Source organism: Pongo abelii, chromosome 1 (genome assembly GCF_028885655.2).
Source record: "Pongo abelii isolate AG06213 chromosome 1, NHGRI_mPonAbe1-v2.0_pri, whole genome shotgun sequence".
Classification (NCBI taxonomy): Eukaryota; Metazoa; Chordata; class Mammalia; order Primates; family Hominidae; genus Pongo; species Pongo abelii.
In genome coordinates, this window is record NC_071985.2 from 83471281 (window position 1) to 83539447 (window position 68167).

The window sequence follows — 68167 nt, forward strand, 5'->3', positions numbered from 1 at the left end:
CAAACGGCGTGAACTTCCCTGAGGCTCCACCCCATTCTCCCAGTGTGCAGGTGGGCATTATTCAGAAAGAAGCCTTCTGAAAGGACAGGCTTCATCCAGGACCAGCAGTCCGGTTTTTCAGCCTTCAGGCCGCTTTAGGCTTGAAGGTGGGGTTTCACTGGGGACCCTTGGCTGTCTTCTGTCTCTATCATTAATAGTAGGGAAGTATACATTTACTATATTTTTCTAAGTTCTCACCAAGAGAAATAAGCATGTGCAGTCATCAGGACTAGTTTAGATGAGACCTGTTAGGATCTAGGGAATAAACTTCCAGAGGTCTATGACAATCCAGGGTTCCTCAATTTTGAATAATTATTATAAAAATGGAATCACAAGCTCATTTGCCCTAGACTGTAAGCTTCTTGAGAGCAGAGGCCATGTCTTATTCACCTTTGTAACTCCAGGGCTAAGGATAGTGTCTGGAATGTGGGCTCACAATCACATATACTGAAAGAATTCAGTACTTTAAAGGTGTCAAACTTAAATAATGAAATTCAGAAAATATGATTAAGCAGAGTTTATTTGAGCCCAAAGCTTGAGGGTGATCACCCAAGAGCATACATTCAAGTTGCCCTTAATCCATTCTTTGATTGGCAGCAGTTAAGTGGGCTTTTAAGGAAAAAAGAAAAAGCAGTTTCTACATTGTTTACCAGGAATTTACATTAAAATAACATAAGCTATCCATTGGCTATACATTGTTCTTTGTATTACAAATTCTAGAAACATGACGATAATGAGTGAGGAACAAAAATGCTTTTTTTTTTTTTTTGTTCCTAGTCAGGAACAAAAATGCCTTTTAACATTTGACTCTGGGCATGGGTAGGGGGAAGCCCGAATGAAGTCCCACACTCATGCCTCTCTGGGCCTGATAAGTTTTGCATACCTCATATAGCTCAAATTGCTCTATTTTTCTTTTCTTAAAGGTACATATATTTTTTATTTGTTGGTCATCTAATGCCAGCTTTTCTAAAATTACAAAAGCTTAGAAATAAGGTTGCTAGATTTAACTGACTTTAATTATATAGAGTGGCTTTAAGCTCAATTTTTAGAAAATCTTCATTTTGAAAGTGCTTAGGAACTAATTATCTAATATTTATCTCTAGATTTCAGTCCTACCTTTGTAGTTCTCAAGCTGTGCTAAGGGGATAATTTTTATTGGCTCGTGAAATCTGTTTTTTCTTAATTACTTCGTTGTCAGCTACACCTTGAGCTATTAAATAGATGTTACACAGTCAAAACTGGCAAGCTATCTTTGCATGGCTCAAGGGATTATGGTTGTATACATTTATAGACAAAGGATTTACCTCTGCAGGAGAGAGAAAATGACAAGGTACAAGATTAGGTTAACCCCACAGTGGAAAAATGTAAATACTTGTCAGCAATGAAAAGAAACATTCTTGTCACATTATAAAAACACCTAGGTGACTTCATTGTTTTGAAGCAGTTACGTGGCCCTACCTACCTATCAGAGAGTGCTCAATATTCATAAATTATACACAGCTGAGGTAGCGTTTTTAAAAATGTATCTCAAATGCACCTTATTTTACTCAGTGGGATTCACTTTACTTTCATCTGCTTATTAATTGTAATCTGCTTCTTACAAAATTCCTTTGTGTTTGGAATTCTTATTGCTTTTTTTTTCATTAATCAAATAAATGTTTATGGAGCTCCTACTATGTGATGTTTATTTTTCTAGGTGGTGGAGATAAAAAGAGGAAAAGACATGGTCTCTGCCCTTTAATGGATAGTAGAAAACAGACAATGACAATACACTGCAAGATACTGTACTATGTTTCTAAAGATGGTATGTGCAGTAATGCCAAGGGGAGGGGACACCTATGCTGAGTATGGAGTTTGCCCATCTAGTTGTCATCTAGTGAATCACTGCCACTTGGTCAGAATCTATCTCCTACGGTAGTTCAAGTTGGAAAATGTAGTAAAATATTCTGAAATTGCTGTCTGTATAAAACATCACATCATCCCTGTTCTCAGTTTTTAAGTTTCTTTAGTCCATGGCATAGAAATAGCCAAATTCAAAAAGTCCATAAGCCTAAGAATATGCTTCCAACATCATATTCTTTGTTGTGTTTGCTGTCATCCTGACATGAAGGTGATTGAGAAGATTTTAAGATGAGGTCATCATTTCTTTAATTTGAAGCATCTGCAGTACACATAGGTAATGGAGTGAGGAGTGGACTAACTGTACCATGTGTGGGTGTTACAAAGCAAGTGGAAAGGCATCATTTGCATTTCAGGTCCAATCAGGAAGCTACCCTGGGAGCCAGGGGCAGAAGAGAGAACAAAGTGGTATCTGGAGAATGCAGATAGCTGGGACAGAGCTCAGGGGAGATAGACGTAGCCTCAGGGCCATGCAGGGGTAGAGAAAGCCATACCTAAGGAAATACGTGGCAGAGGCATAGCAGAAAACTTTAGAATAAGAGGATTATAAATTGAGTTAAAGAGGACTCAGCACTTATCTTTTGAGTGAACAAAAATAGACCAAGAATTTATTGTAATCTTTTTATAAAGAAGTAGATTTCTAAGATTTCACAGAAGAAACGTGGTTTTTGTCTCTGTGTGCTGCATGAAAACCAGAGCCCCTCTATATGATTTAGTGTGAGCATTTTTGGAGACATCTGTCCAGATCTTAGCAATTATCTTAACTGCCGCCTCTCAATTCAAGGACTCGGTTTCCAGCAGCCATGTAAGTATAAAACAAATCTGCCCTCTGAAGAAAGCCATAGTTACTTGCTTTAGAGATGAGAATTTGACCCAGGTGAGTCAATTACAGACCCTTCACTGGGAATTTAGAACAGAAACTGAGGAACATTTAACTTCTCTCATGTGTTGGACCTGCAACTTTTGCTGGGAAGCTATGGGCAGCCGTGTTCTACCTTACAGGCTGGGAGCAGAGGAAGCTGCTCTATGCAGAAAGTAGAGAAGGAAACAGCTGTCAGAACAGAGACCTGAGAGGGAGAGGGTCCTGCCTGGGTTTCAAGCAGCTTTCCAGTTTCTGGAGCCAGTCCTTGAGGCTAGACTGTGCCTGGCCTGTTAGTCCTGCATGCTTATCAAAATGCCCTCTTTTTTGCCTAATTTAGCTCTGTACAACAGCGGACCTGGAAAATATGGCATTCATGCTTGATTTAACTGTATAATAAACCATAGATAGTTCTTATATCAAAGTGAGGATTCCATCATTTGCAGCTAATCCCTCTGTTGTCTCACAAAGAACTCATGTGCCATTGATGTCATCAAATACCTGGGCCCACCTGATGACCATAGTCATGGTCTGGAGTTTGGGTTAGGTATGGAACGCCCTCTACAGAATGCTGCTATCTTCTGGCTTTCAGTCAGAGTATGCTGGGTTTTACAGAGTAATACACATATTTTAAACAACTTTGTCTTAATTTTGGTGTTTGAAGAATTACTCTACTAATGATTTTGTCAATCACACATTAATAGCTGCTGACATTTATCTGTGCTGGTTATTACTGTGCTCAGTATTTGACACAGATTATTTATTCCCACAGCAGCCTTATGAGGACTGTACCATCATAGTCCCTGTTTTCCTAGTAAGCAAACATAAGCCCAGAGAAGTTAAATGAGTAGCACAATATTACTCTGCTAGAAAGTCATAGAGCCACGATGCAAACCCACTTCCCTCAGACTCTGATCTCACCTACTAATGTTCTATTGTCCTGAAGACCCTTCCTTGCTCTCCACAGCTGGGTTGGGGAATATGCTGAGGGCATGTCTTTAAGTTTCCAGTGGAAGCTTCACTTTGGGGTCGAAGCCACTCCAACGGTTGTCTTCTCTTCCTTTTCTACCACCAACATTCTTTTCCCAATGACTGGCTGTTGTTGTTACTCTTCTCCTGAGTTGTGTGGGGTCATTACTGCAGAGATGCAAGGGCACCCCTTGGATATCTGGAGAAAGACAAAAACAAACAAACAAACAAACAAAAAAACCCTGCTCTTTGAAGTTTGCTCCTAAAATCCAAAACTAAAGACATCAAGATACAATAAAGGAAATACTTGAATGCAGTCTGTGTAACTCCCTGAAACAGTCACAGGCAACGTCTATCACAGTATCTAACATTAACTAAGCTTACCTAGCGGCTGAAATGGACCCTACTGAGATACCTTGTCAGGCAGCATGTTGCGCTGAAACCAATGCATTCAAATCGGAGTTTAAACTTCATCCAGGGTCATGAATGAGCTATTCATGAATGAGACAGCCCAGGATCCTTAATAGATTTTGGTGGCTTTAATATGTGAATCTATAAATGTGTTTTTTTCTTGAACTTCTAAAACTCCTTAATCTACACACTCACTCCAACAATTTACTGAGTGTTTCTTAATCTTGGCTAACAGACAGATGCACTACTTTTACTTTTTGTTTATAAATTTAGTTTTAGTTTTTCAGTATATAAATTTTGTATGGCTCAAAAATGGACACTATATAACCAGGCACACAGTGAGAAGTCTTCCTGTCTAGTTTCATTGATATCCACTTTTAATAGTTTATTGAGTGTCCTTGTAGTGCTTTTTAAAATGTAAATGCAAACAAAAATAAACATAGACTCTTATTCGTACCTTTTCTACTCCTAAGGTAGTATATTATTTACACTGTTCTGTACTTTTTTCTACTGAACAAATATCTTAGAGTTTGCTTCATGTTATCTTATTTTTTCTGGCAGTTGTATCACATTCCACTGTGTGGCTGCACCCATAGTTATTAAATCAGTATGCTATAGATAGATATTTGGAATTCGGGATACACCTGATGCTTTGCAATTATAAACAATGCTGCAATAAATAATCTAAATGAGCTTTCTGTACATGAAAAATAATTCTTGAGAATCTGTGATGTTTACTTAAATTATTTTAATTATCTGGTTACTTATGTACGGACATTAAAACCAGTTATAAATTTTTTATAATAATAACTCTTACATAACAAATTTTAAATTTTAGTGAAAACAAACCTCTAACATTAATTTAACTAATAGATGCCAGTTTGATGAAAGTATAAAGCTGCTCACAATAAGACCATGGTATCAAACCACTCCTGTTCTCTTGGCATCAATGTGACTTCATGAATGTGTGCTGTGTGATGAGCTGATTTTCTTTTACACAACTTTTTCTTTTTTTTTTTTATTATTATACTTTAAGTTCTAGGGTACATGTGCACAACATGCAGGTTTGTTACGTATGTATACATCTGCTGTGTTGGTTTGCTGCACCCATTAACTCATCATTTACATTAGGTATTTCTCCTAATGCTATCCCTCCTGCATACCCCCACCCCATGACAGGCCCCGGTGTGTGACGTTCCCCTTCCTGTGTCCAAGGGTTCTCATTGTTCAATTCCCACCTATGAGTGAAAACATGCAGTGTTTGGTTTTCTTTCCTTGCGATAGTTTGCTCAGAATGATGGTTTCCAGCTTCATCCATGTCCCTGCAAAAGACACGAACTCATCGTTTTTTATGGCTGCATAGAATTCCATGGTGTATATGTGACACATTTTCTTAATCCAGTCTATCATTGATGGACATTTGGGTTGGTTCCAAGTCTTTGCTATTGTGAATAGTGCCGCAGTAAACATACATGTGCATGTGTCTTTATAGCAGCATGATTTATAATCCTTTGGGTATATACCCAGTAATGGGATCGCTGGGTCAAATGGTATTTCTAGTTCTAGATCCTTGAGGAATCACCATACTGTCTTCCACAATGTTTGAACTAGTTTACATTCCCACCAACAGTGTAACAGCATTCCTATTTCTCCACATCCTCTCCAGCACCTGTTGTTTCCTGACTTTTTAATGATCACCATTCTAACTGGTGTGAGATGGTATCTCATTGTGGTTTTGATTTGCATTTCTCTGATGGCCAGTGATGATGAGCATTTTTTCATATGTCTGTTGGCTATAGAAATGTCTTCTTTTGAGAATTGTCTGTTCATATCCTTTCCCCACTTTTTGATGGAGTTGTTTGATTTTTTTCTTGTAAATTTGTTTAAGTTCTTTGTAGATTCTGGATATTAGCCCTTTGTCAGATGAGCAGATTGCAAAATTTTTCTCCCATTCTGCAGGCTGCCTGTTCACTCTGATGGTAGTTTCTTTTGCTGTGCAGAAGCTCTTTAGTTTAATTAGATCCCATTTGTCTATTTTGGCTTTTGTTGCCATTGCTTTTGGTGCTTTAGTCGTGAAGTCCTTGCCCATGCCTATGTCCTGAATGGTATTGCCTAGGTTTTCTTCTAGGGTTTTTATGGTTTTATGTCTAACATTTAAGTCTTTAATCCATCTTGAATTAATTTTTGTATAAGGTGTAAGGAAGGGATCCAGTTTCAGCTTTCTACATATGGCTAGCCAGTTTTCCTAGCACCATTTATTAAATAAGGAATCCTTTCCCCATTTCTTGTTTTTGTCAGGTTTGTCAAAGATCAGATGGTTGTAGATGTGTGGTGTTATTTCTGAGGCCTCTGTTCTGTTCTATTGGTCTATATCTATGTTTTGGTACCAGTAACATGATGTCTTGGTTACTGTGGCCTTGTAGTATAGTTTGAAGTCAGGTAGCATGATGCCTCCAGCATTGTTCTTTTTGCTTAGGATTGTCTTGGCAATGCGGGTCCTTTTGGGGTTCCATATGAACTTTAAAGTAGTTTTTTCCAATTCTGTGAAGAAAGTCATTGGTAGCTTGATGGGGATGGCATTGAATCTATAAATTACCTTGGGCAGTATGGCCATTTTCACAATATTTATTCTTCCTATCCATGAGCATGGAATGTTCTTCCATTTGTTTGTGTCCTCTTTTATTTCATTGAGCAGTGGCTTGTAGTTCTCCTTGAAGGGGTCCTTCACATCCCTTGTAAGTTGGATTCCTAGATATTTTATTCTCTTTGTAGCAATTGTGAATGGGAGTTCACTCATGATTTGGCTCTCTGTTTGTCTGTTATTAGTGTATAAGAATGCTTATGATTTTTGCACATTGATTTTGTATCCTGAGACTTTGCTGAAGTTGCTTATCAGCTTAAGTAGATTTTGGGCTGAGACAATGGGGTTTTCTAAATGTACAATCATGTCATCTGCAAACAGGGACAATTTGACTTCCTCTTTTCCTAATTGAATACCCTTTATTTCTTTCTCTTGCCTGATTTCCCTGGCCAGAACTTCCAACACTATGTTGAATAGGGGTGGTGATAGAGGGCATCCCTGTCTTGACAACTTTTCTCTGTTTGCACTATTACAAACACTTTGTTTAGCCTTCTCTTTGTTGCTCATCACTTACATGTTAAATTCTTCTCATTTGTTCTGAGACAATTAAAAATCTATGCCTGTTAGCATTGATGCCGTCATAAACACAAACAAATTTGGTCACTGGTCATCCAGCTGATATAGAATGCGCTTATATTGATTTTTGAGAGTAGCATGTCAATTCTTTTAGAGAAAAGTCATACATTCTCATAGAGAAGCCCTAATAAATGGATTACTATATGGTGAGAATCATGTCAGTGCCCATCCATGTGAGCCCTTTACTAGACCCTAAGCAAGAACTTTCCTCAGCACTGCTTTTTTATCATAATGACACAAGGCTGTGGCATCTAGTAAAGCTAGATGCATCGTGGCCCTGCCCCCAACCCCCAACAGCCCCTATCCTGACTTCTGTGCCTCTGTCTTTTACAGGTCTTCTGTTTGCAGAAGGACCTGTTGCTTCCTGCAGTCCTCCTATATTTTGCCTCCCATCTTGAGGCAGGGAGACCCAATAGTAGTTATTATCCTGCTGCTATTGACTTGGCAGACTGCCAGATTTTACCAGCATTGAGCCAGTGAAGTCCTGGGCAGCCAGTTTAGGCTGAAATAAGAGGGGACAAAAGGCAACCACAGAGGTGGGCTAGGTTCCTTAAATACAGGTAAAAAAAAATAAGTATAGTAATAAGGACTGGCAAGTGCAGGGAGGTAAGAGGTTGGGTCAACTGCCTAGTGAGTTGGTTCGCTTAAAGCTATGAGCAGGAAGTACTATTCCTCTTTCTGTAGGCTTTCTATACTGGGAGCAGTAGAGCCTAGGCTTTCTTAAAAAGCTCTGATTCCTTAAGAGAGAATACAGTGGTTGGGTTCCACGACTCCTCTTCCAACTCATATCCTCATCATTGTACTAAGCAGAGAGCAGATTGTGCTCCCTTGGGAATTCAGTACTTCTTGTGCCATGTGTCTAGTTCATCTTCTTAAAATCTTAAGTCTGGGATGCAGATGAGCAGTTAATTGTTTGGAAGAGAGTAGATGGAACATGGGATAATCCATGAAGGCAGAAGTCAGATGGTGGTGAAATCTCATAAGGTTAGGAAGTTTCCAGGTGTTTTTTGTTATCGGCAAAGGATTTGTCTCTTTAAGGAGAGGAGCCAGATAATGTTTTCTGCTCAGATGTTCTTTCTTGTTTCCTGGTTCTGAGAACAATAGGCTTTTAATTACTTCCTGCATGGTTGGAGTGGATCATAGATTCTCCAATAATGAGAGATGATAGAGGTGACAGTGGCACTTACAGGTGTGGGAAACAGTAGCAGAATCCACAGTTACTGTAAAGTGCTGTTCTGGTTGAAGTACAGTAATTGGCTACAAGCAGTCTGGTCAACATGACAGTGACCTGTGGATGTATCACCTATTTTTCCAGCCTTTAGCCTCTTTAGTTATTAAAGTCTTTATTATCTATTTCATATGTAATTAATTTTCAGTTGATTCTTCTTATAAATTCAAGTATGTTGAGACAAACTAAATTCCCAACAGTTGGGGGATTACTGAAATAAATTATGGAAGTTTACAACAAAATTGATGTAGTATGTTCCAATTTTTGCGAGAAAACAATTTGTGTATTTGTATGCATAAAAAGGAATCAGAAAAACTTTCCACCAAGTTGCTGACAGTCATTATTTCCCTCACTTCATTAAGGTCTCTGCTCGAATGTTCTTCCTCAAAGTTCTTCCTTGACCAGTCTGTTTGAGAAAGAAGTCCTCTTTATCTCTGTTCCAGGTCACTTCCTAGTCTCTTATCTTGCTTTATTTTTCTTATTGGTCTTTCCCCCCTCCATGATACTGTTTATTTATCTGTTGAATATTTTTCTCCCCCTAGAGTGTGTAGCTCACAGGAAGAGATTTTGACTTACTTGTTTACTGCTATATTCGTAGTGCCTAGAACAGTGTCTGGAGCTCAGGAAATGTTTGTTGCAGTGATGAATAAATAAATAAATAAATGAAATTGCGTAAGTGGAAAATATTGCTAGCACAGTGTTAGAAAAGTGGTGCTTCCTTGGGGATCAGAATAGGTTCATGCTTCAACTGGTTTTGTCTGCTGTTTAAACAGGATGTCTAAGCCATAGGGAAGGATTATCTAAGGGGAGGATTTTCTGAGAACATAAGAATATATTATGTTTTGAATTTTACACAGGTGGGGTACCAAGGTGATAAGCCATTGTGATACCCACTTGAATTCCAGCAAACTGGGGAAACTGTACACCTGTGACTCCCAGTCTTTGAAGGGTCATCATATGAGTGTGAAGCTACTGTATGGTGAACAGTGCAGGTCAGCAGGTCTCCCACCTCCTGCAGCATTACAGCCACATAGACATATTTCCTGATTGACCGGAGTTTCCTTCAAGCCTTTGGAAACAGAGATAGGGCAGCTGTGTCAGAGGCATGTGAACCAGAGCAACTCCATCTTGAACAGGAGCTGGTTAAAATGAGGCTGAGACCTACTGGGCTGCATTCTCAGATGGTTAAGGCATTCTAAATCACAGGATGAGATAGGAGGTCAGCACAAGAAACAGGTCATAAAGACCTTGCTGATAAAGCATGTTGCAGTAAAGCAGCTGGCTAAAACGCCACCAAAACCAAGATAGCCACGAAAGTGACCTCTCTGATCGTCCTCACTGCTTTACTCCCACCATAACAATTTATGCTATGACAGTTTACAGATGCCATGGCAATGTCAGGAAGTTACCCTATATGGTCTAAAAAGGGGAGGCATGAGGAATCCACCCCTTGTTTAGCATATAATCAAGGAATAACCATAAAAATGGGCAACCAGCAGGCATCGGGCTGCTCTGTGGAGTAGCCATTCTTTTATTTCTTTACTTTCTTAACAAACTTCCTTTCACTTTCCTCTATGGACTTGCCCTGAATTCTTTTTTGCACAAGATCCAAGATCCAAGAACCCTCTCTTGGGGTCTGGATCAGGACTCCATTCCTGTAACAGCTGTGTGATTTGACCCGTACAATCTACTCTGGATGTTACTGGGTCTTAGTGCCTATTAACCGTGGTGCCTTAAGGCAGCCAACTTGACATATGTGTCTCATCACTCAAACAAGAAGAGATATTAATGCTTCCTGGCATCTAAAGGCATTATATAGAATAATTAGTTCATGTTTCAAATGTTTCATATTTATAGGTATCCTTATTTTGAAATAGATTCCTTTAAAGATTCAGGAAAAGCCACATGTCAAAACTACTAAGCTTGTAATGTGTTTTCTTACTCATTTATTCCCCTCAGGCATCGGCCTGCCCAGTGGGAGTGATTTAATCAGGAGTGTTAGTCAAGACTTCAATGGGTTCATTTCTTTGCTGGGTGTTGTTTGAGAAAAGAGAGACTGTCAAGGCTTTTTTATTCCTTATAAAAAAGGATTCATTTGTTCTGAGGGGGTCTCTCTGAAGTAGACCAAACCATTCTCAGCAACGCTAATCTTATTGTGTGTATTTATCTGGGGGTTTCTAATAGAGTCAAATAGTTTATTCATCCAGAAAGGACAGATCCTAGAGTTCACATCTAGTCCTGGCTCTGCAAATACCTTGGGTCACTTCCTCACCCTATAGTGTCTGAGACATCTAGAAAACCAAGGACAGCAGAATATTCTTTAGCCCATCCCTGAATTCACAGGTTGCTGCTGCCCAAGTGCCTTTGGAATAAAAAAGGTGTTTGAAGACTTTGAGCCACATCCTCATTTCTAATACAACTTTTATTTCTAGGGTCAGTTTGACAAATTTTGTTTCACTTTTATGAAATAATATATCATCAAAATTAACTTTTTTTGGTGGGCATATTTAGTGTGCTGAAGAGCTATAAATATTGAGAGGCACTTTAATTCAGAATATTGTATACACTAATGTATACACACACTAATCTCCCTAAGAATTGAAAATGTAGAGTTTAGGAAGTTTAGAAGTATCTGCTTTGGAGATTTCCTGGTCTTGGATTGAATAAACATTCAGGCACATCACATGACTGCAGGGGGGCTTCTGTTCCTGGGCTGGCTCAATAGCTCTGTGCCTGCCATTTTTCAAAGATTGAGATCTAACTTGCACTATTTTTTTTTTGAGACAGGGTCTCTCTTTGTTACCCAGACTGGAGTGCAGTGAAGCAATCATGACTCACTGAAGCCTCAATCTCTTGGGCTCCAGAGATCTGTCACCTCAGCCTCCCGCATCGCTGGGACTACAGGAAAGAGCCATAGCACCTGGCTGTAACTTGCACTTTGACTTCCTCAGGAGAATAAGGATGCAACAGAGAATGATAGTAATCGTGATATCTAGCACTTATAAGGCACAGTGCTGAGGCATACCACTCATGCTTTATTCATTTACTCTTTGCAACTCCTCTGTGGGGTAGGGACTGTTATCCACATGTCACAGATGAGACACAGAGACTCATTTGGGTGAGGTAATTTACCCCTTGTTACTTAACAGTAAGAGGTAGAACTGGGATTTGAACCCATGTCAGTCTGGCTTTGGAGCCTGAGGCTTTCAGCAACAGTATGTGTCTAGACCCCTCCCACTGCTTACATTTTTGGGGACTGAATTTGAACGAAGAGTTAAGTATGATGCTATTAAGACTTTATCCTAGAAGGTCTGAATAGGGCAGCTGAAAGTGATTTAGGATATATCATATACTGCACATATTTTTGCTATAACATTTAAATATTAAATATTACCTTTTTTGGATGAATAAAGACATCAAAAAGGAATTTAAAATAAAAAATATGAAGGAAGAAGGGATACTAATGGCTAATCAAATAGCATGACAGGTTTTTATTTTAAAGATGGCGTTTGGTCTTGAACTACTGACTTCAAGTGATCTGCCTGCCTTGGCTTCCCAAGGTACTGGGACCAGCCTGGCCAACATGGTGAAACCTCGTCTCTACTGAAAATACACAAAATTAGTTGGGTGTGGTAGCACATGCCAGTAATCCCAGCTACTTGGAAAGCTGAGGCATGAGAATCACTTGAACCTAGGAGGTGGGGGTTGTGGTGAGCTGAGATTGCACCACTGCACTCCAGCCTGCCTGGGCAACAGAGTGAGACTGTTTCATAAAAAAACGAAAAGAAAGAAAAAGAAAAAAATTGGCATTTGGCTGGCTCTTATGAAGCCCTTTTTCCCATTTGCTTTCCTGGCTTGGAGACCATGAAGCTCTACCAGCCATAACTTTGTGATGCTTTTTGGGGCAGCATTTTCCTTTTATCTACACTGACTCATAAACAGCAGTTCTCAGAAAATGGTGGACTCAGTCTAGTGATGGTGGGGTGTTGAATGAAGGGAGCGTTTGGGAATGAGGATGGCATTCTGAGAGGTGTTGTATCCACAAATAAAGCTCTGCAGGTTCAGCAAAACTAGGAAGAAGTATTGACAGTGTAGTTTTTTTATGTGCTTTACAGATTCAGTTTATCAAAGGATCAGGTATTAGAAGTAGGAAAAATGTGACAAAATAGAGCTGAAATACATGAATGATAACTAGAATCTAGGAAATTAATTAAAAGCTGAGTAAATCAATCTGCCCTTCATCTTCTGTTCTTAGAAGAGAATTTGACACAATCAAATGAAGAAAGACATGGTCCAATGTCAGGAAAATAATAGGGGATTTTTCAGAACAACAGAAATGTCCAGTATTGGTGGTTTGCTTAAATAATTTATAAGCAAGTCACAAGAGTATGTATGGTATAATACCATGTTGGAAGAAGAAATAATGTAGACATTCTCAAGGTACTATGACATAATATCAGTTGGAAACACAAATGAGCTTGCCAACTGCAAAGTTATCTATCTTGGTTTCTTATAAATTTTCTTTACACTAGAGAATATAGAATCAGGATCACAAATGGGCCACATAAATGTGATTGATACTTAACAGCTTGTCATGTTAACAGCTAACATTTACTAACATAGCCACCTTTTTGAGTGCTCATGCTGTGGCAGGTACTATTTTAAACATCTTTAACTTATTTAAAGTGAGGTAGGCACTATATTATCACTCACATTTTATAGACAAGGAAACCGAACATAATGAGAGCAAATAACTCACCTATGATCACAGAGCTGGCAAGTAGGAGAGCCAGGATTTGAACTCAAGCTGCCTGGCTGTAGAACACAGGATCTTAGAAACAAAACTGTTCTGCCTCTTGTATAAATAAGCAACAGGGAGTATCCAGGTATCCAGATAGTATGTCAAGTTTACACAAATATGAAAATAGAGGACCACCCCAAACCCTAGAATAAATTTCCAAGAGTCTCTTAAGATCTAGGTAGATCAAGTATTTTAGAGAAACTTAGATTCTGCTACTTCTTAAGTAGTTGTCATCATTGAGTACTTATACAACCAACCAATACATACACTAAAGAACCTGCCAACTGAATGTGCAGAATGGTGAAATAATCAGCTAATTCAGTGAAAAATTTCCTCAAATTGTTATTTGCTCCATTATACCATATTATTTTTCTAATATTTCACCCTGTAACAAAGTTATAGTAATACTGTTATAGACTCAAATCACCTCAAGCCCATAAGCATAAATTTTGATAGTTAATTATCTCTAAAATGATGAGAATCATTAATACTATTAAAGAAGCAAATCCTGGGGCAGCTGTTAATAATTTGAATTTTTAGAATTTTCAACAGTTTTAATTTTCTTTTCTGAAGAAAGTTCAGAAAAAAGTATTTAGAATGATGTGAACTTTTAATAAAAGGGTAATTTCTGAAAAATACTTGCTAATAAACACATATACTTAGGAAGCTAATATAAATGTAATATATACTAATATATACTTAAGACAGAAATGCCTTAGGCTTAGGCTGCTAAGTCTGCTGAATTTTCTTTTATGAGGTTAACCACCTCAAAGTCATAAAAAAGTGTTCTGTTATTCTGAATTGGTTTCTGACCTATTTCCTAAATTATAACTTAGTAAACAGTGTGTATGTGTTGGTTGGTTGGATAAGTAGTCAATCTAAAACTCTTTGAAATTTTTGCCTAGGCTATAATTAATGGAAGTGAATGAAAAGGAAAAGGAGGGGACTTTTACTGGAGCAGTCAGGGAAGAAGTAAAAGAGGCCCCAGTTGGAATAGAAGTGTGAAAATGAATGTACTCAGGTAATGGAACAAGGAGACAAGCAAGAGCTCCAGTCCACAGCTTTACTTAGGAGAGAAGCTTAAGATAAAGCTGACAGTCTGTTCCTCAGTGGGCTTACAGTTTAGAGTCCTGACTCTTGAGGTATCTGTACTATGACCTGGCTTTGTGTAGATAGCTTTGTCTTGCTTTAAGAAAAATTGATAATTAAATTCTGTTAACATCTTCACACCTTCCATTATTTTGGGATTGTGGATGCCAATCTCTCACTGAGGTTGAAATTTAGTAATACAGAACTTGAAATATTGTCATAGTCACAGATTTCTAGTGAAAACATTCTAGCAAATAGGAAAAACATAGTTTCATAAACCTTAATTTATAAAGTGTTTAGGAATAATGAACAGAATCTCTCTTTTTCTCACCTAGAAATCCTTAAGGGTAGCTGAGATATTATGTAAACTTCTGTCTTGTAAACTTTATCCCCTATCCTCAAAAAGGGGATGCTGGTAGAACTCCTATGGAAATAAAATTAGGATTTAATGCTCCTGCATCAAGATCCTCTAAGTTTTTATCTAGTAGTGAGGAGTCTCCAATTCTTCCCATTCTTCATGAGAGACTACTAAGGTGCTGTGGATCAGAGTGGAAGTGTGGGTAAGGTGGTAGGATCTCACTTGGTGTTCTTATAGCTCTTCACTTGGTATTTCACTTTTCTCCCCCATAGATTTTCTTTTTTTTCTACCTCCTTTGGTACCACAATAGTCCTGATTTCACATGTGTTTGTAGCCTGTCCTTCCATCCTGGTTCTTCCATCTCCAAAATTTCTCATTACTGTGCTTTGTTTTGGCGTTTGGGGTAATAATTGCTCACAGCCCTTAAATCCCTTCTGAGTTCAGAAACAAGTCAGAATTAAGACACAGGAGTCAGGCATATGGTAGTGAAAACACCAATTTTATTTCTGATGAAGTTGAAGATAGATTGTGGCTTTGATATGCAGCTGCAGTTGGTCTTTCTAGTAGTTCTTCCTAAGTCTTGAACCTAAGGAGACCCACCAAGGGAGACTTTAGGTTTGCAGAGCAGATGCATTTACCCAAAATTGCTGTCACACATATGGGAACCAATAGTCAGGGAATGAAAGACAGAGACATCAGATGCATGAAGAACCTTTACTCTGCTTGATGAAGAGAGGAGAGACCCCAGTGAATGTCAGAATCAACACTCCCAAATAGGATGCAAAGGTGGAAGCATGCCTCTAGTGGAGGCTTCCTCATAGTGCAGTAGACCAGCATCATGCATGCTTTCTCTTGACATAGTTCTATCTCCATCTATGGCTGCCACTGTGAAACTACTCAGTTTACTGTTAAATAGTTCTAATTATTTGGAGCTGCTTTTTAAAAGTGGGTTCTACCTTAGAAGAAAAAATGGGCCTCATCCAATTTCAAACCACTGGCCCTTTGGACACAGAAGTCAAAGATCAAGGTGATAGCACCACAGCAAAGCTATAGATTTTTCAAAAGTGTAATTTTGGAGTTTTAACCCAGAATAACTGGAGCATTTCACTCTTCCTCTTCCTCTATATCTCTTCTTCCTCCTTAAACTTATATCTTTAAAGTGTTTAAAACATTTTGTTTTAAAATGTTTTAAAACATATTGCCTATTTATTTTAAAAAGATAATATGGTTTTAAAGTCATATTACCTAAGCAAAAAGAACAAAGCTGGAGACATTACATTACCTGACTTCAAACTATACTACAAGGCTATAGTAACCAAAAAAGCATGGTACAGGTACAAAAACAGACACATAGACCAATGGAACAGCATAGAGAACCCAGAAATAAAGCCACACACCTACAGCCATCTGATCTTTGACAAAGTTACAAAAATAAGTAATGGGGAAAGAACTTCCTATTTAACAAATGGTGCTGGGATAGCTGGCTAGCCATATGGAGAAGATTTCAACTGGACCCCTACCTATCATTATGTACAAAAATTAACTCAAAATGGATTAAAGACTTAAATGTAAGACCTCAAACTAAAAGTCCTAGAAGAAAACATAGGAAATACCCTTCTCAATATCTGCTTGGCAAAAAAAAATTGTGGCTAAGTCCTCAAAAGCAATTGGAACAAAAACAAAAAATTGACAAGTGGGACCTACTTAAACTAAACAGCTTCTGCACATCAAGAGAAACTATCAATAAGTAAACAGACAACCTACAGAATGAGAGAAAAGTTTCAAAAACTATGCATCTGACAAAAGTCTAATAACCAGAGTCTATAAGGAACTTAAACAAATCAACAAGCAAAAAACAACCCCATTAAAATGCAGGCAAAGGACATGAACAGACACTTCTCAAAATAAGACATTTGCTGACAAGTGTTTTATTATTGATTATGTGATTGATTTTAGATTATGTCCCATGTGGTAATAAGAAGAATGTATATTCTGTTGTTTTTCAGTGGAAAGTTCCGCGTATATCACATATATTTAGAATAGTTAGATTTTCTTGTTGAATTGAACCCTTTACCATTATATAATGCCTCAAATTTACAAGGGAAAAATCCAACAACCTCAAAGAAAATGGGCAAAGGACATGAACAGACACTTTTCAAAAGAAGACATACACGTGGCCAACAATCATATGAAAAAAACTTCAACATCACTGATAATTAGTGACATGCAAATCAAAACCACAATGAGACACCATATCACATGTTATCAAAAAATAACATGCTGGCAAGGTTGTGTAGAAAAAGGAAGGCTTATATACTGTTGATGGGAGTGTAAATTAGTTCAGCCATTGTGGAAGAAGTGTGGTGATTCCTCAAAGACCTTAAGAAAGAAATACCATTTGATCCAGCAATCCCACTACTGAGCATACACCCAAACAATTGTGAATCATTCTGTTTTAAAGACACATGCACGTGTATATTCATTACAGCACTGTTCACAATAGCAAAGACATAGAATCAACGGAAATGCCATCAATGATAGACTGGATAAAGAAAATGTGGTATATATACAACATGAAATACTACGCAGCCATTAAAAAGAATGAGATCATGTCCTTCGCAGGGACATGGTTGGAGCTGGAGTCCATTATCCTTAGCAAAGTAACACAAGAACAGAAAACCAAATCCTTCATGTTCCCACTTATAAGTGGGAGCTAAGTGATGAGAACACATGGACACATAGAAGGGAACAACACACACTTGGGCTGATAAAAGGGTAGAGGGTGGGAGGAGGGAGAGGATCAGGAGAAATAACTAATGAGTACAAGGCTTAATACCTGGGTGATGAAATAATCTGTAAAACAAACTCCCATGACACAAGTTTCCCTATGTAACAAACCTGCATATGTAACCCTGAACTTAAAAGTTAAAAAAAGACATACATGCAGCCCACAAATATATGAAAAAAAAAATGCTCATCATTACTAATCATTAGCGAAATGCACATCAAAACCACAATGAGATAACATCTTACACCAGTCAGAGTGGCTTTTGTTGAAAAGTAAAAAAATAACAGATGTTGGAGAGGCTGCAGGGTAAATGGAAAGCTTATATGCTGTTGACAGGAATGTAAATTAGTTCAACTACTGTGGAGAGCAGTTTATAGTTTTCTCAAGGAGCTAAGAGTTGAACTACCATTTGACACAGCAATTCCTTTACTGGATACATACCCAAAGGAAAATAAATTGTTCTACCAAAAAGACACGTGCATCCGTATGTTCGTTGCAGTGCTATTCACAATAGCAAAGACATGGAATCAACTCATGCCTATCAATGGTGAGTTGGATATAGAAAATAGGATACATATATACCATGGAATACTATGCAGCCATAAAAAAGAACAAAATCAGGCTCTTTGCAGCAACATGGATGTAGCTGGAAGCCATTACCCTAAGTAAACTAACAGAGGAATGGAAAACCAAATACCACATGTTCTCACTTATAAATAGGAGCTAAACACTGGGTACACATGAACATAAAGATGGAAAGAATAGATACCGGGGAATACAAGAGGTGGGGAATACAAGAGGTGGGGAATAGGGGATCAAGTGTGGAAAAACTACCTACTGGGTACTATGCCTATTACATGGATGACAAAATCATTTGTACTCCACACCTCAGCATCGCACACTATACCTTTATAACAAATCTGCACGTGTACTCCTAGATTCTAAGATAAAAGTTGAAAACAAATTTTGATCTTGGAAGGGGCTAAATAGACAAGTGACCCTGCTAGTTTGTTGTTGCTAAAAAAATGGTAAAGGTTAGCTATTCTAATTAAATTTATTATTTTTGATAGATGTTTCTCAACTTTTAACGGTTTTTAGTTATTTTTTTCTTTTTCTCTTTTAGTTTTTAGAAACAAAGTCTCACTGTTATCCAGGCTGGAATGCAGTGATATGATCATATCTCACTGCAGCCTCAGACTCCTGGGCTGAAGCAATCCTTCCACCTCAGCCTCCTGATTAGCTAGAACTACAGGTGCACACCACCATGCACAATTAATTTTTCATTTATTTTTTGTAGAGATGAAGTTTTTCTATATTGCCCAGGCTAATCTTGAGCTCCTGGCCTCAAGAGAACCTCCTTCCTTGGCCTCCCAAAGCACTTGGATTACAGGCTTGAGCTATTGTGCTCAGCCGTTAACTGTTTTATAAATTGTAATCCCTTACAATAAGTTAACTCATTTTTATTGTCGTATATTTCAGAGTTTACTGTAAAGGGTTCAACAGGATGTTCAAATGAATATTATTTTGAAGGTTTGTTCAATATATTTTGGCACATTAAAATTCATTTGGCCATAATATAAAGAGTAGAATTTAGGGGCCTCAACCAGTCCTTTGCCTATGAGGAGCAGATTCAAAATAATTTACCAGAAATAATCTTAACCCCCAAAGCAAGCGCTCCTTGAACTCAGGTCTTAGGCGGGTGGGCTGAGCTTCTTTAGAGGCAGCTGCACAACCCAGTCTTTCAATTACACGAAGGGTTTGAGCCCCATTCTACTACAAGTTAAAGACCCTGTGATCAAAATTAACGTCTTAAAAATTGCTCCACTCTAGACACTTTCTGGGACTATGCTTTAAACATTTATAAAAATTTCTTTTGATGGAAATAATATTTAGCAAAGATTGTTACAACATAGTGTCCTCTATTATAAGAATCCCCTATAGAAAGTTCTTCCCTATTTTAATACCTAAGATAGTTACTATTCTCTTTAGCAATTGAATGGTTTTTATTTCATAAGTCTTACCATTTGCTTATTTAAGCTTTCCTTTTTGGTTTGGTTAATAAAAAGTTAAACTCGAATTTATGGCTTATCCGTGGCCCACATATAAATCATTATAGAGAATGTGTTTTTTCCTAAAATTGGGAATTGTGAAAATTCCCAATTTACAAGAGTTGAAGAAATAGTATAATTAACACTTGTATACTTATTTCCTAGAATTGCCAGTTGCTGATATTTTGTACCTTTTATTTTATCTCTCTTACACACACATACACCCTTTTTCTTGTACCTTTTGCAAATAAATTGCAGATATCATACTTTACTCATTCTACTTCTGCATACATCTCCCAAAAATAAGAATGTTTTACTATATAACTATAATACCTTTATTATATCAGAAAATATTAACATTAATTTAAAAAGATAATCGATTTTACAGTGTGCATTTAAGTTTCCCCATTTGTACCAAACTGTGAATCCATGTTCAAATATTGCATTTGGTCATTATGTCTTTTTAGTCACCATTATATAGAAAATTTTTCCTGGTCTTTTTTAGTTTAGTTTTTTCTTTTTCTTTTTTTTTTTTTTTCTTTTATTGTAATTATTATTATTATTATTATTATTATACTTTAGGTTTTATGGTACATGTTTAGTTTTTTATAGATGTCTTGAGAATGTTGCACTTTCTTCATTTTTCTGATTGTTCTTGATGATTAAATTCAAGTGAAACATTTTTTGCAACGATACTAGATAGGTAATGTTGGACTTCTCATTGCGTTAGGAGTTGCAAAATTTCAGGTTGGCCTTCTATTAATAGTGCTGTTTGATCACTTAGTTAAGATGATGACTGTCAGATTTTCCCATTGAAAAGACACATCTTCCTTTTGCGATAAATATGTTATCTGTGGGGTGATAATTTGAGACCATACAGTGTACTTTTGAGCTTTACTCTGGTTTAATTTTGCCTCCACCCTTTTAAAAATTGAATCCCATTTGTAATTACTGTTCATTGTCATATTATATGTAAGTACTTCTGTAAGTACTTCAAATTACTACTAAAATAAAGAAGAGATAAGATACACATTTTCAAACCTCGCTTCATATAAAGCATTTAGAAAAATCGCTATCAGAGTAATTTTTTTTTCATTTAAGTATTCATATATGAGCTAGTCTATCCCATAAATGTCTTCTCCCATATAATTGTCTTCATTTTGATATAATTCAAATAAAAATGAGTTGTTCTTCTCTAGCTCCTTAAACATCTATGTAAATGTGAGCTTGATAACATATTACTTGCATGGATGCCTAACATGGAAACAAAGAGAAAAAGGACAGCACAGACTAGAGGAAGAAGGTCTAGTGTGTTTGACCACACGGGTTCTCAGGGGTTTGAGGATCCAGTCTCTATGAGTAAGAATGGCCTTTTGGGCCCCGGTCTATTTCCCTGGTCCCTGTAGACAATATTGATATGCAGTGCAAGACCCATAGAAAATCTCTTTGGCTAACCTTGTATCCCAGAGGAGGAGAGAGAACAGGTTGGGTTTGACTCCTAATTCAGATGCAATTTCATCCATGTAGTCAATATATGGCACTCGATGTGTATCTCTTGGGCTTTTTGTAAACCTGGTATAAGAAGAAAATATTAGAAGCCCTGTGCCAGATTTCAGTCACTGTTCTCCTCTAAGTTTACAATGGAATTTGTTTCTGCTTCATTTATTGACTTCATTATCTTCTACTAACCAAATCATCCTCTTATCAAATTTCATGCACATGCCTTAATTTCCTTAGAAGAATACATTTCCTAAATAGAAGATGTGAATTCCTGATATCTTTAAAGTTCCCAAAGTACCAAGTAGAGTCATGTACACACAGAAAACGTTGGATGAGTGAATGGATGCAGTCTTAGATACTGATTCCCCTTCTAGACACAAAATGCAGTTTCATTACGTAAGCCTGGATGAGTGAGGAATATATGAGTTGAGTAGAGCGTTACACTCTGTTGCATACTTCATGCTTCCAAGCTACATGAACTATCTTTTCCATATATTAATCCTGGACACAAACTCTGCCCTTAAATAATATTCTTAGACAGTCATGAATTAGTTTTTGTTCACTTTTATGAGACTTGATCCACATACTTTGAAATTAAACATCACTCTGTTAAATAACTCTTGGGTAAAAGAGGAAACCAAATTGGAATTACAGACTATCTTAAAAATATCAAAACTTTTCAAAATGTTAGGGAGAGAAAAAAGTTAGTATTATTCAAGAAAAAATAATGTAAAGTAAATGCACAAAGTAGCCAGATAATGAAGTTTGAAAGGAACACAAAACAAAGCCAAGGAAAGTAGTAATAAGGCATTAAGGTGAAAGACTAAATTCATGAAAAAGGGGAATTGAAAAATCTCAAAGGTAGTTGCTTGAAAAATAAAAATAAACACAAAATAGAGAAATTTTTGAAGGTTTAGTCAAAAAAAGAAAAAGACAAATACTATACATATAAAAATAAATAAGAATTTTATACAAAAAATAAGAGCAATTAAGAAAATATTTTGCATAACTACAGGCTTAAAGTTTGCAAAATTAGATAAGTATGATAATTTTCTAATACAATGTATCTTTACCTTTCACAAGAACAGAAGAATGCAACTAGACCAGTAATAAAGCAAACAATGGAAAATGTGGTCTAGGAATTATTTCTAAAATAAGTGTGCAGTGCTAATGTCAATTTTATCAATTTTTTTACTTCAAATTTTCAAGTAACTTGAACTCCCCATTCTATTTAAGTCTATTTAAGTTGTTTCTGACCATAGAAAAGCACTAAACTTTCCTTATTCATTTTGTAAGGTTCGTATAAGCTTAATAACACAACAAAAATAGAAACAAAAGTGAAAACAAAAAGGAAAATCGCAGACCAATTGCATCTAAAGGAAAATCACATACCATCTAAAACCACATTCCATCTAAAGGAAAATCACAGACCAATTCCACCTATAAATTTAATATACCATTAAATTCTATCAAATAGAATTTAACGCTATATTGAAATAATTATACACAATAACCAAGTAGTCCTTATTTCTGGAAATTAAGAAATGCTTAGTATTTGGAAATATATTACTATAATTCATGCCATCAACAAATCAATGGTGAAAATTTCTATCATTTTAAAATATAGTCAAAAGGCACCTGCACATGTATGTTTATTGCAGCACAATTCACAATTGCAAAGATATGAAACCAACCTAAGTGCCCGTCCACCAATGAATGGATAAAGAAGATGTGGTACATATGTACCATGGAATACTACTCAGCCATTAAAAAGAATGAAATAATGTCTTTTGCAGTAACTTAAATGGAGCTGGAGGCCATTAGTCTAAGTGAAGTAACTCAGCAATGGAAAACCAAATACCGTATGTTTTTACTTATAAGTGAGAGCTAAGCTATGAGTACACAAAGGCAGACAGAGTGATATTATGAGCTATGGAGACTGAGAAGGGGGAGGGAGGGATTGGGAGGTGAGGAATAAAAAAACTACATATTGGGTACATGTACATTATTCAGGTGATGGGTGCACTAAAATCTCAGACTTCACCACTATACAATTCACCCCTGTAACGAAAAACCACTTGTACCCCAAAAACTATTGAAATAAAAAATAAAACTAAGAAAAAAAATGGCCAAAAGGCACTGGATGAAATTAAACATACATTTCTTTGCATAAGATAGGAACAGAAGGATACTTTCTCAGCCTCCAGTAGACAGTATTGTACTTTTAATGGTGAAACACTAGAGGTGATCTCAACAAAATCAGTAACAAAGCAAGAATAGGTATAGTCTTCTCCATTATCTAAGATCATCCTGTAAGTTACAGCCAGGTAGTAATACCAGAAAAAAGAAATACATAAAAGGAAAGAAGAGTCTAAATTACAGTTATTTTCATGGTCCACTTAGCAAATCTAAGATAATCAAATAAATATTATAATCAGGAAAAATTTAAAGTAAAATGTTATTACAAAATAAATGTATATAAATCAGTAACTTTCCTAAAAACCCAAAGTAATCAGACAGAAAATACAAAGGGAAAATCTATTTTAGCAAAAAAAAAAATGAATAAGTATAGACTTAAGTAGAGACATGAGATCATAGGAAAAGTAAATGATATTTACATGTCATATTTAGTCTTACAGTTTATACTGTTGGCTTAGTTATGAAATTATAATAATGGTATTTTAGCATCTCTTCCAAAATTCCCCTAAGGATGCTCTTAGAATGCAAGTTTATTACAAAGTGCACAAAGTAGGTGTTTAACAACTTGAAATGAATGTACATCATCTTAAGTTACTCTTCACTTAATTATACATTTGAAAAGTATTTTTCTTTAGATTCTGAATTTGGCTAATTTCTCAAGTAGTTTTTGCGATCTCACTTCTCACAGTGAATAAAGTTTCTTGACATTTCTCACTTTTGGAGATTGCTCATTGCATAGATTTTTTATTTTTATTTATTTATTTTTTTTGAGACGGAGTTTTGCTCTTGTTGCCCAGGCTGGAGTGCAATGGCGCGATCTTGGCTCACTGCAACCTCTACCTCCCGGGTTCAAGTGATTCTCCTGCCTCAGTCTCCCCAGTAGCTGGGATTACAGGCAAGAGCCACCATGCCTGGCTAATTCTGTATTTTTAGTAGAGACAAGGTTTCTCCATGTTGGTCAGGCTGGTCTCGATCTCCTGACGTCAGGTGATCTGCCTACCTCGGCCTCCCAAAGTGCTGGGATTACAGGCGTGAGCCACCATGCCCAGCCTTCATTGCATAGATTTAATATTCTGTGGCTGATCAACAAATGATGAGAGTTATGTTCCATAGCCAGGCATTTTTATACGTGAACCTCATGTACATTTTTCACAATGAACTAAAATTATCTTAGGAGATCTCATTTAGGGGTAAAGTACATAATGAGAAAAATCAAGCATCTCGGTCTAAGTAGGCTTCATTTACTTAAACCAACAATTAAGTTTCTTACTCTTTTGCCATTTTCTTTTTCCTCCTGTTGATGTCAGCTATCATGGCACTTGTGGAGGGTAATTTTTTCAGTCCTAAGGAAAAGAGATAGAAATACGAGGATTGTCAGGAAGGCTAGAGAAAGCAAGTGAATGAAAACAGTGGTTTTGAAAGAACACAGTTATAATAATCAGGTCTTTATGGAACATATAACCAAAGCCCTTTATAAAAAAAAATTCTCAAGGAAGATATTTTCCTTTCTATCATTCTTGGGTTGTCAGGAAGGGAAGTTAACCTTCCCTTAAGAGAAGTATGTTTGGAGTTGTTTCTCAGTTTAAATCTGCAACCAAAATTCTTAAATATTAAGAATTCCCTTGATATAATTTTTAATTTCCCATAGATCTTCAAACTGTACTGTGATCTGCCTCAAAAGTCCCTCTCATTATGTGAATAGGCCCTGGCATTGATCTTACGTCTCAAAAATGATTTTTCTCAGTCCTCAGAGCAATTGGAAAAATCTCAGTTCTCACTTATACATTCATGAAGTATATAGTGATAGAGAATTTCTCAAGATTGCAATAACTATATTTGTTAAAAAGAAAAGCAAGTAATAAAAAAGAAGATGGTGTATGAGTGCATGTGTGGTTTTGTGGGGAGAGAGGACACGACAAAGGTTAGAGGGGGAAAAGACAATAAATCAGGGTAACAGAACAAAGAGAGGCAGGCCCATCAACTTCTAAATTATTCCCCTCATTGCTTCATCAGCTGCACGTATCTGTTGTTACAAAAGTAGTACCTATTCATGAATACTGTTAAATGTCTTACAAAACATAATACATTGGTTGAGTATGCAAGACATCAAAGGAACGGACTTGCAGAATAGAAAGGCAACCTAGTACATTAAAATGTTATTTTATACATAAGCATACCTTGTGAAGCAGCAATTATTTTCCTCGGTATATACCCCACAGAAATATGTGTATTCAACAAAAGACATGTATTAGATTGTTCAAGGCATCACTTTTTACAATAACTCTAAATGCCCATCAAGGTGGAATGGGTGATTGTGGAGATATATATAGATATATATACAAATCCATATCTACAATGGTTAAGTATATGAAATGCTATATAGTAGTGAAAATAAATTAGTACAAAATATGGATGAATCGCGCAAATATCAAGTTGAGTGAAAGAAGCCAAACAATACAACACACACTGTGAAAAAAATTGAAAAGTGAAAATGAACTGCTGCTATTAGAAATGAAAATAGTGGTTACTCTTGGTCATGCTGGGGACAGAAAAAACTGCAGGGGGAGCCTCTGAGTGCTAGTCATCTTGAGTTTTTTGTTGTTGTTGTTATATATATTTTTAAACTAAATGATGGTTGAGTAGGTGAGTGTGTGCTCAATTTGTGAAAATTCAGTAAGCTAAACATTCATGGCATGGTACTTTTCTATGTATATATTATACTAAAATAAATCTTTAAAAATGTTTATTTTAAAAAACGCAATCAGGTACAGGTAGCTAAATCCAGTAAGCATGATAAGTGACTTTGTAACTATTCTCTTTTATGTCTACCATCATATTATCTATTTGTCATCTTTCAACATTCCATTGGTATTTACTGGTGCTCATATTTCCAGGCATGGATTCATAGCAGAAGTCAGCAAAGAAAATGTATACTTGCTAGAAGAAAGAGGAGCAAGATATGTATATGGAAACCAACATATCTACCTAAAGTAGTGATATACCGTAGATATTTTTAAATGAGAATAAAATGTGTTATTATTAGAAATGACTTCACTGAGGGAATAACCACATGGCTTTAGAAAGTGAACGATGTAAGATAGACAAACAACATAAGCCACTTAGATATGAGCTCTGGCCTCAGTGTACAGCAGTACATCTTTTAAATTCTTGACTTGTCTAATTGATAATTTTATGTCTCAAATGTAAAGGATTCAGTGAAGGTATCTACTATTTCTACCACATTTTGACTCATCAGGGAAGAACTGTCTGGTGATGTATCCTGATTAGATACAATTCTGATTAATCAGAATTGTATCTCATTAATCAGATCATGGAGAACTTGATAACAATTATTTAGGAATCCGAGGGAAACTTCTCCAGACAACTTAATCAATTTACTGTGGTTAGCAGAAACTACAATGCAATTCTATCAAACTTGATCCTGATTTCTTTCTTTCTTCTTGTTTTTTGTTTTTCACTCCCTGGGTTCAAGCAATTCTCCCACCTCAGCCTCCCAAGTACTTGAGATTACAGGCATGTGCCACCATGCCCAGCTAATTTTTGTATTTTTAGTAGAGACAGGATTTCACCATGTTGGCCAGGCTGGTCTCAAACACCTGACCTCAAGTCATCTGCCTGCCTCAGCCTCCTAAAGTGCTGGGATTATAGGCGTGAGCCACCATGCCCAGCCCTGATTTCTTTCTGATACCAATTTTATTTTGCTCTGAAGCATCAAAGGTAAGGACTTTGGAAATGAGTCAAGAATATGAGCCAAATACTTGGAGTTGTCCAACAAAGTAAAATAACTTCACAACCTTTCTGAAATACTTTCATAAGTATATTCTCCCTTGTTTGTTTTCCTACCTTCTCTATTTTCTGTTTCCTTAAAGCCTTATGATAAATTAGCTTTCTACTGGAAATAAGTGAATGGATACAAAATACCAAAATGTAACCTGATTATAATTTTATGTGTTTTTATAATTCCTTGAATGCTTTTCTTTTAATAGGATTCTCTTAGAAGTGGAAAATCAAAATTCTAGATAGTCCCAACGTAGTCCGTTTTTAATGGTGAAATTTCAGGCACTTTAATAGAGTAAGGGAGAAGATGTATTGAACAGAAGACCTTCTGAGTGCTCTTAAAGTCTAGTGTATAATTAAGAACCTACTTTGCTCATGCAGAAGACCACCACTTACCCTCGCTTGCACAGTGCATCGGATCTGGAGTTCTGAAATGGGAATGATGGCTCCCACTGGCTGGAGAATGCCAATGAAGCTAGGTTAGTGTTGGTTTCTCCAGCTGAGGAGGGAACATAAATTTGAACATGGAGTACTGGCTGTCCAGGATTGCTGAGTCATCCTCCAAGAAAGGGAAAGACAAGGTGTAGCCTGTGGCAAAGATGACAGCATCAATGTTCTTTTCAGTGCCATCCTCAAAGATGACTGATGTTGTGGTGAACTCTCTCACTTCTGGTTTCGTCAGGACTCTTCCAGAAATTATGTGGTTAGGCAGATCATCACTCACAGTAGCCTGATGGCTGAGAAATCTGCATGGTAAAGAGTATAACATCAAGAAGGGAGTATAAATTTTCTTCATAAACAAGTTGTGGTTGGCAAATGCTCAGGAAATCACCATAGTATTTTAACAATTTTTCATATTCTATATTGGCATCCCTGAAAAGGTGATACAGTTTATTGGTTACAAATGATTTTCAGAGTCAGAATTAGACTAATAATGGTCCTGTCACTTACTAGTTGTGAGACCTTGGAAAAATCTCATAACATTTCAGTCTCGGATTCCCAATCTGTAAAACGATAATAATAATATAACAATCAGATGAGATTGTGAAACTCAGGTGATAATACACCCGATTAATTTTAGCTAAATATACTTTTAGCTAATAGTATTTTTTTTCCAGGAATAAAGCTTTTTGATTCTTAACATATGTAGTTTCACTCAATATAATGTAAATATGAACACCAGCTGGTCATTAATATTTTTCAAGGGCCTGTAAGGTGCAACTGTGTGCTTTTAAGAGTGAATCTTCATTGGAAAAACTTATGTTCAGTGACACACAGATCTTTGGTAATTGTAATTTAGTACTTGAGCTATAAATTAGTAGCAAGAAGTCATATTTTCAGTTCTACTTTACTATTAATACACGTCTTTCATCTTCTGAATACTTTTTCCTCAGGAAAGAACCTGGAGTCACACATCCAACATCAGTTAGTCATAAAGCTATGTATGCTTTTTCTTCCAGATACTTCTTAATACTATTTTTTTATTTTCACTGCTTTAGTTCAAGCTTTTATCTTTTGCCTAGGGTGTTTTTAAATTTTTTTAATAAAGGAAGCTGTGTAGGGAGAAAAGGGAAGAGGACCAAGAATAGATACACGGATAACATCAAGTTTTGACGCACAAGTGGGGAAAAGGGAGCAAGAAAGAAAATAGACGAAAAGTGGTAACAGAGATGAAAGAACAAGAGGAGGAAGATATGGGATGAGAGGACTGGATAAGGTCAGAGAACTGGCTAGCGTGTAGTGGGATGAGAGTGTAAAAGGAAGAGGCTGCAATCACAGAATGGGCCCTGGAATGACATCCGGATACACTGTAGTTCTGGGTGATAAGTTCCAGGACGGCCATGGGTGTGGATGACTCAAGTGGAGTGGACATGAGACCAGTGCAGTTGAGGAAGTCGAGGGGCTGCACTGCATGGGTATTGAGTAGTCATACATACAGACATTGAAATTGTCCTGGTTGACAATAGGTTTGAGGGTGACAGTCATGCCCTCCAGAGGAATCACAGTTTTGAATCTGGGAGTGAAGAGGAAGTGGTTAAGATGATAGTGAAAGAGGAACCAGAGGGTGGCATAGTTAGATGGTGTGAGTCTCAAATAAAACAAGTATTAAAGTTTGTCTCTACTCCCCTACTCCCAACCCCCCACATCTTTTTCTCAGTAGAGCCTTAGGAGAATGACCATAAGTTACTAGTAGGAAGGAAATAACTTGAATATTCTCTATCCAACTAAATGCTACCAAGTATTAGAATGGTACCCTTTAATTCTTATTTCTTAAGTATAGCTTATAGATTCTGCTTGGTCTAGTAGGTTTGAAATACTGTTTATTTGTTTTAAATCCTAGACCTTACCAGTGTTGAGGCTGTAGCCCATAATTGTCATGGTTAAACCTTGCATTTTATTTATTTTCTACCCATCTGTTGATCACGAGTTTGGGGAAATTTTTTTCCATTATTCTACTATAATGAGTGAAGAGTGTGATATCAAGGGGATTCCCATTATCCCAAACCCGGTTCCATATCCATGCACCTGGTCTTGTACTGAGGAAAACCTGTAGAAGAGAAGTTGTTGCCAAATTACCATTTTATTTCTTATTACTGTTATCTCAGAAGCTCAGATGCATTTTTTTCTAAACTGTCAAGGGAATATAATTAACTTCTCATATTATCTCATCCCCCCTCCCTGATTCTCTTCCTCCTCTTTCACTCTATACATTTCTCAGGTCCAATTATTTAAAGTCATTTTAATTATTTTATTGTTTTTTCTGTTTCCATTTTAATGTTCACTTAACAGCTGTGCTGAATATCTGGAATCCCTTAGGTCTCAGAATGTGGGAAAAAAAGTTAACATGAATAATTTATTATGTTGAGAGCTACAAGTTAGTATCCAGATTCCTTCTCATTTCTATCATTCTACAATTTAGACTGATGGAAAAATATATGGATGCAAAGACTGAGATAACAACAAAAATACAGGCTGGGCATGGTGGCTCATGCCTGTAATCTTAGTGCTTTGGGAGGCTGAGGCAGTAGGATCACCTGAGCCCAGGAGTTCAAGATTGCAGTGAGCTACAATAGTGCCACTGCATTCTAGCCTGGGTGACAGAGAGAGACCATGCCTCTATTAAGAAAACAAACAAACACCACCAACAAAACATGCACACACACACACACAAATCAAAAATGCAATGTGAAAATGCACATCTTGAATTTTTTCACATTTACAAATGGAAAATTTAAAGTGAAAAGTACGAAGTCCATGAAAAATAGAGGATACATTTTTAAAATTCTCTATTTTGAATTATTTAACTGAGATTTTAAAAAGGCTACTGAGTTTTTAATGAAAATAAAATCACTAGCTTGTGAGGTCTTTAATCTCAGAGATTATGACTCATTTATCATTATATCTTGCATACAATGCTTGGCAGGGGTAAGATGGCACTCAGAATGGTTGATTGAATTTCATTCACACAGAAGATTTAAGTACTGGAAATCTTGTGTCTTCTTCCTGGAAATCCGAAATCAAAAATGAAAATTAATTTTGAATTTTGAAAAGTAATCTCTCTATGCTCTTTAGGGGTCAAAAACATTCCCTGCAAAGAAAAAAATAGCTCATTTTTTTCCTACTTTTCATTTTTTTCAGTCAGTGGGCGCCCACAGAATTTCCACCCTATTCCTTGCTCATGTATCAGCAGTGCATTTTTACTCAGCTTGTGTATATATTTCTCTGTTTAAATGTTATTTCCAGTATGAAAATTTGGCATTTTCTGTAAAATTCATTTCAGTTTGAAAGTTTCCATCTCTCTAGCGTAGCTGCACCTCGATAATTCCCATTATCTGACTCTAGTTTGATTGCTATCTTTCACAATTTCAGTGCATTATGGTATGGGAGGGTACCATTATTTTGGTTTTCTACATTCTTTCACTCATGGTGAAAAGTCAGAAGAAGAAAGTGCTTTTACCAGGTTGGAGAGCAGCAGTCAAGGTTGGGAGTAGCAAAAGCCTAGACTCACCACGGTCGGTGCTTTGTAGATATCAAGGTTACACCAAGAACAGAATCAGTTTAGAATGTCAAACCTGTTCAGCAACATGACTGATCTCACCAGCCACATCTGCTCCAGAATTCTCAATGCTGACCACAACCACTGTCTTCCCCACAAAATTGTCGAGATGCTTGTATGCCTAGGTGTGGAGATATGGACCTTGGAAGTTCTTGATCCCTATAAGGAAAGGGTAGAATCTCTCAAATCACAAACAGAAATAGGAAAGACTGTTTCAGAAAATTTATTTCTAAACTTGAAGTATATGTTACTTAAATCCCTTTCTTTGTTGGTTGGTCAGTTGCTGCCAATGTTGCAAAATGAGATTATCCAAGGAATGAAATATCCAATGGCAGAGATGATATGCCTAAGACGAAAATCAGAGCATATTAATGTTTCCTTTTAAAAATCCAGCTTTAAATCTGCTCAATATGATGACTTGTCACTTTAGGAGGTATTACCTTTTCCTTACTCTCTACTGATTCATGAGGAACTGTTCTTCTATTTTTATGACTCCATAAATTGATTTAAAAAATATGTAAAGATACTTAGCAATATAGAGCAGTGTTGTCTAAAAGAAATATAATTCAACCACATATGGAATTTTAAATTTTCTAGTAGTAATATGAAAAAAGTAGAAAAAAGATATTAACTTTAATAATATATTTTATTTAACCCAACAAAATCTAAGATGTTATCAGTATATAATTGATATACAAAGGTTCTTTTAATTTTTAATTTTTTATACTTTATTATCAATTAATTGCTTTAGGCAGGTGAGTTCTTACACACTCCTTAGTGGATTCAGACTTCCATGGCCATTGTCCTGCTTACAAAGGTATTATTGACATATTTTTTACATTTTCACTATGTCGTCAAAAGCTGGTGTGTATTTTACACTGAAATTACATCTCAATTCCTATTAGCCACATTGCAAATGCTCAGTAGCAACATCTTGCTAGCAGTGACTAAGACGGTGCAAGTCTAGAGTAACAGAAATTTCAAAACATCTTTAAAGAATTTGGCCTGGCCGGGTGGCTCACGCCTATTATCCCAGCACTTTGGGAGGCTGAGGTGGGCGGATCACGAGGTCAGGAGTTCGAGACCAGCCTGGCCAACGTGGTGAAACCCCGTCTCTACTAAAAATACAAAAATTAGCCAGGCATAGTGGCATGTGCCTGTAATCCCAGCTACTCAGGAGGCTGAGGCAGGAGAATCGCTTGAATCTGGGAGGCGGCGGTTGCAGCAAGCCGAGATGGCACCATTGTACTCCAGCCTGGGCAACAGAGAGAGACTCCGTCTCAAGAAAAAAAAATTATTATTTTTCAAAAATATTACATAGTATTTCAAAAAGAAAAAGTAAAATTTCAAAAATATTAAATAAAAAATTGTCACATATTTTATCATTCATTGAGTCTTGTAATGACCTCCAAAATATTTCCTAAATTTTTCTCCTCCTTTTGAGTCCTACTACCATTACTTTACTAGAGGCTTTCACCATCTCTTTAATGGACGATTAAAAAACCCTCTTTATTGATGTTCCTGCTTTGTCCCCCTCTTCCGTATCAATTAATATTCCACATCACTGCAAGACTGATGTTTACAAAATAAAAGTATAATCATGTACCTGCCCCTCCAAACATATAAACACACACACACACACACACACACACACACACACTGCAGTGGTCTTTTATTGACTCCTACATGTCTCTCCCTGCACAATCACCTGCTTCAGGAACATCAAGTGAGTGTCGTTCCCTGAGCTCCTGTGACTATTTCACATGCTATTGCTTTTCTTGTTATTACTTACTCTTCCTGGAATGCCTGCTCCCAGACCTTGGTTTGCCTGAGGAATCTTAGTTTCTAGTTCAAGTGTTATATTTCTATTATCAGATCTTTCCTGGCTATTCCAGAAAGTTGCCACACCCTCTTTTTTTAAATCCCTACTGTATCATGTAAACAGTTCTGTCCAATGCTGTAATACTGCAGATATTATGATTCTTAGAATGTAAAGATTTTGCTTGTACACTCATCAGTTAAATACCTGGGAAATCCTTTAAGGGCAAACACTTTTAATTGTAATAGCCACTGCAAATCATGATCCCATCAAAGACATAGGTTTTCTGCTTCCCATCGGTTTCTACCACAACATCGCACTGGCCAGAGGATGAAAAATCTGGGTGCTTCCTCACTCTGCACACCTTTGACTGGGAACAAAGAAACAAAGATAGCCTTGGTTTTAGAGCATTGTTCTCAATCTTCCATTTTTCCCCCAATTCTGTGTCTTAACAAATAAAATAGGTGGTGCCTTTTATATTCAGAGTTTCTGGATCTTTAGGAATTTTGTTCACATAAATGTTCTAAAATGATCCCTTTCCAGACATCAAGGTACCTTAGAGAAAAAAACACATTAATTTTTCCCTATAACTTATGTTCTCTATTTAATAAAATTAACTGAAAACTAGATTTTAGGTTCAAATAATGAGACAATGCTTTTCTTCTGGTGGGAAAACTAATATAAGATTCACTAATCTTGAGACTAATAGAAGACATGCTATTTCTCTCTGAATTGTAATGGAAAATGCAAATTGAAAATACGCCTTAGTTTTCTCTGGCTTACACAAGCTTTGCCTTCAACAGTCTGTAGGTGATGAGCATACTTTTCATTCCTTACCAGAAACTGGATGTGCTTGGTAAGGTGAAAGTGCCTGGTGTACATCCTGAGATCCTCCATCATTTTGGAATTGTGCAAATAGTTGGGATAATGATCAGGGAAAGGGTAGTCGCTGAAGGCTGTCATCTCCTTTGAAGTGTTGCAGGTCATAGATTTGTATATCCCAGGCCTTCCACTTTCAGGTGTTTCCTGTGGGAAACAGCAAACCCATGGCTTTCAGGATTCAGTAGCACAACATAGAATGGTTAGGTATGATCAGACAGGTGGTTTTAGGCTTATTTTTCCTTGAAAAAATGTACTTGACAGTCAGTTTACTGTAATATTGCCCAACAGGAACAATGGAGGCATTGGACTCATTTCTCTACAAAGGGAACTCTTCATAGTTCAGAATTTTGCTTATAATGACAGACCTAAATTAATACCAGTAATTACATTATAACTTAACAGGAGGAAGATTATAGATACTAAAATGCAGCATAACAAACAAAATTAAAACAGACAAAAAGGGGTTGAGAAGAGAAACTTCCAAAGGGTAAAAAAGACGTCACAACTAAAAGAATTTGGATTAAGAGAAGCCCCTGGAAAAAAGCACTATGAGAGCTGAGAGAAAAAAAATCATGCAAATATGATGTATATTAAAATGTTAAGGGATAGGCTGGCGCGGTGGCTCACGCCTGTAATCCCAGCACTTTGGGAGGCCTAGGAGGGCGGATCATGAGATCAGGAGATCGAGACCACGGTGAAACCCCCTCTCTACTAAAAATACAAAAAATTAGCCGGGCGTGGTGGCAGGCGCCTGTAGTCCCAGCTACTTGGGAGGCTGAGGCAGGAGAATGGCGTGAAGCTGGAAGGCGGAGCTTGCAGTGAGCCGAGATTGCGCCACTGCACTCCAGCCTGGAGAGACAGAGCGAGACTCAGTCTCAAAAAAAAAAAAAAAAAGAAAAAAGAAAAAAGTTAAGGGTTAAAAACAAAAAGTATTAGATAAATATGTTGAATACTTAAGAGAAAAAAGGCTGCTTTTTTAAAAAAATGAATTATACTTCAAGAAGACTTTTTTTTTTACTTATACTTTCTATTTTTATTATTATACTTTAAGTTCTAGGGTACATGTGCACAACGTGCAGGTTTGTTACATATGTATACATGTGCCATGTTGGTGTGCTGCACCCATTAACTCCATCACTTACATTAGGTATATCTCCTAATGCTATCCCTCCCCACTTCCCCCAACCCACGACAGGCTTTGGTGTGTGATGTTCCCCACCCTGTGTCCAAGAGTTCTCATTGTTCAATTCCCACCTATGAGTGAGAACACCCGGTGTTTGGTTTTCTGTCCTTGCAATAGTTTGCTGAGAATGATGGTTTCCAGCTTCATCCATGTCCCTCCAAAGACATGAACTCATCCTTTTTTATGGCTGCATAGTATTCCATGGTGTATATGTGCCACATTTCCTTAATCCAGTCTATCATTGTTGGACATTTGGGTTGGTTCCAAGTCTTTGCTATTGTGAATAGTGCCACAATAAACATACGTGTGCATGTGTCTTTATAGCAGCATGATTTATAATCCTTTGGGTATATACCCAGTAATGGGATGGCTGGGTCAAATGGTATTTCTAGTTCTAGATCCTTGAGGATTCACCACATTGTCTAGTTTACAGTCCCATCAACAGTGTAAAAGTGTTCCTATTTCTCCACATCCTCTCCAGCACCTGTTGTTTCCTGACTTTTTAACGATTGACATTCTAACTGGTGTGAGATGGTATCTCATTGTGGTTTTGATTTGCATTTCTCTGATGGCCAGTGATGATGAGCATTTTTTCATGTGTCTGTTGGCTGCATAAATGGAAGACATTATTTTTAAGAGTACGCTTACTTCTATTCATCTGGGATACTATCCATGATATAAAACCTATTGCTTTAAGCTATGCATGAGTATAATCATGATTACACACACCTTTCTTGGTACAGGTAGTTTTTTCAGCATCCATTAGACAACACAAAGCAACGTAAAGAGGATGATTCTATGGTAGAGAGGAAAATGTTAGAACCAGAATTCAGGAGATCTTAAGTCTTATTACCAAGTGTGCTAGAGGATGGATAACTATACAGAATTTCTGAGTTTTAGCTTTCTCATCTGTAAAATTTGCATACTGATACCCCAAGTATTCCATATGGGGTGGTTGGGGGGATAAAAGTGAATAGGATTGTGGAAGCACTTCAAAAAATTTCAGGTTTATATGAATGTAAGATATCACTACTTGGAAAGGAACACTTAAAGAATATCTAAGTTATATGTCATCAGAGTTCTATTTCCTAGTTAGAAAGAAAACACTTCTCTCATAGTATACAGATACATCAGAGTTTATGAGAATGTTTATTAATTACCTCATATCTCCACAGTCCTCCAGTCTCATTGCTTTTTTCAAAACATACAGGTTCGAGTCCCTCCTCCAAGCAGCTCTTAATGGCACCTAATCCGCTGACCCCAGCGCCAATCACTGCATTTTTTTTTCTCTTGCATGGTCTGTTGAATAAAGAAGACATTCAGTTTTGTTTTGGCAGACAAGATCAAGGTTTACTGCCATGTCAGTGTCCCCTTTTATTTAGCATAATCATCATTTCCCTCGATAGAGGTTTGCTTGCTTCTAGTCTAGCTTATATTATTTTATTTTGGAATACATATATTTAGAGACCAGGCCTTTGGTCATTTTATTGGAATCATAAAATATTTGCCTCATTTAATCAAGACAAAATTTGCATGAATTTCAGCTGATTCAAAATCTTTTATTGTAGCTATATCTCAGATTTTGTACACTCTATTAAATTTTATTAGAATATAATTTTTATATAATAAAGGCAACTCTAGTATAGCCTGCTTACTAATAACTAAAAAAATGCTCAAAGTTGGCCAGAAATGTACATAGGAATGTCATGTTGGGTCCTAATTCGAAATCAGAATAGAAGCTGGCCTCTATAAGGCATTACTCTATTTCAACCTAATTAAGTCAGATTAATTATATTTTATCACTGCTGTATGGCAGTCCAGAAACAGAAAATATCAGACTTGTTAAACAACAATTTCTCTTGTCTTCCCATTTAGTATATTGACATAAATATTTTAGGGCTCTTGGTTTTGATGGCTGTAGTGAGCAGTTTCTTAAGAGAGTGTACTCATTTCTTGTTGCCTCAAAGCTAAACATCTCTCTCTACCTGGCTTTCAAGGCTCTTGGTAAATCTGGATTCACCCTATTACTTGATCTTAGTGCTCATTCTTTGACATCACCCTGCCATCTTGCATGTCATCCTTATACTACCCAACACAATGTGACCTTTTTATTTTAGTATCTTCCTGCCTGCTATTCCTTTTGTTCAGAAAGTCTTTTCCATATATACCCAATTACATCTATTTATCAAGACTCATTTCTGTCAATTGAGAGAAATGCTGTTGAAACTCAGGTGTTTTATTGTCTCTTTGAAGTTTTTCTCGACAATTTTAACTCTTTTTGACCTTCTTTTACCCATTCATACTTGGCAGTACACAATTTAAAACTTCACTACAGTTTTCTGTAATATTGCATTATTTCGGGTGTGCCATATTTCTTCTTCAACTTGATAGTGATGTTGTGAAGATAGGGACATCATCATTCTCTTCGAGTCCTCATCATAGTGCCAAAGGATAGCACAGGAACTCAATGACAGAGACGTGGGCTTAGTACTCATAAGGTCAAGCCCTTCTTAATTCAGTCTTGTTTTGATGAGAGGATTCCTGCTTTAGCCCCCAGGAGGGGTACATTTTGGGGGTATTACTCCTGGTTTTTCCTTCCTCTGTACCCTAATTCACTTCTCTTAGTGGGAGGACGAATGGCTTCTCTGATGGACAAGGTGTCAGATTTGCTGTCTATTGGATGACCTGAAGCAAGCCTGAAGCACTGCCCCCTCTCACTTAGCCTCTTTCTTCTGCCCTTCAGGGTGTGAAGTATACTTGTGGTCCTCCATGCATCTGGCTAGAGATGAGTGCTTTGAAGAATTTATTCTTCCAGGCAGCTTCCAAAGTCTAGGTTTAGGGAGAAGAAATAGGAATCTTATTCTAGTTATGGGGATGAGTCACATTCTCCAATCCAGCTTGATTGGGAAGACCTTGTCCTTTTGGCAATAAAACCGATGCTGTATTTTAATGCTCACTTTTCTTCTGTGTCCATTTTTTACTTAGTTAGAAACAGTGAGAAATATACATTTATATTGCTTGTACCTCCACATCCATAGCAGTTTTACATGCATTTTCTTCAAGGAAGTTTTATTTTCTTTTCTAATGTAGATATTCTATGTTCATTTACAAACGGAGCTAATAAGTAATTTAATCAGTGTAAAACAAACTCCCACTGCCTTAAATTTTATATCCACTTGATATCTAGAACATTACCTATTCACGTACAGTTATTATAGCTTATGAACTATTACAATGGACTCAGGAATGTTTTCCATTTTTTTTGTATCCCACAGTTAATACATATTTGCAAATTTAGAAAATCATAAACTGTCAAATTAAAAGAAAAAATAAAAATAAAAATTGCTTATTTCATCAACCCAGAGATTATACAGTATATATAGTTTTGGATTTCATCTCTCTCTCTTTCTCTCTCTGTGTATACCTATCTATATCTATCAATCTATATGTATTTTAAAATTTAATGTACTACTTATAGCATGTAACCTACTTTTTCATCTAACAGTTTTGTGAATATATTTCCATACACAGTTGGCTTTCTGTAACCGTGGGTTCCACATCTGTGGATTCAATAAACAATGGATCAAAAATATTCAGAAAAAAACCCAACAAAAATAACAATACAAAAATAAAAAATAATGCACAATACAGTACAACTATTTACATTGCATTTACCCTGTCTTAGGTATTATAAGCAATCTAGAGATGATTTAAAATATATGGAAGGATGTATATGGGAGGAAGTGTGTAGGTTATATACAAATACTATGCCATTTTGTATAAGAAACTTGAGGCCGGGCATGGTGGCTCACACCTGTAATCCTAGCACTTTGGGAGGCTGAGGCAGGTGGATCACGAGGTCAGGAGATCGAGACCATCCTGGCCAACACGGTGAAACCCCATCTCTGCTAAAAAATACATAAAATTAGCCGGGTGTGGTGGCAGACACCTATAGTCCCAGCTACTCGGGAGGCTGAGGCAGGAGAATGGCGTGAACCTGGGAGGTGGACCTTGCAGTGAGCGGAGATCGTGCCACTGCACTCCAGCCTGGGTGACAAAGCGAGACTCTGTCTCAAAAAAAAAAAAAAAAAAAAAAAAAAAAATAGGAAACTTGAGCATCCCAGGATTTTGGTATCTGAGAGAGTTCTGGAACCAATCTCCTGAGAATATTGAAGGCCAACTGTAAACAGGTACTAAAAAATATTTGTTAAATGAATTAATAAATTTTAATGGTGTAAAAATTTCCATTATATTGCACATTTTAGATTTTTCCAGATTTCTAGTATTATTAAAAAAATTCTTACTTTCCCAAAGCTTTTACTGAAATTTCAGGATATATTGTTGCTGTTGAAAGAGTGGTTAAACCAATGCAATAAAAGTTTATGGAGCAGAAGATGGAAGAAGGCAGAAAATTCAATAGACCTAGCTAACCACAGTCTTGTAATGTCACAAAGGAAGGGTCATCTAACTTATTGTCTTTGAGGAGGGGGAATCATCCCCTTCCTGGATTCTTGTGGGGTGCAGCTGTGCCATTGTTGATTTTCCTGTCCTGAGCCCCTCAGGTTGGGTTGCTAATGTACCAAGTGACTAGGTTGCAGGAGACAGTCTCCTCTCTTTGCTGGCCTATTCTCTGTGATGCCCCCAAGATGCCCTCTCGACTTCCTGAGGAACCTTGGTGTTGCCAGTGTGCCTTCCCATCCTCAGTCCTCTTTTATACTTAACCAGCCACTGGTTTTTTATGGAAGGGTAGGATCTTTGTACCTGCTCCTAGAAGAACCCAACCTTTTTTCTTGGAACGTGATCACGACAGATAAAGGTAGACTATTTCCACTTAACCGTTATAAATCATTTCTGAAGGAGATCTGTCCCTAATTCCCTGCTTTGGGGCTCTTTAGCATAAGAGAAGCTCCCTTGACAAATTTTGTCAGGAATCTGTGATGACAAAGCACTGCTCTCATTACCTAGGTGACGTGTTCCTTTCTCTGTTTATTAGGATTCTCCAGAGAGACAGAACCAATAGGAGATACACCCATATAAAGATATAGGTATAGATAGGCATATGAGAGGATATTTATTAGGGGAATTGGCTCACCTGATAGTGAAGGCTGAGAAGTTCCACAAGAGGCCATCTGCAAGATGGAGACCCTGGGATGCTGGTAGCATTGCTCAGTGTAAGTCTGAAAGCCTCAAAACCCAAGAAACCAATGGTATTAATCTCAGTTTGAGGCTGAAGGCCTATGAACCTTGGTGAGGGTCTGCTGGTGTAAGTCCTGGAGTCCAGAAGCTGGAGAACCTGGACTTCTGATGTCCAAGGGCATAAGAAGTGTGTTCCGGCTCTAGGAGAGAGAGAAAAGAATTCGCCTTTCCTCTGCCTTTTGTTTTATTTGAGCTATAGGCAATTGGGTGGTGGCCAACCACACTGCGGGTGGATCTTCTCCACTCCGTCCACCAACTCACATATCATGCCTCTATGGAAACATTGCCACAGACACATCCAGAAACAATGCTTTATCAGTTCTCTAGGTATTACTTAATTTAGTCAAGTTCACATTTGAAATCAACCATCACAAGTCCGTCCATTGTCCACTTGGCACCTATACAGATCTCCTTAAACCATATTTAATGTCCAAAAAAGGCAATAAAAAAGTAATAGTTCAGCCTAACATGATACAACTATCCTGTGTACAGCCAAAAATGTCCTAATACATTTGCTAAAAGAGGAAGTAAAGTTCCTGGGTGTATTTACTCTTCTTCTGATATCACATAACTTAAATACTATGAAGTAAAATTAACAGTGCTTAAATACTGATATAAAATCAGTAGATCATATTATATGATAAAGAAAAAAGAGGAATGAAACAAAGATATTTGCTTAATATGTGCATATATGCAATACATAAAAATGTATTCTTAACAAAAGAGGGAGAAAATACTCATGATAATTAACAGTTCTCATTTCTGTAACTGGTCATGTGGTCATAGGTAGTATTTACAGCTATCTTCTGCAATCCGTTCTGTATTTCCTTTGCCTTCAGCAAGCACCTCAGCTGGCCATGGTTCTTTACCTGGTAGGGTAGCCCAAACCTTTCCTGAAGAATTTGGACCACTTATAGTCTTGCCTGGATTGGGTTGTTGTAATTTTCCTTTCACCTTAATCACAGGGCATAGTAATACTAAGTGATTCCCTAAGGGATCTCCTATATTCCAGACATAGTCTTTCTTAACTCCAATTTCCTTTTGGAGGTTTGGATCAATCACTCCAGCCAACACTTTAACTCCCTTTGTAGCCTGTTGGCTTAGAGACATGAGAAGCCAAAATGGCTGGGTGGCAGGCTTAACTTCCAGTTCAATGTAATCATTGTTGTATTTCTCTCCAGGGCTAAGATCTGTAGGCCAGCAGGGCATGAAGTTGCAAGAACAGGAATTTTTGTTAGTGGTCTACTATGAGTAGTGGTGAGTTGTCTCACTTCCATTTTTTCCCTTTGATGCTTGGACCTGTGAATCTTGGCTATAAGAGAAATAGTTCTATACATTTGATGCTGGTTCAGAGCATATACAGCTTTCTAGAGAACTTTGCTCCAGCTCTGTGAAGTATTGTCACCTAGCTGGCACTAACTGTGACTCTGAGAAACCATTGCACTGTTCTATGAAGCCTGCTGCTTCAGGATGATGGGGGTACATGGTAAGATCAGTGGATTCCATGAGCATGAACCCTTCTCCCAAAAATGAGCATGGCATACTTCTTTGGCTGTGAAATGAGTTCCTTGGTCAGAAGCAATGCTGTGTGGAATACCATGATGGAGGATAAGGCATTCCATAAGTCTGCAAATAGTAGTTTTGACAGAAGCATTGTGCGCAAGGAAGGCAAATTTATATCGAGAGTGGCTATTCCAATAAGGACAAAACACTGCTCCTTCCATGATGGAAGCAGTCCAATGTTATCAACCTACTGTGACACAGCTGGCTGATCACCCCAGGAAATGGTGCCATGTCAGAGGTTCAGTGTTGGTCTCTGCTGCTGGCAGATTGAATACTCAGCAATTAAGGTAGCCAGGTCATTGTTGATGAGTGAAAGTTCATGTTGCTGAAACCATGCATAGTCTCCATCCTTCCAGCTTGACCACTTTGTTCAGTGACATTAGGTGTAACCAACCAAGATCATTATATTCCTTAATTTTCCACAAATGTTTGAAAGTATTATATAAAGAGTTATCAAGTTCCTTGCCTCCTATAAGTGGTTGATTAAGAGTATCAAATACAAGCTGGCTCATACCTGTAATCCCAGCACTTTGGGAGGCCAAGGTGGGCAGATCACTTGAGGTTAGGAGTTTGAGACCTGCCTGGCCAACATGTTGAAACCCTGTCTTTACCAAAATATAAAAAATACAAATACAAAAATTAGCCAGATGTGGTGGCTTGCACCCGTAGTCCCAGCTACTTGGGAGGCTGAGGCACGAGAATCACTTGAACACAGGAAACGGAGGTTTCAGTGAGCTGAGATTGTGCCACTGCACTCCCACCTGGGCAACAGAGTGAGACCTTCTCTCAAAAAAAAAAAAAGCAGTATCAAATACAGTTATTTTGCATAGCTCTATAATAGCTCACACTGCGGACTATTAGTGCTTTCTGTACTATTAGGAGTAGAGTCCTTAGCATTTTTAGGTCTAATCAGATTAGAGAACTAGTCCAAGAAACTCCAAAACCAATGTAGGAAGCTCATCCTTAAAATTCTGTTCCTCCAGAACCACAATCTGTATTAGTCAGTGTTCTCTAGAGAGAGAGAACCAATAGAATAGGTTATCTATATCTATATAGGTATAGATATAGATATAGTCATAGGTATAGATGTAGGCATATGGGAAGAGATTTATTGGAGGAATTGGTTCACCTAATTATGATGGTTGAGAAGTCCACAACAGTCGGCAAATGAGACACCCTGGGATGCTGGTAGCATGGCTCAGTACAAGTCTGAAAGCCCCAGAACTAGGGAGGTTGATGATCTAATTCTTATTCTGGGGCCAAATGCCTGAGAAACCAGGGAGCCACTGGTATAAGTTCTGAAGTCCAAAGCCTGGACAAGCTTGATTTATGATGTCTAAGGGCAGATGAAGTGTGTCTGAGTTCCAAGAGACAGGGAAAAGAAGTTGCCTTTTCTCTGCCTTTTTATTGTATCTGGGCCCCCAGCCAATTGGATGCTGCCCACCCACATTGAGGGTGGAGCTTCTCCACTGGGTACACTGACTCATAGGCCAACCTTCTATGGAAATATCTCCACAGACACATCCAGAAGTAATGCTTTCCCAGTTCTTTGCGTATTCGTTAATCCAGTCAAGGTAACACCTAAAATTAACATTGCACCTTATTAGGAGAGATTTGTGAAATTAAGGATCCATATAATCATCATGGACTACACACTGTTTCATTAGTTCTGGGTGTAGCAGTAGACTCTAGTGGAAAGTATGTTAGACATTCACTTGCTGCCAGTATACAACAGCTCAATGTAAAGGTGATGAAGAAATATTGTCTGGACTATGTGGATAAAAGTTTTCAGTGCCCTTGGTCCACAGTCACCTAAGAGGGCTGTTTCAAAATGTTTTATTTTTATCCTTAACAGAGATGTATAAAATCAGCAATCAAAATATGCGATTCTGTGCACTTAAAAGTCTTTCATGGGTGAAGGTTTTATACAGTATGTAAATCTCATCTTGATCTTTGAATTGCCTCATTGTTTGTTTCCCTAAATTATGAAGGAAAATATATTCTCAGGGCTCTTTTGCCTCTCTTCATATCCGTTGGAATAGATTAATAAATGGAGGAAAGTTGGTATTTTTAATATACACCTACAAAATGTCTTTTTTTCCCCCTATTAGTCCTGGTTATCTATTGCATACTGTGAACAGGCATGTTTTCTGAAGGGTTGCAGGGTCCCAGACCTCCTAGATTCTCAGGTGATTAAGATCCTGGCAGGGTACTAAAATTCCACCATGACCTGGGAATGCACTAATACCCACTTCCAACCATTAGGACTCAGGAAACGGTAACAACAAAACTTCCTGAGCCCTACCCAGTCTCTAATAAATTGAAGGCATAGGTCAGAGTTGGTGTGATGGAATACTGTAAAACCCAAATTGATTATTTTCAGAACTTTTAACTTCATGTTTCTCTCTGCTTCTTCTCTACACCATCCTTTTATTCCTTTCCACCAGTGACTGATCTTCACACTCTTTCCCTTGTGACCTTATTGAAAAATTCTTTTAGAAAAATATTAAGTTAACATATTTACATTATGCCTGAAGTTTCAAAATTGTATTAAGGGAAATCTCTTTGGGAGAGGTTAATAGCTGCAAAAAAGTGAAGTCTTTTTTTAACTTTTATTTTAAGTTAAGGGGTACAAGTGCAGGTTTTTATGTAGGTAAACTGTGTCATGGGGGTTTGTTGTACAGATTATTTTATCATCCAGGTATTAAGCCAAGTACCCATTAGTTATTTTTCCTGATTTTCTCCCTCCTCCCACCTCCACCCTCCAATAGGCCCTAGAGTGTGTTGTTCCCTTATTTGTGTCCACCTGTTTTCACCAGTTAACTCCTAATTATAAGTGAGAACATGTGGTATTTGGTTTTCTGTTCCTGTGTTAGTTTGCTAAGGATAATGGCCTCTAGCTCCATCCATATTACTGCAAAGGACATGACCTCATTCCTTTTCATGGCTGCATAGTAGTCCATGGTGTATATGTACCACATTTATCCAGTCTACCACTGATGGGCATTTAGGTTGATTCCATGTCTTTGCTATTGTGAATACTGCTGCAATGAACATACACGTGCATGTGTCTTTATGATAAAACAATTTATATTCCTTTGTGTATATACCCAGAAAAAAAGCCAAGTCTTTTTCTGAGCAAGTAAGTTATTTCTAAAAAGTTTTAGAAAACTAAATTTGTTTACCCAAGCCATTCATGAAGGATTAAATGGTCTCAAAGATGGGGCTTTACTATGCCATACACCCCAAATTCTGGATCCAGTAACCTGTTATCTTATGCATGGTTCCCATCTTTACAGATATATGTTTACATAGAGAATCAATAAAGCTATTGATCCACAGTGGTGATTAGACTGTAGCATTGTCATAACTTGCTAGGAATCACTTTATAATCTCATGGTTTCAATTTAAAGTACTCTAGAATAAATTCTCCAGAGTGCAGTTTGGGAAATGCGATACAAAAGTGTAAATTACGATTGCAGTTTAAATCGGTATATTTGTTTTATATATGCTGGTGTAACAAATCACCACAAATTTAGTGGAGGGTCTGGGACAGAATTCATTTTCTCACCTTTTTCAGCTGTAAAAGGCTGGTTCCAGCATCACATCACCTTCTCTCATTCAACTTCCTTCCTCTCTCTTTTAAGAATCCTGTGATTGCTTTGGACCCACCTGAATAACCCAGGATAATCTCCCCATCCCCAAATCTTTAACTTAATCACACAAAGTCCTTTTTGCAATGTAAAGTAACACAGCCACAGATTTCAATGATTAGAACATAAATGTCTTTGGGTGGCCATTATTCAGACTACCACAATTGGGGTTGGGAGGTCTTTGCCTGATAATGAAAGAGAGACTTAACACATGAAAAGTTGAATGGTAACATTTTAGAAATTAGACAGCCATTGAGAAAGATATTTTGGGGGTAGAATTGGTACCATGATTACCTATAAAGTTCCTGGATCGTTATGTCCTAAATCTCCAAGGACTGCGATTGCAGAAATTTATCTGTTGATTCAGATCAAGAGTGAGTAGTGACCTATCCTCAGGCCATGGAGGGACCCTGAGGGCCCCAGTGAGGTAGCTATGCTTTCCTGAGTTTGGATTCCTTAGAGATATCTTGAAGATATTGCTTTTTATCATGCTATTCTTGGGTTTGAGAGTTTCGTAAAGAATAATCTGAGTTATTTCAGATTTGTGAATTGTAAAACATGCATGGAAGTACCTAAAATACTTAATGTTTGTTTACAGAGAAACCAGCTTTTTATTTTCATGCCAACTAGACAAATGTGCTTATCCCATATCAGTCCTAGAAGGGACCAAGTGCTTAAAGAAAAACTTGGGAGGGATGAGTGGGAGAAGTGAAGAGCAGCGCTGTGCATCAACCTGCTCATCGTTAGTTATGGTGATTGTTTGGTTTCCAGGTTGCTCATAATCTAATTTTTCAAACAGTAAATACAGAATGTAAAGCATTTTGCATCACTGAATGCCTTGGGCAGTGATTCCTGGAACTTGGATATGGGAACAATCTGGAAATACCCAGGAAAACTGTCACAACAGGAAGAGAGCTCTCTCTGGTACCAGCTCTTTTCTGAATTTCCTGGCTTCTGGTTGTATGTCCCTGAGGTGGAGTGCTGCACACAGTGTGCCTTGACCTCCACTTATAAAATCATGTGGCTTCCCCTGACTTCATCTACTTCTGTCTATGTTAATTCTCTACAGATTATTACACGATCAAGAACCACCTGTTAGCCTCCTGCTTCACTTGAATTGATTAAATTAATTAATGGTCTCATTCCTTTTATTTAAAAAACACTTGCTAAATGCTTCCTGGTTTACCAAGTATTCTACTAGGGAATGTAGATAAAAAGATGATAAAACATCTTTTATCCTTAAGCAATTCAAAGCCTAGCAGAGGATAAGACATACAAACACATGGATTTAAGGGAGGAGACCACCCCTCATATTGTCTTATGCCCAATTTCTGCCTCCAAAGAAAGAAGTAAAAACTAAAAGGCAGAAATGGAATCCACAGGCAGATAGCCCAGCACCACGCCCTGGGCCTGGTAGTTAAAAATCAACCCCTGACCTAACTGCTTGTGTTATCTATAGATGTCAGACATTGCATAGAAAAGCATCGTGAAAATCCCTGTCCTGTTCTGTTCCATTCTGATTATTGGTGCATGCAGTCCCCAGTCACGTACCCCCTGCTTGCTCAATCGATCACAACCCTCTCACTTGGACCCCCTTAGAGTTGTAAGCCCTTAAAAGGGACAAGAATTGCTCACTTGGGCAGCTTGGTTTTTGGAGACGTGAGTCCGCCGATGCTCCCAGCTGAATAAAATCCTTTCCTTCTACAACTCAGTGTCTGAGGGGTTCTTGTCTGTGGCTCATCCTGCTACAGATTGAAAATACAGCTTTTTATAAATGCATTAGAAATATGTACAAAGTACAGAAGCAGCACTAAAGAGAGAGTGGTTGACTCTATCAGAGTATGATTGAAAGAGAAGGTCATGACTTCATGTCTAAAACACCAAAAGCAATGGCAACAAAAGCCAAAATTGACAAATGGGATCTAATTAAATTAAAGAGCTTCTGCACAGCAAAAGAAACTACCATCAGAGTGAACAGGCAACCTACAGAATGGGAGAAAATTTTTGCAGTCTACTTATCTGACAAAGGGCTAATAACCAGAATCTATAAAGAACTCAAACAAATTTACAAGAAAAAATCAAACAACCCCATCAAAAAGTGGGCAAAGGTTATGAACAGACACTTCTCAAAAGAAGACATTTATGCAGCCAACAGACACATGAAAAAATGCTCATCATCACTGGCCATCAGAGAAATGCAAATCAAAACCACAATGAGATACCATCTCACACCAGTTAGAATGGTGATCATTAAAAAGTCAGGAAACAACAGGTGCTGGAGAGGATGTGGAGAAATAGGAACACTTTTACACTGTTGGTGGGACTGTAAACTAGTTCAACCATTGTGGAAGACAGTGTGGCGATTCCTCAGGGATCTAGAACTAGAAATACCATTTGACCCAGCCATCCCATTACTGGGTATATACCCAAAGGATTATAAATCATGCTGCTATAAAAACACATGCACATGTATGTTTATTGCGGCACTATTCACAATAGCAAAGACTTGGAACCAACCCAAATGTCCAACAATGATAGACTGGATTAAGAAAATGTGGCACATATACACCATGGAATACTATGCAGCCATAAAAAATGATGAGTTCATGTCCTTTGCAGGGACATGGATGAAGCTGGAAACCATCATTCTGAGCAAACTATCGCAAGGATAAAAAAACAAAACACCGCATGTTCTCACTCATAGGTGGGAACTGAACAATGAGAACACTTGGACACAGGAAGGGAAACATCACATACTGGGGCCTGTTGTGGGGTGGGGGGAGGGGGGAGGGATAGCATTAGGAGATATACCTAATGTAAGTGATGAGTTAATGGGTGCAGCACACCAACATGGCACATGTATACATATGTAACAAACTCGCACGTTGTGCACATGTACCCTAGAACTTACAGTAAAATTAAAAATACATACATTAAAAAAAGAAAGAGAAGGTCATAATATCTGAACTGTGTTTTGAAAGACCACTACAAATTTTCCAATAAGACTAAAAATAAATCAAATTTCAAGAGGAGCCCACAGCAGGTAGCAATACAGGTCTAGAAGAATATGTTGTGCTCATGAATGTGAGCACTAAGATGCAGGTGGGAAAGTAGCAGAAGGTGAAACTGAAGAGGAGGCAGGGAGCCATGACTTGAGGGTGGGATGTACCATGCTAAGGAGTTTGGGGATTCTCCTACAAATAGTGGATAACTGGAAGTAGGAGATGATGATCAGATTAAATACTTTGAAACATAATTTTTTTCTCAGTGAAGAGGGCAAGGCCAGAAAAGGAAAATGTAGTAGGCTATTAAAAAAATACCATACCGCACACACAAGTGCATGTGCATGCACACACACACACCACACACACACAAATGCACACACACACTCACCTGGAAGTTTTAGTGAGAATGAGGAAGACAGATTTGATAAATGTTTAGGAGGTAGAATCAACAAGATACCAACTCATTGGGTAAGGAAAGTGTCTAGGATTGCTTGCAAGTTTCTGAATGAGAAAATAAATGGCAATCTGTGTCACCAATCATTATAAAGAACATAGAAGGAAGAGCAATTTTGGACTAGGGTAAGATATGAGTTTAATTTTAGATAATTTTGTAACAGACAGATAAAAGTGTCCTAGTAGGCAGTTGATTGTATAGATTTCAAGGTCAGTGAAAAGATTCACCTACATAGAAGGGCCTGTTAAAGCCATGAAATCCCCAGGAAGAGGATTTAAAGTGCAAACAGTGTTGAAGAAAACCTCTGGGGAACATCACCTTCCAAGAGGAGGGTTGTAAGGGAGACATGAGAGAGAATTGTTTCAAAAGAATGAAGGATTTTCTTTGTGAGGTCAATAGAGAAAATATTTATGTAGTAATATTTTGTTTGTTTGTTTGTTTACCCTGCATCCATTACCTCTCATTCTTGTAAAATGAGAGGTAATTTCCCTTTGGTGAAACATTCTGGTTTCCTTTTGGGAAACAATCTCTTCTCCATTGTGTGTGGTCTCAATGGAAATGTCAGACTCCTGGGCTGCCATGTTCCAGCCAAGCCCATTAAGCTGATCTCATTCTCTTTCCTGGGTCTTTGAATCCTGGGTAGATTAACAAGAAATATGGCATGGAAGTCATTAATGCTGTTCTTCCAATATTCCTGGCTCTCTTCCTTCTGGAAACCTGGCACATTTCACTTCTTCACCCTCTTTGAAGTTAAGCATGGCCATGTGACATGTTTTGATCAGTGAACCAGTATACAACTCACAATATCTTCTGCAAATGTTGAATGCTACAGTTAGTGACTGCTTTGTCCACCTGGATTTTAGTGTAAGGATGACATGAAGCATAAATGAGATAGCTTCAATTGCTTTTAACAAGGTATAAATCTTGTTTTAGGCTAATGAAATTTTGAAGTTGTTGCTGAAGCTTTAACCTAAACTTTCTGACTGTTACAGAAAATGGTACTTGGAAGTTGGGTGCTGCTGCAACAAAATCCTAAAATATGTGGTTTTGGCTTAGTATTCAGCTAGCAGATGGTAAGGACAGTGATATGGAGGCTGGCAGAATGACCATCTGTGTTATGAACTAAATAATTTTTTTGTGGAGCTATTGTTACGACAGAAGGCAGATATTATATTTAATATACTTATAGTCCTAGGAGAAGAGTCTGGAAAAATAATTCATTAGTTAATGTATTAGTTGACTGCCAACTGATAAAGTATTAAGGAAATAGATGAGCTCAGAAAGAACTGATTGTCTTTCAAACACTAATAAAAAGGATTAGAGAGAATCCCAGAATTCAGGAAATGAAAAATTGAGAAAAAAAATTCTCACTCATGACTGAAAAAGATAAAATTGAGGTAACCTTTGAGTAACAAAGGCCAAATAGAATTCAGGCTTGCAGCAAGGATGAGATCAAACATACATCCATCATATCCACTGGGGTAGAGGGAACAATAAGGAGGCTCCTCAGAAAGGCAATTGGAGAGGTCAGTGATTCCATTATCTGGTCTCCTGGAATTACTCTGGTTCCTGCTTTTCCTTAACCAGACCCTCTGTGTTCTTTTCCATCCTGTAAGCTAACCAATAGCTTTCCAATTAATATCCCCATATAAATAAGCCAACAAGAGTCAGATTCAATTACTTGCCCCCACAAAACCCAAAACAAACCCAAACAAACAAAGAAATCTCCTGAAAGATACCTCAGAAGTAACACACAGACAAGTGTATAGGTGCAAGATTGGAACTTGAAGAATTCAAATTTGAATTTGCAGTGCAATCTATTTATTAAACATTCTATTTCCTTTTCCTCTTCCTGAGCCCACAGGAAGACTGTATTTCTTAGGGTTTGTTGTTGTTGTTGTTGTATGGAGCAGGGAGTCTGAGGATTATAAGGATTTTGGAATACTTATTCAAGAAAATGGGACCCAGAGCAGATCAAAGATAAATCAAAAGGTCTGCCTGGAGTTGGAAACCTTAAAAATGTAATGGCACTAATTTTCAATGAACAATCTTAGCATGTCAGGTGCTGGAATGGAGAAAACAAATTTCAGAGTTTATTCATTCACTTATTCAGCCAACATTTACTGGATGCCTACAATGTGTTAGACATTAGTCTAGATGCTGGAGATAAAGCTGTTACCAAAACAGATGTTTTGTGCCCTACTGGAAATTATATTCAAATATATTGATCCAAGGTGTAGAATGATGGGTACATGGGAGTAGGTAAATGAAGTGATATATCAAGTGGTGTATCACAGGGTCCAGATAGGGTATGGAGACAGTGAGCACAGAAGGTGATTGATAAGCAGTGAGTAAAAGGACAAGGCCTTGATAAGGTAATGAGTAGATGTAGCGGGAGTCATAGAAGGAGCTGGAAGGCTAGAAAGCCAAATTATAATAGAATTTTTATTTAACATTTAAGATTTCATAGGTGGAGTAATTAGTGGTGATGACAAAATTCATGGTAGAAGGCTGATGAAATAAAGTACACATGACCACTGTGGTCAAAGTCAATAAAATGAGGCAAGAATGTCTGGTGGTATGGACAACAGAAAAACTCCTAAAGTTGCACAAACGATATTTGGTGATAAAGTGGATTTTGGAGCTGCAGGGAAAGAGAGATTTGGGGGATGATTTAAGGTGAATAGGAGACAGGATTAAAAGGAATGTGTCATTACTTGAGACTAAGTTCACTTTTGCACATGCTAAATTGAGGGAAGCTTGCCAGGTATTCAGGTGTCTGTTCCACAGGCAGGGAGAAGAATGAGACTGATCTCCAAAGAATGGTCAGGGCTAAAGCCATAGTTTTGAGAATTATCAGTAAAGAAGTGTGAATGTTAAGTCATGGGAGAGGATGTGTTTACCTAGGGGAGAGGATACAAAGTGGGAAGAGAACCAAAGACAAATGCCTGGGATTTTCCCATATTTAACGAATAGGTTGAGGGGAAAAACATAGGAAGAGAGACTGAATAAATATCTGGAGGGAGGAATGGGAGTTCAGACTTTTCTGTCAATTCTAAAGATTCCCAAGTACTTGTGACAGGCAACGCAATGTATTTATTAAAATTTTATATCCTTTTCCTCTTCCTGGGCACACAGGAAGACTGTATTTCCTAGGGATTGTTGTTTTGTTTTGTTTTGCTGTTAAATTGTAGCCATGTGACTAGGTTTGGACCAACTAGATATGTATAGAAGTGGTGCAAGTACTCCATGCCTGAGCATGACAACCCCTCATGTTATCTATTCTCTCCCTACCTCTTCCATCTATCTCAGCAATGGAAGCCATTAGTTTAAGATGGAAGTGGTACCCTTCAGAAGAAGCCTGGGTCCTTGAGTCATTGCTTGGTGCATGCCATAAGGGAGGGCATCTTGAATAACATTAGACTATGATATGAGAGAAAAACAAACCTTTGTTGTGTTAGAGCATTGAGATTTGGGGATTTTATTGCAGCAAGGCATCTCCTATCCTGATCAGTATAGCACTACATGAATAGCATAAACTTTTCTTCCTTAAGGTCTTGCTAGGCTTTCTTGTTTGTTCTTGGCTTTCCTAGAGCTGTGGGCTATTCTGGCTGCACATAAAAATAACCTAGAGAACTGATAACTGTTCCTCACACCCAAAAATCTGACTCAGTTTTTCTGGTAGGGACCAGAGATTGATATTTTCAAGAGGTAGTCATGCTAATATTAATGTACAGACAGAGTTGAGAACCACTTCCTTAGAATTCAAAAGGGATTTAAAGCTAAGTATCTACATGTCCTGGTTTACCTAGACTAGTCCTGGTTTTGCCTTTTGTCTTGGTGTTAGTATTAACAACTTCACTCTTGAAATAGATTCATCAATAATATGGACAGACTACTTAGAAGTTATCTAGATAAATCAAAATTTCTTGAGGAGTAAAGTAGACAGAAAATCTCTTGTAGTTTGGAAAAGTACCACAAGAGATTCTGATGGACCTCCAGTTCTGCTTTATTAGAAAATTTTATTTTCAAAGATATTACAGAATATTCTTACAAAAACTGTAGATCTTATTGTAATAAATCATATGAATAAATAATAATAATTTTACCTTTTTTATTTAAAAGAGGAATTCCTTTCCATATGTGTTTAATAAACATAAGTTTCATTGATAAAGCCAAATTAATCTTTAGTCCTCAAGACATTATTTACTACCTTCTGCTTTCACAGTTGTTCCTAGAGACTGTGACCGCCAATAGACAGGGTGCAACTGTGGGTAAAGAGAGAGGGTATCATGTAAGAGCTAACATATGGTATTGTGCTTCTTCTTTGAAGTTCTTTGGTAATGTAATCTGCCTCAACTTGGAAATTTGAAGGATACTTTAGAACTAGATTCATGATAAATTAAATTATTTTAGCATTTGATTTATAAATAACATTAAATAGAAATCCAAAGCTGAGAAGTGGCATAGTCTTAGGATTTTACAGTAGGAATATTCTAGAAGGATATTAGCAGATTTTCCTTTTAAGTTGCTGCTCCGCATATGGAAATAGCTCTAATTTACCTTTTCCATATCTTTTGGACATTCTTTTCTGAAACAATGGTCTCCTTGATGAGTTATTCTGGTACATGAAAAACACTTCTGCCAATTTTTCAGCAATCACAGTGGGGTCTGTTGCATTACAGAAATAAGTCCAACCAGATGAATCCTGGACAGTTTTCAACTCTATGTAAGCTGTGGTTGTGGTAGATGGCAAAATCACAGAAAACACTTATAAAAACGTAAGAAGACATAAAGCTCTGCTCTACATAGGCATACTCAGGAATCTTATTGAATCTTTGAACCCAATGGAGAAACATTTAATGCAGAATTTTCAACCAATGGTCCAGACCATGGCACTATCACAGAATGATAGAGTTATTTCCAGGATTTCATTTAAAACCACTATCAGTCCAATTCAAGGTACTTCCAGATCCCCTCACTTACGTGAATTTCCATAGTGAGACTGTGAGTGCCCCATGGACTATCTCCCACAGCCACCTTTATGAACAGCATACATTGAATAATTATTTATACATATACATTTATGAATTTAATGACAATGTCACAACTTTCCCACTGATTTTGACTCCATTGCTCCATTTAATACAATCTACAAAAATCACTTAACACATGTCCCTGAATTTAACATATTACTAGTCCCAAAGATTCTCCAAAAATGTCTTTACACACAAAAGGATATAGCTACCTGTTAAAATGGTATTTAATTAAAATTCTATAAAGTTTCATTTGCTGTATCATTAATATGCCCTAAAATTCCCATCAAAATTTGAATTGCCTATAGTAACTTGAAAATCATACAGTCAAATAATTATGCTGGAATAAATTGATTACCACCAACACCCCCAAGTAATATTTTTAAATTTGCATATATTTATGGGGCACATAAGAAATTTTGTTACATGTATATAATGCACAGTGACCAAGACATGGTATTCAGGGTGTGCATCATCTGAGTACAAAATATTTTTGTTAAATATAATAATCCCATATATAATAATCTATTATCAAGCATTGAATTTATTTCTATCTTACCATATGTTTGTACTCTTTAACTTACTTCTCTTTATCCTCCCCACATCACTCACCCTTCTCAGTCTCCATTATCTATTTTTTCCACTCCCTACCTCTATGTGTTCTAATTTTTTTTAGCTCCCACATATAAGTCAGAACATGTGATATTTGTCTTTATGTGCCTGGCTTATTTCACTGAAGATAATGACTTCCAGTTCCATCCATGTTTCAGCAAATGACATTATTTCATTCTTTTTTATGGCTGAATAGTATTTCCTTTTGTATATATACCACATTTTCTTCATCCATTCATCTTTTGATGGACATTTAGTTTGATTCCATTATCTCAGCTCTTGTGACTAGTTCTGAAACAAACAAACAAGTGCAGATATCTTTTTGGTACATTGATTTCTTTTCCTTTGGGTAGATACCCAGTAGTGAGATTGCTGGGTGCAATGGTAATCCTATTTTTAGTTTCCTGAGAAACCTTCAAACTGTTTTCTATAGTGGCTGCAGCAGTTTGCATTTCCACCAACAGTGTATAAGAGTTCCCCTTTCTCCACATCCTTGCCAACATGTTATTTATTTTTAATACTAGCCATTCTGACTGGGGCAGGATAATATCTCATTGCGATTTTGAGTAGCATTTCCCTGACGATCAGTGATGTCGAGCATTTTTTCTTATACCTGTTGGCCATTTGTATGTCTTCTTTCAAGAAATGTCAATGTATGTCCCTTGCCCACTTTTTAATGGGATTTTTTTTTCCTGTTGAGTTCCTTGTATAGTCTGAATATTAGTCCCCTGTTGGATGAATACTTTGCAAATATTTTTTCCCATTCAACAGATTATCTCTTCACTCTATTGATTACTTCTTTTGCTGTGAAGAAGCTTTTTGTTTGACTAAGCTCCATTTGTTTATTTTTGTTTTTGTTGAATGTGCTTTTGAGCTCTTAGTTATGTTATTTGCCTAGACAAATGTTCAGGGATTTTTTCCCTAGATTTTCTCATATTTTTATACTTTTGAGTCTTATGTTTAAGATTGCAATAGATTTTGAGATTTTTTTTAATATGATGAGACATAGGGGTCTAGTTTTATTCTTCTACATGTGACTGTTGAATTTTTCCAGCACAACTTATTGAAAAGGGTTTCCTCTCCCCAACGTAAGTTCTTGCCAACTTTGTCAAAGAACAATTGGCTGTAAATATCTGGTTTTATTTCTGGATTATCTATTCTGTTTCATTGGTCTATGTATCTATTTTTATACTAATACCCTGCTTGTTACTCTAGCCTTGCAATATATTTTGAAGTCAGGTAACATGATGCTTTCAGCTTTGTTCTTTTTGCTCAGAATTGTTTTTGGATATTTGAGCTCTTTTTTTATTCCTCATGAATTGTAGAATTGTTATTTTCTATTTCTGAGAAGAACAATCTTGATATTTTGATAGGGATTGCATTGAATCTGTAGATTGCTTTAGGCAATATGGTCATTTTGACAATATAAATTCTTCTAATCCATGAGCATGGAATGTTTTTTCACTTGTTTGTATCATCTTCATTTTCTTTCATTAGTTATTGTAGTTTTCCTTGTAGATATATTTCACCTCCTTGGTTAAATGTATTCCTAGGTATTTTATTTATTGTTTTTTAGCTATTGTAAACAAGACTGCCTTCTTGATTTTTTTCTCAGCTAGATTCTTACTGGTGTATAGAAATACTAATGGTTTTTGTACATTGATTTTCTACCCTGCAACTTTATTAAATTTATCAAATCTAAGAGTTTTTCAGTGGAGTCTTTAGGATTTTTTAGATATAAGATTATATCATCAATGAAGAGGGAGAGTTTGACTTCCCCTTCTCCAGTTTACCTGCCTTTAATTTCTTTATTTTGCCTCACTGCTCTGGCTAGGACTTTCAGTGCTATGTTGAATAGGAATAATAAAAGTGGGCGTCCTTGTCTCATTCCAGTTCTTAGAGGAAAAGCTTTTAACTTTTCCCCATTTAGTATGATGTTAACTGTGGGTTTGTCATATATGGCCTTTATTATTTTGAGGTAAGTTCCTGCAATGCCTAGCTTGTTGAGGGTTTTTGTCATGAAGAGATATTGAATTACATTGAATGCTTTTTCTGAATCTACTGAGATGATAATATTGTTTTTGTGTTTCATTCTGTTGATGTGAGCTTTTATGTTTATTGATTTGCAAATGTTGAACTATTCTCAAATTTCTGATGTAAATCCCACCAGATCATGCTGTATTATCTTTTTGAAGGACTGTTGTATTTTGTTTGCTAGTATTTTGTTGAGGATTTTTGCATCTATGCTCATTAGAGATATTAGCCTGTAGTTTTCTTTTTTTTGATGTATCCTTGTCTGGCATTGATATCAAAGTAGTGTGGATCTCATAGAATCAGTTAGGGATCATTTCTTTCTTTTTGATTATTTCTAAGAATTTCAGGGAGATTAGTATTAGTTTTTCTTTGTACATTTGGCAGAATTTGGCTTGAACCCATCAGGTTCTGGGCTTTACTTTGTTGGGAGATTCTTTTTTTTTTTTAAATCAACTTTTATTTTAGGTTCAGGAAGTACATGTGCAGGTTTGTTACAAGGGTATGTTGTGTGATACTGAGGTTGGGGTTCAATTGAATCCATCACCCAGGAGGTGAGCATAGTACCCAAAAGTTAGTTTTTCAACCCTTGATTCTCTTCCTCCCTCTTCTATCTAGTAATTGCCATTATCTATTGTTGCCATCTTTATGTCCACGAGTACCCAGTGTTTAGCTCTCAATTATAAATAAGAAGATGCAGTATTTGGTTTTCTGTTCCTGCATTATTTTGCTTAGGTTACTAGCCTCCAGCTGCATCCATTTGCTGTAAGGACACGATTTCATTCTTTTTTATGGTTGCATAGTATTCCATGGTATATATGTACCACATTTTCTTTGTCCAGTCCCACTGTTAATGGGCTACTTTGAGTAGTGCTGTTTTGAACATGCAAGTGCATGTGTCTTTTTGGTAGAAAGATTTTTTTTTTCCTTTGGATATATACCCAGTAATGGGATTGCTGGGTTGAATGGTAATTCTATTTTAAGTTATTTGAGAAATCTCCAAACTGCTTTCCACACTGCTGAACTAATTTACATTCACACCAATAGTATAGAAGCATTCCCTTTTCTCTGCAGCCTCATTAGCATCAGTTTTTAAAAAATTTTTTATTAATAGCCATTCTGACTGGTGTGAGATAGCATCTCATTGTGGTTTTGATTAGGATTTCTCTGATGATTAATGATGCTGAGCATTTTTCCATATGTTTGTTGACCACTTGTATGTCTTCTTTTGATGGGTGTCTGTTTATGTCCTTTGCCTACTTTTTAATGGGCTTATTTAGTTTTGCTTATTGAATTAAGTTCCTTATAGATTCTGGATACTAGATCTTTAACAGGTGCATAGTTTGTGAATATTTTCTCCCATTCTGTAAGTTGTCTGTTTACTCTGTTGATGATTTCTTTTGCTGTGAAGAAACTCTTTAGTTTAATTAGGTCTTACTTGTCAATTTCTATTTTTGTTGCAATTGCTTTTGAGGACTTATTCATAAATTCTTTTCCAAGGCCAATGTCCAGAATGGTGTTTCCTAGGTTTTCTTCTAGAATTCTTATAGTTTGAAGTCTTACATTTAAACCTTTAATTCGGGCAGGTGCGGTGGCTCATGCCTGTAATCCCAGCACTTTGGGAGGCTGAAGCAGGAGGATTATTTGAGGCCAGGAGTTCGAGACTAGCCTGGCCACCATGGTGAAACCCTGTCTGTACAAAAAATACAAAAATTAACTGGGCATGGTGGTGGGTGCCTGTAATCCTAGCTACTTGGGAGGCTGAGGCAACAGAATCGCTTGAACTTAGAGAGGCAGAGGTTGCAGTGAGCCGAGATCACATCGCTGCACTCCAGCCTGGGCCACAGAAAGAGACTCTGTCTTAAAATAAATAAATAAATAAGTCTTTAATCCATCTTGAGTTAATTTTTGTGTATGGTGTAAGGTAGGGGTCCAGTTTCATTCTTCTGCATATTGATTAGCCAGCTATCCCAGCACCATTTATTTAATAGGAAGTCCTTTCCTTAATCTTATTTTTGTTGGCCCTGTGGAAGATCAGATAACTGTAGGTGTGTGGCTTTATTGTTGGGTTCTCTATTCTGTTTCATTGGTCTTTGTGTCTGTTTTTTTTTTTTTTTTTTTTTTTTTACCAGTACCATCTATTTTGGTGATGCCTTTATCTTTGTTCTTTTTGCTTATGATTGCTTTGGCTATTCAGGCTCTTTTGTGGTTCCATATGAAGCTTAAATTAGTTTGCCTAGTTTTTTTTTTTCCCTCGTCTCTGCCAGCATTTGGTATCAGGATGATGCTGGCCTCATAGAATGAGTTATGGAGGAGTCCCTCCTCCACAGTTTCTTCAATAGTTTCAGTAGAAATGGTACCATCTCTTCTTTACACATCTGGTAGAATTCAGCTATGAATCTGCCTGGTCCTGTGTGTTTTTTTTTTTTCTTTTTTTTTCGGTTTGGCAGATTTTTTATTACTGATTCAATTTTGTAACTTGTTATTATAGGTCTGTTTAGAGATTGAATTTCTTCCTGGTTCAGTCTTGAGAGGTTGTACGTGTATAGGAATTTGTCCATTTCTTCCAGGTTTTCTAGCTTGTGTGCATAGAGTTGTTTGTAGTAGTCTCTTTAGTTTTTTACTATTATATTTCTTTGTGGTCAGGGGTAATGTCTCCTTTGTCATTTCTGATTGTGTTTATTTGGATCTTATCTTTTTTTCTTCATTCATCTAGATAGTGGTCTGTCTTATTTTTTCAAAAACCAACTCCTGGATTCACTGATCTTTTTTGTGGTTTTTTTTTTGCATCTTAATTTCCATCAATTTAGCATTGATTTTGGTTATTTCCTGTCTTCTGCTAGCTTTGGGGTTGGTTTCTTCTTCTAGTTCCTCTAGTTGCAATGTTAGGTTGTTAATTTAAGATGTTTCTGACTTTTTGATGTGGGTGTTTAGTACTATAAACTTTCCTCTTAACAGTGCCTTAGCTGTGTCCTAGGAAGTCTATGTTGTATCTTTGCTCTCATTAGTTTTAAAGAATTTCTTGGGTTCTGCTTTAATTTCATTATTTACCCAAAAGTCATTCAGTAGCAGGTTGTTTAATTTCTATGTAATTCTATGAGTGATTTTTTAAATTCAACTTCTATTTTTATTGTGCTATATTCCAAGAGTGTGGTTGATGTGATTTCAGTTTTTTTTTAATTTGCTGAGCATTGTTTTATATCTGATTTTGTGGTCAATTTTAGAGTGCGTGCCATGTGCAGATGAGAAGAATGTATATTGTGTTGTCTTTGGGTGCAGAGTTCAGTAGATATCTATCAGGTTCATTTGGTCAAGTGTCTAGTTCAGTCCTGAATATCTTTGTTAGTTTTCTGCTTTGATGATCTGCCTAATATTGTCAGTGGGATGTTGAAGACTCCCACTATTGTTGTGTGGTTATCTAAGTCTCTTCATAGGTCTCTAAGAACTTGCTTTATGAATCTGGTTGCTCCTATGTTGGGTGCATATATGTTTAGAATAGTCAGGTCTTCTTGTTGAATTGAACCCTTTACCATTATATAATGCCCTTCTTTGTCTCTTTTGATCTTTGTTGTTTTAAAGTCCGTTTTGTCTAAAATTGAAATAACAACCTCTGCTTTTTCTGTTTTCCATTTGCTTCGTAGATTTTTCTCTATCCCTTTACTTTGAGCCTATGGGTGTCATTGCATATGAGATGGGTCTCTTTTATTTCTGAGATGAAATTTTGCTCTTGTCACCCAGGCTGGAGTGCAATGGCACCATCTCAGCTCAGTGCAACCTCTGCCTCCCGGGTTCAACCAATTCTCTTGTCTCAGCCTCCCAAGTAGCTGGGATTACAGGTGCCCATCCCCAGTCCTGGCTAATGTTTCTATTTTTTAGTAGAGATGGGTTTCACCATGTTGGCCAGGCTGGTCCTGAACTCCTGACCTCAGGTAATCCTCCCAAAATGCTGGGATTACAGGTATGAGCCACCGGACCCAGCCTTTGAGATGGGTCTGTTGAAGATAGCATACCGTTGGGTCTTGATTCTTTATCCAACTTGTCACTCTGTGCATTTTAACTGGTGCACTTAGACCATTTACATTCAGGTTTAGTATTGATATGTGCAGATTTGTTTTTGTTATGTTGTTAGCTGGTTATTATGCAGACTTTTTTGTGTGGTTGCTTTATTGTGTCACTGGTGTATATACTTAAGTGTGTTTTTTTTTAGTGCCAGTCTCTCCTTCCATGTCTAGCATTCCCTTCAGAGCCTCTTGTGAGGCAGGTCTGGTGGTAATGAAATTTCTTACCATTTGCTTGTCTTAGAAGGATCTTATTTCTTCTTCACTTATGAAGCCTAGTTTGACTAAATATGAAATTCTTGGTTGGAAATTCTCTTCTTTAAATTTGCTGAATATAGGCCCCCAATCTCTTCTGGTTTGTTGGGTTTCTGCTGAAATGTCCACTGTTAGCTTGATGGGGTTTCCTTCGTAGATGACCTATCCCTTCTCTCTAGTTTCCTTTAACATTTTTTCTTTCATTTCATCCTTGGAAAATCTGATGATCATGTGTCCTGGAGATGGTCTTCCTGTGCAGTATCTTGCAAAGATTCTCTGCATTTCCTCAATTTGAATGTTGGCCTCTCTATGGAGGTTGGGGATGTTTTCCAACATCCTAAAATATGTTTTCCAAGTTGCTTGTTTTCTCTCCCTCTCTTTGAGGCATGCCAATGAATCATAGATTTGGCCTCTTTATATAATCCCTATGTCTCAGAGGCATTGTTCATTCTTCTTTATTGTTTTTTCTTTATTTTTGTCTGATTGAGTGAGCTTGGAGAACCAGAACAAAGTCCTTTGTTCCTTCCCTAGCCCAAGGGCAGTTAAGACAGTACCACTGCAGCTGCTGTAGCAGAGGGGTTGTGTGAGTTGTCTCTGGAATTTCCTCCACAGATAACTGCAGCGCCACCTCTGACCGAAGTGTTCCAGTGGGGGCAGGGTAGTTGTGCTACACTCCCAGGTTGGAAAGCCTCACTTAGTAAGGAGAAGAAAGATGGGGGACTAGTGTGGAAAACAGTCCAGTCACTTTTCTGTCAGGTGGCTGCATTATGCTAGGGATCTGCACCAGTCCCTGATCACCACACGTTATCCAGAGCCTGAGGGCAAGAGCAGCCAGGGCTACGGGGCAGCAAATATGGCGGCCCGCATCTCCCTCTGGAAGCTCCATCCCGGTGAAGTAGAGAGCTGCTACTGGCCCAGGAGCCCAGGTAGCGGGGTGGCTGGAACCCCAGGCCAGTGGGTCTTATACTGTGAGAAGCAGTGGAAGCAAAGCCTGCAGTCCATTGTTGCTCAGGCCCTGGATTTGGCCCTTTTCCTGAAGGCATGTGAGGGAGACTGACCTCCTCTGTTGCTGGAGCTACAGCCACTAATGCCTGGATGCCTGGGAATCCAAGGCTGCTGGGACTCTGCATGTACCTGAGTGGTGGCTCTGCCCAGACTCCACATAGCTCTCCATGTCAGTCTGAAGGCCCCAGTGGAGTGGACTTATGGGGGGATCTCCTGAGCCCAGGTTTGCACAGGTCCATGGCAGAAGTATGGGTCCCCAGGAACTCCCACTCACTTATCATTTCTCTTTAGTAGTGGTGGGGGGACTCCTCTGACTCTGTGCTAGTCCCAGGTAGACAGTTGTCCTGTCTTATTCCTCTCTGTTCTCTGTGAGTCGAGTTGATTTCTTGATGAATCCCAGTGCTTCCACCTGGACTTTCCAGTCAAAAGAGCCAGTCTTTACTCACCACTCCTTCTTCTCTCCATAAGAGCAGCACACACTATATGCTTCTAGTCAGCCATCTTGGCTCCAGAATACCATTTCCATTTTCTAACTCTAACTCTCATGGCAAATACATGAATTTTATATAATTTAATGCATTTCATTCAAATTTTAAATAATTCCTAACTAGAATAAAAACCAGTATTCAATTGTTTTAATCCTCCTGTATTAGATCTCAGCTTTTTTACTGTTAACATCTTCTCAGACTGCCTGGTTTTCTCCCTGGTGAATTTCCTGATGCCACTGCCCGATGGCATGTCACTTGATGCTGCTTTCTTGGGCGTTCACACCTTGAAACTGAGGGTAACAAGTGCTGTTTTAAAGGTCATTTATTTTCCTGATGATTCCATAATGATAGGTTCAAATCAGGGATGGAGGCCAGCTGAGATCTAGTCTTCTTAATTTTGATAGTGAGCATCCAAGAACTATATACTAGACATTGTTTTAGAAGCTGGATGTAAAACAATGAATAAAACAAAGTCATTGTCCTCCAGAAGGTCAGAGTTTAGTGTTCTATATGTGGATACCTGAATAAAGCTTCAGAATTCTTTGTGAAAAAGTGACCCATCAATTTTTCTGATATGATTTCATGAGTGTAAACTGGAGCTGATACCTCTAAATGAGGACAGGAAGGTCTCAGCGTTGGTGTTCTCATAGGAAGGTGAGTTGGGGAATAGGCAGAGGGGCTATGGGAAGGAGGAAACTGGGGGAGTTGTTTTGATTTTGCATATGCATATTAGCTTGCCGAAATCTAAGAGAAATAGGGAAAACTGCTGGAGACCATATTCTGGGGCTGGGGCCAACACTGTTACTGGAAAGAAGCAGGGTAATTGGAGTAATATAATTAAGTATTAATTAAAGTTAAGCAACTCTTTTGTTACTTAAAATTCTCCTTCACCACCTAAAGTGTTTTTTTCTTTGCATCTACAAATTCTCATCATAGCCTCTAAAGGAAACCCTCATGGTATTTCCAATTCTCTGTTACCAACCTTGTTTTCTACCCTCATTTAGCAACTATAGCTAGTAGTCGAGGCTCCCTCAACTTCTCTTCGGTTTTCTGGGATTAGTCATTCTAGAGGCAAGGTTTGTGTGGAGATATGTTTTGCTAGCATTTAAGAAATTATGTTTAGTGTAGCTTGTGGCAATATCCATTTCTTTCCTTTGCTTTTCCTATGTCAGAAAATATGTACAATCTTTTTCCTGAATTTGGCTTGTGATTTATGGAGACATTTTTAAGCAAAGCCATTACCATATTTTCCTCTCTGTTGCCATTCTGTTCCAGTTTTTAAATTGTTAATTACCAGGAAAAATGAATTGCTTATATGTATATATGTATTTATTTAGAGGCCGTTATTCAACAGTAAGAATTATATGTATATATAATCCATTCATAAGTATATATTTATATATAATTCACATATAATGTATATGAATTCATGTATTCTACATATAAATTATAATTCATATAGAATATAATGATATATTTCTATAACAATATATAATTCATTCATCATTATATATTATATTGTGAATTTTATATATATATAAAATTCATACCGTTGAATAATGACCTCCAAAAGATATCCATGTCCTAATCTTCAGAACCTATGAATATACTACCTTATATGGCAAAAGTGACTGAGGATGTGATTAGGTTAAAAATCTTGAGATGGGGAGACTATCTTGGATTATCTAGGTGGGTCTAATCTAATTACATGCGTCCTTATGAGAAGGAAGCGGGAGGATCAGAGTTAGCAAAAGATGTAAAGATAAAGCAAAAGTCAGAGAGAAAAAAAGATGCTGCTGGTTTTGACCATGGAGAAAGGGCTATGAGCCAAAGAATGCAAGCAGTCTTCAGAAACCGGAAAGGGTAAGGAAGAGATTCTCCCCTAGAACCTCCCAGAAGAAATGTAGTCCTGCTGATATCTTAATTTTATCCCAGTGAAACTGATTTCAGATTTCTGACCTCCAGAAATAAAAGATAATACATTCATGTTGCCTTAGGCCACTAGGTTTGTGATAATTTATCACAACAGTGATGGGAACCTAACAGAGACACATTAACAGAATGAGAGATTTGGGGGCATTTGCAGATGGTTTAAGTAATGCAATGTCTATTTGTTCTCCTGGTAGGGCAATGAATCACTGTTTTGAGCCCATTATCATTATCCCAAAACACAGTAGTAAGTGTCTAGGTTTTTAATCTTTTCAATCTTTCTACTTTTTCTTAATTTCATATCAATTGTCTAACGGGGCAAGGGAAGTAAAGGCCAGAAAACAGTTCTTAAAGGAGTTGTAACTTTAGCCATGTTTAAAGGACGGAATAGCAGCTTACAAGTGAGAAAAAGGAGAAAGACGATTTTCCAAACAGAATAGTCTGTACAAAGATGTGGAGTCAACATGAACGTGACCTATTCAGGGACTTAGAAGCAGCTGGTATGCCTGGAGTGTAGGCTTATCCCAGGTGTCTGGGAGCAAGGATGGAACCGTCGGTGCAGGGAAATTCTGGAAGGGTACTGTCTGTCCTGGCTGAAGGGGATGTAAGGAGGAAGAGGATCAGATTTTCCCTCTAGATCTAACCATGGTGTTGTTGTGGAGGATGAATTGGAGGGAGGCTAGACAGATGGCATGGGCTTGGATAAGGAGTCTATTTCAATAGTCGAGATGGGAAATCATAAGCTGAACTTGAACAATGGCAGTGAGCTTGAAAAGCATGGGACAGACTTTAGAGATGTGCAGAAGGTAGCATCAACAGACATCAGAAACTTACAGCCCATTACAAGAGACAAAGGAGTATAATAGGACTTTTAGATTTTTGATATGAGCTAAGATAAGGAGTGTGGGAGAAGAGCAGTTTCTTTGGAAATAAAATGAGTTCAGTTTTAAAAATGAGAGTCTGAGATGCTTTTGTAGAAGACAGGAATAAACATGAGATTGTAGCTCAGGAGAGAAGTCTACGCTGAAAGATGAAGATGTGGAAATTAGGTTGCAGTGCAAGATTGTACCTGAGTGAAATAACCTGTGGAAGGAGGGAATGATAGACGCTTGGATCATCAATATTTAGGAAATGAGTGGGTGTGAGAATGAGGCTCACTCACAGAGGAGGCTAATCCAGGCATACTCTGTTCTTGTAGGGCTTGTAATATTAAAAAGCAATTAACATTCATGACTTAGGGTTCATCCAAAGACATCGTGTTCTTGAAACACATGTATTATTACAAAATAAATTAGTATTCATGAATTAGGATGCATTTGACTACACCTTGTTCTTGGAACATGTACTATGTATCAGAGTAGTCAGCATTGATACATTGTTCTGTTATACCTCATTTTTAAATATGTGAACTATGTATTACATAAACCCACATTGTACAGCAAAGAAAGCAATAATAAAAAAGTAAGCTACCATGAAAAAATTCTAAATTAAAAAAAGCACACTGTAATTTGGTTGAAAGTTGCAGAGCTGTTTAGAAGATTAGGGGAGAGCACACAGATGAATTTCTGCAGAGTACCAAAATATACCCATGTAAAGTGAAGCAGCTGGTACTGGGTGATAGACTGCACGTAGAAAGGGCCAAATGCGGTGGCTCACGCCTGTAATCTCAGCACTTTGGGAGGCCGAGGTGGGTGGATCATCTGATGTCAGAAGTTCAAGACTAGCCTGGTCAACATGGTGAAATCCCGTTTCTACTAAATATACAAAGATTAGCTGGGAGTGGTGGCAGGCACCTGTAATCCCAGCTATTCGGGAGGCTGAAGCAGGAGAATCTCTTGAACCCAGAAGGCAGAGGTTGCAGTGAGCCAAGATTGCGCCATTGCGCTTCAGCATGGGCAACAAGAGCAAAATGCAAAACTTCGTCTCAAAAAAAAAAAAAAAAAGTCCAGATTCCACCTTTAGCTATATTTTCTAATCATCTCTAAGCCTCTGCTTTTTTCCCACAAGGTGGTTGTTCATTCACATATTACAAAGTAGGTTAAAGTGGAAAAAAAAAAACCATTGCTCATCCTCCTACAATATGATTAAACTAGATAATATATGTTGAAATGCTTCATTATTTGCTATACCAAATTTAGCTGTCTACTTTTAGTTCTGGAAAAAAGTATCACCCATATTAATTTGATCTTTACTGACCAGTGGGATGATGCTTATAGAATCTAGTGTAAAAAAACATGCTAACAAAGCATGAGGGACAAAACTATAAAACGAAGGTATTTGAAGGCTTTTTATTTTTCAGATTAAGTCACATTCTTTAGGGTCACTAAAGTAAAACAATTATAAATGTAAGCATTGTTTTTTAAACCAATGGTCTTAACATTTTTGTTCCAGTTTCTAACTGTCTTTCTACACTTAGAAGGTATATCAATTTCTGATTGATGTTATAACAAATTATCACAAATTTAGTGACTTAGACAATACAAATGTATTCTCTTGTTCTGGAGGTCAGAAATCTCACTGGGCTAAAACCAAGGTATCAGCAAGGCTGTGTTCAAGCTGTAGGGAAGAATTTGATCCTTTCCTTTTCTATTTTCTAGAGGCTGCCTGCATTCCCCGACTCACGGTCCTCTGCCTCCTGAAAGCCAGCAATGGCCTCCCCAGACCTCTGCTTCTTTAGCTACATCTCCTTTGATTCTCTTGCCTCCCTCTTTCCCATTTAAGAACCACTGTGATTACACTGGGCCCACCTTGGTCGTACAAGATAATGTCCCCATCTCAAGATCCTGATCATAATCACGTCTTCAAAGTCACTCTTTTTTTTCCCCCATGGGTGGTAACATAATCACAGGTTCTGAGCATTAGTTGTTTAAACAGTTGTGAGTAATTATATTGTTCATAGTAATGTTGTTCTTATCATTCTGAGGTGCTTATGCATGTATTGTGGGATAAGGCAGCCACCATTCTACTTGAGTTACTGAGAGAGATGTGGAGAGACTTTTTTTTTTTTAACTGTGTGTGATAAAGTTTTGCTGTGTGTAATAAATGTCCAGTTTATCATTATGAGACATTAGTAAATATCTAAATCTCTTTATGATGTTTTTAGTATCTTTTAGCAATGTTTCTTCTTAATGCTACAGCTGTGCAGGCTGCTCAATTCCCATCCCTCACCCCACTCGGTTTTCACACTCTCATTCCATGGTAGTTTTGATTCTAACTGGAGCACAGGAAGAACACCCCTTTCTTGAATAATAGGCTGAGTCTTTGGAGGATTTCACATAGTCAGTTGGGGGAGAAGGCATTTGGGGCAGAGAATTCTTCTGGCATCCTCAAAATCACAACAATGTGGAAGTCATCTCTTCTACATGGGGACAGGACCACCTCAAAAGCCAGGCAAAGTTACCATATCAGCCAGCGTGCTGTTGCGTTTGTTACTTAGGTATCCACATAGCTTTAGCTTAATAGAGTATAGTGATTGCTTTGTGCTAAATATTAAAAGTTTAGAATAATTAAATCATTAAAACTTCTGAAATATATTGCACTTTTTTCTTTAGTTGTTTCTTCAAAAGAATAGTTTGTAAATGAATTGAAAAGAAAAGCATTTTTATTTGTTTCTAGTAAATTAAAACCTAAAACATTTAAATGTGTGTTTCTTAACTTCTATGCTGTGAACTGAACTTTCGTTTCTGGGTGAGAATTTTATAGAATCTCCGGAAAGGAAGGTTAAGGTTAAAAATAAAA

The 68167-nt window shown here is 37.4% G+C and overlaps 1 pseudogene; it reads right to left on the bottom strand.

The window, feature by feature from the left end:
- Positions 1-3795: 3795 nt before the first annotated feature.
- LOC100432316 (flavin-containing monooxygenase 5-like) lies at positions 3796-40307 on the bottom strand (annotated as a pseudogene).
- Positions 40308-68167: the final 27860 nt, after the last annotated feature.